The sequence below is a fragment of the Triticum aestivum genome, chromosome 5D, assembly GCF_018294505.1.
Source record: "Triticum aestivum cultivar Chinese Spring chromosome 5D, IWGSC CS RefSeq v2.1, whole genome shotgun sequence".
NCBI lineage: Eukaryota > Viridiplantae > Streptophyta > Magnoliopsida > Poales > Poaceae > Triticum > Triticum aestivum.
Genome location: NC_057808.1, coordinates 357213111 through 357285199, shown reverse-complemented (window position 1 = coordinate 357285199; position 72089 = coordinate 357213111). Strand labels below are relative to the sequence as shown.

General features: G+C 44.1%; 5 protein-coding genes across 5 annotated transcripts; 1 reads left to right on the top strand and 4 right to left on the bottom strand.

Moving 5' to 3' along the window:
* The first annotated feature begins 30489 nt into the window (after window positions 1-30489).
* Window positions 30490-32467, top strand: LOC123124904 (uncharacterized). Its single transcript, XM_044545454.1, has 2 exons — window positions 30490-31541; window positions 31951-32467. Exons 1-2 carry the CDS (start codon window positions 31125-31127, stop codon window positions 31981-31983), a joined length of 450 nt encoding a protein of 149 aa, XP_044401389.1. The 5' UTR covers window positions 30490-31124; the 3' UTR covers window positions 31984-32467.
* A 4082-nt stretch (window positions 32468-36549) lies between these two features.
* On the bottom strand, window positions 36550-37216 carry LOC123121738 (probable calcium-binding protein CML15). The gene has a single exon (XM_044541764.1). The coding sequence runs from the start codon at window positions 37125-37127 to the stop codon at window positions 36837-36839; it is 291 nt and encodes a 96-aa protein (XP_044397699.1). The 5' UTR covers window positions 37128-37216; the 3' UTR covers window positions 36550-36836.
* A 5584-nt stretch (window positions 37217-42800) lies between these two features.
* On the bottom strand, window positions 42801-43553 carry LOC123124903 (polcalcin Phl p 7). Its single transcript, XM_044545453.1, has one exon. The coding sequence runs from the start codon at window positions 43515-43517 to the stop codon at window positions 43206-43208; it is 312 nt and encodes a 103-aa protein (XP_044401388.1). The 5' UTR covers window positions 43518-43553; the 3' UTR covers window positions 42801-43205.
* A 2202-nt stretch (window positions 43554-45755) lies between these two features.
* Window positions 45756-46711, bottom strand: LOC123121737 (calmodulin-like protein 30). The gene has a single exon (XM_044541763.1). It carries the CDS (start codon window positions 46436-46438, stop codon window positions 45887-45889), a length of 552 nt encoding a protein of 183 aa, XP_044397698.1. The 5' UTR covers window positions 46439-46711; the 3' UTR covers window positions 45756-45886.
* Window positions 46712-46746: 35 nt separating this feature from the next.
* LOC123121736 (protein disulfide-isomerase SCO2) lies at window positions 46747-51389 on the bottom strand. Its single transcript, XM_044541762.1, has 3 exons — window positions 50795-51389; window positions 50571-50697; window positions 46747-47077 (listed from the first exon to the last, which is right to left on the bottom strand). Exons 1-3 carry the CDS (start codon window positions 51236-51238, stop codon window positions 47004-47006), a joined length of 645 nt encoding a protein of 214 aa, XP_044397697.1. The 5' UTR covers window positions 51239-51389; the 3' UTR covers window positions 46747-47003.
* Between the last annotated feature and the right edge of the window lie 20700 nt (window positions 51390-72089).

Below are 72089 nucleotides of genomic sequence, written 5' to 3'. Positions count from 1 at the left end.
AACTTCCATATTGAGTTCATTGAATATCATGAGAAGTTTGATACTTGATAAGTGTTTTGAGATAGAAAGGTGGTAATATTAGAGTGTGCTAGTTGAGTAATTGTGAAATTGAGAAATACTTGTGTTAAGGTTGGCAAGTCCCGTAGCATGCACGTATGGTAAAAGTTGTGTGACAATTTTGACATATAAGGTGTTCTTTTATTGCTTTCCTTATGAGTGGCGGTCGGGGACGAGCGATGGTCTTTTCCTACCAATCTATCCCTCTAGGGGCATGCGTAGTAGTACTTTGCTTCGAGGGCTAATAAACTTTTGCAATAAGTATATGAGTTCTTTATGACTAATGTGAGTCCATGGATTATACGCACTCTCAACCTTCCACAATTTTCTAGCCTCTACGGTACCGTGCATTGCCCTTTCTCGCCTTGAGAGTTGGTGCAAACTTCACCAGTGCATCCAAACCCCGTGATATGATACGCTCTATCACACATAAACCTCCTTATATCTTCCTCAAAATAGCCACCATACCTACCTATCATGGCATTTCCATAGCCATTCCGAGATATATTGCCATGCAACTTTCCACCGTTCCGTTTATTATGACACGCTCCATCATTGTCATATTGCTTTGCATGATCATGTAGTTGACATCGTATTTGTGGCAAAGCCACCATCCATAATTTTTTCATACATGTCACTCTTGATTCATTGCATATCCCGGTACACCGCCGGAGGCATTCACATAGAGTCATATTTTGCTCTAAGTATTGAGTTGTAATTCTTGAGTTGTAAGTAAATAAAAGTGTGATGATCATCATTATTAGAGCATTGTCCCTTGTGAGGAAAGGATGATGGAGACTATGATTCCCCCACAAGTCGGGATGAGATTCCGGACTAAATAAAAAAAAAGCGGCCAAAGAAAAAAAAGATATGGCCCAAAAAATGAGAGAAAAAGAGAGAAGGGACAATGTTACTATCCTTTCCACACTTGTGCTTCAAAGTAGCACCGTGATCTTCATGATAGAGAGTCTCCTATGTTGTCACTTTCATATACTAGTGGGGATTTTTCATTATAGAACTTGGCTTGTATATTCCAATGATGGGCTTCCTCAAAATGCCCTAGGTCTTCTTGAGCAAGCAAGTTGGATGCACATACACTTAGTTTCTTTTGTTGAGCTTTCATGTATTTATAGCTCTAGTGCATCCATTGCATGGCAATCCCTAGTCCTCTCATTGACATCAATTGATGGGCATCTCCATAGCCTATTGATTAGCCGCGTCAATGTGAGACTTTCTACCTTTTGTCTTCTCACATAACCCCCGTCATTATACTTTATTCCACCCATAGTGCTATATCCATGGCTTGCGCTCATGTATTGCGTAAGGGTTGAAAAGGCTGAAGCGCGTTAAAAAGTATGAACCAATTGCTCGGCTTGTCATCGGGGTTATGCATGATGAGAACGTTTTGTGTGACGGAATTGAAACATGGCCTAACCATATGATTTTGTAGGGATAAGCTTTCTTGGGCTATGTTATTTTGATAAGACATAATTGCTTGATTAGCATGTTTGAAGTATTATTGTTTTTATGTCAACATTAAACTTTTATCTTGAATCTTTCGGATCTAATTATTCATGCCACAATAAAAAGAATTACATTGCAAATTATGCTAAGAAGCATTCCACATCAAAAATTCTGTTTTTATCATTTACCTACTCAAGGACGAGCAGGAATTAAGCTTGGGGATGCTTGATACGTCTCCGACGTATCTATAATTTTTGATTGTTCCATGCTATTATATATTTGTTTAATGGGCTTATTTATACACTTTTATATTATTTTTGGGACAAACCTATTAACCGAAGGCCCAGCCCAAATTGCTATTTTTTGCCTATTTCAGTGTTTCGCAGAAAAAGAATATCAAACTCCAGGACTTGGAGTGGACGTCAAGCAACCAACGAGGAAGCCACGAGGTAGGGGGGGCGCCCTCCAGCCTCGTGGGCCCCTCATGGCTCCACCGACCTACTTCTTCCTCCTATATATACCTACATACCCCCAAACCATCGGAGAGCACCACGAAAACCTAATTCCACCGCCGCAACCTTCTGTACCCGTGAGATCCCATCTTGGGGCCTTTTCCGGCGCTCCGCCGGAGGGGGCATTGATGACGGAGGGCTTCTACATCAACACCATAGCCTCTCCGATGAAGTGTGAGTTGTTTACCTCAGACCTTCGGGTCCATAGTTATTAGCTAGATGGCTTCTTCTCTCTCTTTGGATCTCAATACAAAGTTCTCCTCGATTCTCTTGGAGATCTATTTGATGTAATCTTCTTTTGCGGTGTGTTTGTCGAGATCCGATGAATTGTGGGTTTATGATCCATATTATCTATGAACAATATTTGAATCTCCTCTGAATTCTTTTATGTATGATTGGTTATCTTTGCAAGTCTCTTCGAATTATCAGTTTGGTTTGGCCTACTAGATTGATCTTTCTTGCAATGGGAGAAGTGCTTAGCTTTGGGTTCAATCTTGTGGTGCTCGATCCCAGTGACACTAGGGGAAACAACACGTATTGTATTGTTGCCATCGAGGATAAAAAGATGGGGTTTATATCATATTGCATGAGTTTATCCCTCTACATCATGTCATCTTGCTTAAAGCGTTACTCTGTTCTTATGAACTTAATAATCTAGATGCATGCTGGATAGCTGTCGATGTGTGGATTAATAGTAGTAGATGCAGGCAGGAGTCGGTCTACTTGTCACGGACGTGATGCCTATATACATGATCATACCTAGATATTCTCATAACTATGCTCAATTCTATCAATTGCTCGACAGTAATTTGTTCACCCACCGTAATACTTATGCTATCTTGAGAGAAGCCACTAGTGAAACCTATGGCCCCCGGGTCTATTTTCCATCATATTAATCTCCCGTCAACTAGCGATTTATATTACCGGTTTTTTTGCAATCTTTACTTTTAATCTTTATCATAAAAATACCAAAAATATTATCTTATCATCTCTACCAGATCTCACTTTTGCAAGTGGCCATGAAGGGATTGACAACCCCTTTATCGCGTTGGTTGCAAGGTTCTTATTTGTTTGTGTAGGTGCAAGGGACTTGAGCGTGGTCTCCTACTGGATTGATACCTTGGTTCTCAAAAACTGAGGGAAATACTTACGCTACTTTACTGCATCACCTTTCCTCTTCAAGGGAAAAACCAACTCAGTGCTCAAGAGGTAGCAATCACCTTGTGGGATTGTTAGATATGTTGAAGTCTTGTGTGGGAAAGTAAAATACCCTACTGTTTTTGTTGTTCTTGGTTCCCCACAAGATTACTTTTGTCCCATTATTTTTGGTAGACCTTTCTTGAATACAGTTAATGCTAAGATAAACTGCCAAAAACAAACTGTGGAAGTTAGCTTTGGTGATGAGTCTCATGAGTTTATTTTTTCCAAGTTTAGTAGAAATCATCATGAAAAAGAATTGCCTAGTAAGGATGAATTAATGGGTCTTGTTTCTATTGCTGTGCCACCTACTGATCCTTTAGAACAATACTTTCTAGACCATGAAAATGATTTACATATGCATGAAAGAAATGAAATAGATACTATTTTCTTTGAACAACGTCCTCTACTTAAACACAATTTGCCTATTGAAACTCTAGGAGGTCCTCCTCCACCTAAAGGTGATCCTGTGTTTGAATTAAAACAATTGCCAGACACTTTGAAATATGCTTATCTTGATTAGAAGAAAATATATCCTGTTATTATCAGTGCTAACCTTTCAGAACATGAAGAAGAGAGATTATTGAAAGTGCTAAGGAAGCATCGAGCTGCTATTGGATATACTCTTGATGATTTAAAGGGAATTAGTCCCACTCTATGTCAGCATAAAATTAATATGGAACCTGATGCTAAACGAGTTGTTGATCACCAACGGCGGTTAAATCCGAAGATGAAAGAGGTGGTAAGAACGGAAATATTAAAACTTCTGGAAGCAGGTATAATCTATCCTATAGCTGATAGTAGATGGGTAAGTCATGTTCATTGTGTCCCTAAGAAAGGAGGTATAACTGTTGTACCTAATGATAAGAATGAACTTATTCCACAAAGAATTGTTACACACTACTGCAGGATGCTGCTAACGCGACACTACGATCAGAGACCCTTCGAGAAACTGTGTGTGATGCCATAATCGCAAACGGTGCTGTATGAAAACCGTCAGAAATGTGTAAAACGTTTGCGATGACGGATGCATCAAACACGGTTCAGGTTTTAGTTGCGTGTGCGATGAAGGGCATACGGTTCAGTTCAATGAACTGTTTGTGATGAGGAGGAACAAAAGAAACGAGCAGCCAGATGGAGGCGTGTGCGATACACAGCATACGGTTCACTCGGATGAACTGTTTGTGATTAGGAAACACAAAAGAATCTGTCAGCCAGATCAAAGGTGTGTGCGATATACGGCATGCGGTTCACTCGGATGAACTGTTTGCGTTGAGACATGAGAACAAAAACGGTTCAACTTAACAAGATGTGTGTGATACGCGGCAAACAGGTATGTAATCAGAAATGTGTCTGAAGACCGATAAGAACACATACGGTTGCTGCTAATAAGACGTGTGTGTTGTGAACAAACGATTGCTGCTATACAATTGTGAGTGATTGATGAAAACATCACCGACGGGTTCCATTGTTTAGTCCGTGTGCGATGTGATTTTGTTTGTCCGCACACCATCTATGCTCTGTCTACAGAGCATCAACATATATACTTAAAAAGACAGCATTGCATAACCAAATTAAGCATACAATTACACAAGTGACTACACACATAACATTTGCACACGCCAAAGTAAGCAATTACATGCATACTAAAGTAGGAGAAACGAGGATCTAATCATCTACTTATAGTTGCGATGACGCTTTCCATTGCTCTACTTCCGGCTAGATCCCTGGCCGTTTTGGGGAAGGAGGGACTTCCTCATGTCAATGATCCGCCGGTACATGTCGTAGCTCGTGTACGCCTCCTTGGCCGCATACACGACGTGAGCTTTGTCGAGTTTCTCCATCCAGGCCGAGTGCCAGGCACGCTTGTCCTTGTTGCACGAATCCTTCATGTCTCTGTAGTAGGGGTCGATGATGGCCTTGGCAAGGTGAACCAGTGAGTCCTTCTCATGCTCCTTGCTGCCCCAAATCTAGTATTGGCCCTGGATGTCGACATCATTCTGGCAGGCGATGCCCGAACTCTCGAGCGCCTTTACCTCGTTGGTGATGTCCACCGTTGCGGACATGTAGTGGGGCCTGTTGACAAACCTGGTGAAATGCTCGCAAGACCTTGTGGCCAGGCAGTAGTGGTAGACGAGGACATGGTGGCGCACGCACATTTGGGCGACAGCGACCTTGGGACGAGACCCGACACGAGCGCGGGTGTACTCGAGGTCGAACCCAACCACCTTGTACTTCTCCTCGGCAAGCAACATCTCCATGATGTGGATGGAGTGCTCCACCCAGACCGGGTCATTGGTGTACACCACCGAGAGGTCCATGAACCTTCTGTGGGTGTCCACCACGGCACGCATGGTGAACTGCTGCTCGTCGTCGATAGCCGCTCGAAGCGCCATTGGAGCCGCGCAGGATACCCTCTAAGAATTTCTTGTGGCGGGTGTGCTTCTTGCAATGGTGGGGCGCGATCGAAAGGTTGAAGAGACACAAGGGTAGGTTAAATGGCCGCTGTAATAATAAATGGGGGCCGGTCGGCCTGTAATCGTCACGTCTTGTCACGACGTTCATAGCGGAGGATTCCAGAATCCAGTGCACGCTTCACAACACCGCGCCCCAGGCGTAGACACTCGAGTGCGATAATTAATTATGCGCTCTACAGTGCACATGGTGGAAGAAACCAACTATGTGCAATAATGTCGAAGATCGCAGTCGAGTTAGCTATACAGATCGTGTGCTGTGAGATCGACAAGGTAAACTAATTCGAGAATGGTTAATAAAATCTAAGACCATTGCATATTAAGGTCAAAATAGTGCTAGCAATATACGAGTCTCATACAATGCCATTTCAACGATTGTACCACAAAAGCTCGAAATGTTACAAGGTTCAAATTCCAGAGTTATATGGCTCAAATTCGAAGATTACAAGGTTCAAACTGATATTAAAAATGAAATTCAGCTCATCAGCTGCAAACGCTCGCGCTGATGCGCTGAACATGGATATCAGAGAGGTTCAAACTAATATCACCGCTTCTAAGTCTGGCTTCGAAACCTCACAATTTTTGCAAAGGGGTCAGCCACTGAGAAGTCATGTATGGGGTTGACCCGATGACTTCCGATTACTCTGTCATCTGAAGTTCCAAAATGAAATTCAGCATTTTTGGAGCCTACTCCATTCTGCCGCAGGCGCCGGCGCTGATCAACAGACCATTCATTTTTGCGAAATAAATGTAGGGCAAACCTCATTTCCTTCAGCACCCTTGCTCTGAGAACAAAGAACCTGGCGAATATAATCTCCGGTAAGGTCCCTCGGTAGGAGTTCAAAGTAATTTCTGAGAGATGTAGATCTAGGCATTTGACGTGATTGTTATATTGTATCACATTATCCACCACTGGGCCTAATCTTATCTGCAAAAGAAGAAAACGTGGTAGTGCCTACATGCAGTTTTGAACATTACTACAAGACTAGCTATTTGGTTTGCAGGATTTGTAAAATGCACTAACATGCCATGTTTGATCTGACATGATTAACATGGGCATTTGATTACATTCTAGAAGAATGTAGCCTTCTTCACAAGAGGTTGGAGTGGATGAAAAGTTCCCTAAGAAAACTAGTACAGATGAATCCAAAGGAGAAATGCTTATTGATTGTAACCATATGGATCAAGCAACCAATATGGGGGGGCATGTATGTACTGAAATCCTCCAAAAGAACCTTCAGAAATCGTAGTACATTGTCATTGTAGACTTGGAAAAAGGTGTCACAAATTGAACTCCCTTATGGTTAACATTTAACACGAAAGGAACATCACCTCGATATATAGCTTCTCCAGGCACGGAAAGCATCTCAGGAAACTGACAACTTGCTCCAGGTCGGGCCCGATAGATTCTAGTGCCAAGACCTTCACTATGCACAGTTTCGGGTTCAAGCTTGTCGGAATCATTTTTTGAATGAAAGACGAACAAACATCTTCAAAATTAGAAATAATGTTAATTTGTAGGAGAGGTAGGAGGCGGCTGTTGTACCTGAACGGGTGTGGATCCAATAACAAGTTCGGAGTACTTGTTAGACGAGTAGCCCACCACTGTCAATTTTGGTGCAGAAATGACATTGATTCTTGTTGGACCTTCTTGATCAACTACAAGTAATCTCTCAAGTGCAGGTGTGTCCTGGATGACCATACCGTGGTCCACCTTTTGTGATGTCTTCCTGCTGCACCAGCAACACAAATAAATAGTCCGAAGAGTCATGGAGGTGATGTGGAAGGTACTCAACCCATTGATCGCCTGAAGACGAAGGTACTCGAGTGCAGTACAGTCATGGAGCAGGCGCTCCATGTCACCCTTTGAGAGGCAAACGGCGACGAGCTCGAGGTGCTTCAGTCGTGGTAGAATAAGAGCGGGCGCATCATTAAGGGGCGGGAAATGGCAGTTCCTGAACTTGGCGACGCGCAGCGTGTGTGCGAGGCGGAGTGCGGACATTGGCAGCGACCGCATATGCCCATCATCAAAAGTGAGCTCCTCGAGCTGATCTAGGGCGGGGGATCGGAACCAGTCGTCAAGCTTGGCTCGGTCCTTGCCGTTGGAACGGAACTTGCCCATTCTAAGGCCTTTGGTTGGGCCAAGCTGACTGTCGAGGATCTTGCGGAACGCTTCCAAGCTTTTGCGATAGCCATGGCAGAGCTCGTGGGTGTCGATGAGGTCAAGAGGGCTGGAGTTCCATAGGGGGCGCCACCGCCGGGAAAGGAGGGTTGTCCGCACCCCATATTTGATTGGGAGGAGGGAGATGATGACTCTCAACATATCATCGGGGAGGCTGCTAATTAAGTCTAGGCCTGCTGGAGTCGCTTGTGGTTCTAGCTCGCCCCGCCTCCCCTTGTAATGCAACATATGCAGATAGTTGAAAAGAAAACTTACTTCGAACAAAGTCTGGACGAATGATTTTGTCAGGGAAGTTAGCATATATCTCATGACCAGGCCCTTCTATGTGCAGTGCGATTTTAGTGCCAGCTTTCAGTACATAAAACTTTGCAATTTCCTTCCAAAAGCCAGTGCCAAAATAGGAGTCACCACGTTCATCAAGTCTTACAGTAGCAACGATTGTAAATCCATGGTTTGTGCATAGTATGACATTCGTGGAGCCTTGATGTATGTAAAGGGAAAAATTGTGCACTACATAATCTATTGCATAGCGAGGGATGTCCTACAGAAAATGGTAGGGTTGTTAAAGAAAATATGGTAACATGCAAATATGGGCCCAAATTGAAAGAACTGTACAGCTGTTGAAATCGAAGGACAAAAGACTATAATTAAACAGGTAGCGTAAACATGATGTCGTGGAAATATGAGAGTAATCGAAAGAACAATACATCATTAATTTGCCTAATATAGAAAGAAGAGGGGGAAAATCCCCTTTGACGTATATGGTGCATGTGGAACCTTTTATCCAAATGTAGCAATATTTAGAATATGTTCAGGAAAGTAGGCCATGTTAACTGATTTAGGGTGAGATTGAACATACCGCGCGCGTCCTCAAGTTATCTGGTACGATGAGATGGAATCTCTGGTGGCGGCCGCCAAGTCCTGAAGTATCAGCGCACTGTACATTCTATGAATGAAAGAAAACCCTCAAATCAGCTTGAATAAAAATGAATTCACAGCGATTTCCGCCGGGTGATTAAAGGAGGCAAATGAACTGGGATAAGAGATGAGATAATATCTCGTTAAATTAGTTACCTTGTCGTCCATGAGAAAAAACCCTCAGTACGGCAGATTCCCCAACCGAGCGGAGCTGGGTCGACCGTGAGCAGCGTCGAGAAAGTCTATGGCGATAGGCGGCGGCAAGCGGAAGTGGCGAAATTCGGTGGGCTTTGCCGGCAGCCTGGCGGCGGCGGCAGGCGTCGAGCTAAGTGTTTACCGCCGCGATAGGCAGTGCCATGGCATAGACGCGGAGGAGCTTGTGTAGGTGTGAATGGGGAACGTACCAGAGGGGCCGAGGTGGGTGGCGGGCGGGGTGAGGGTTTTTGTGACGTGGGGATGGTGAGGGTTTTCTTTTTTCTTTTTTGAATTGGGTGGTGAGGATTTTCTGTCCCATAAAGAATTTTGGGGGCGACGGTTTGCTAGAGCGAACCGTGTGTGATTGACGTAGCAAGCAAAATGATAGTCATTGCACACGGTTCCAATTTTGGGAACCGTGTGTGATTGACGTACTACCCCCATCCTAGTTTATTGGTCCCCCGTTGTAATTTTTACCAAAATTTGGCGAAATATTTAACATACTCAGACATAGATAATAGGCGTACACGTACATAAGCATAGTCCAACCATAACTACATAGATCAACCGTCATTAAGCATACTCAAGTGTACGTAGTTCGATCCATCCCACATCTCATCTCACATGCGGCCAGCACGATCCTGAAACTTCTCCAGGTACTCGGCGTACGCGCCGTGCGCCACCCTACGAGAATACTTCTGCTTGAAGGAGCCAACGGCCCGTCCTCTTGCATGCGCAAGAACACTTAGATACGCATCATGAATCTTGTGGTTGCAAAATGGGAATCCATAGCCGTCGTTCCAGGTCCTAATACGCCTGTTATGCATTCCCGCATAAAGCTCCCTCGGGATTCGCCTCTTGTACCTCCTTTGGGCATCTTCACCCTCGCTGTCCACATTGTCAGACAGCACCTATACATATAGTAAAACAAATTTGGCATCAAATCACTGATTACATGCCGTGAAGTAGGATTAGGAATTTATGGCCATTTATTTATACATATTCAGAGATTATGGTTAGATTTTTAAGCACAGTTGTCTATGTATAGACCAATCTTGAACAAAATAATGGCACAAACATATGTAGGTCATTCAAAATCAATTGTCAAGTCCTGGCTAGGAATTATTAGCACGAACACTAACCCTAGTCGGATTACTAGCAGAAATCATTTGCACAGATGAAACAACTAATCACTTATCACCTGTACCATTCAAACAATCAATACACTACACGGATCTAACGAAACTTACTTAGATTTCATGGATTGGGAGAACATAACCACAGGATTTCTATTCCAAAAAGGGGGAGGCAGGAGTAACCAGAGAAACCCTATGATCTATTTGACACATAAATGGGTATAGATGACTAACCGGCTATCCATCATCGTCGGAGTCGTCGCCGGAATGGTCGTCGGAGTCGGTGTGGAACTCCGCCTCCGGCTGTGGAAGCTCGACGCCATCGACGATGTCAGGGTGCAGCGATAACTCGCCGGCGGTGACGGCAACCTCTTTCTCCATCTCCACGCCGTGCTCTGGTGCTTTAGCAGCCCCGGCGTCGCCACTCCCTCTGATGGGGCGCTTCGGCAGCATCCTCATATACTGACGACTTTGAGGACTGAGAGCGGCATCGAGGTTGCAAGCGGAGAGAGAGGATTGTGTGTGCGGCTTCTCGGGCGCACCATTAATATGGAGTAGTGGGAGTTGTGGGACAGAGGCGGGCGGCGGTCAAACCGATGGCTCGCCTCCCGGTGAGCCTGCGCACCGGACTGCTGGCATGCCTACCAAAGTTTCACACGGCTACTCGCACGCCTCCCGATGACACTGCGCAGCGAGCACGCCTCCGTCAATTCACACACCTGCTCGCACGCCACACGGGTCGCGCGGCGGCACGTATATTGTTTTCTATTTGGATGATTAATGCTGCCGCTTTATTGCTTAACCGAAGCATGGCACGTATCCATTGTTGGTCTAACGCTCACGGTTCGAATAAATAATCCGTTTGGGATATTGGTTCCCAATTATTAATAATCTCCCTGATGTAATTAGATAAAGATTACATCAAAACTGGTCTCAAATTTGACAAAAAAAGTACAATGCCACTTTGTATTGGTGTCCATATGACAACACGATAAGTTTCATGAACTTCAAATAAGTTTTGGATGTACTAGAATTTAAAAATCAAGATTCTCAATGTTTGAAATTTGTTGCACGGGGAGTAAACATGCACCCAGTGAGACACATGTGTTTTTGCAATCCATTTAGGTGCACTGTCACGTGTGCATGTAGCTCAAATTTGATTTTTGCACATTATACCCATAGAAAATCAATCAATCAATCTACTAAAACGTCTTAATGATCTCTGTGATTTTTTTGAAATTAAAACGTCCCTCCTTTGGTAACATGTATGTTCACCGTGGGATAATTAATTTAACATGCATCGTAGTTGTGGTGGATTCGCTGTGTGTGTGTGTGTGTGGGTGTGCGTCTGGGGGTGGCGGGTGGCTCGCAGTACACTACGAGTTGTGAGCCACCGTGTGGGTTGGCCGTTTTGTTAGGCAGGCTGGTGCCACATCAGAGTCGTGAAATCATTATTTAAAACATTACACAACCCTTTCATACATAAATTTTTTGGCCACATGCAGTCGATGTTGTCCTACACGACACTCGATACTCGCGTGTTACACTTTCTGTGGGCCCGCAAGGTCGTCGTCCATCACTTTGACGAACAGCCGGTAGTGAGGTTAATTTGACCAGCAAGGTTATGGTGGTATATAGTACGCGTCGAAGAGGTGGGAGGGGACTAGCATAAATACTATACGTATGCGTCCGTGAACAAGTACACCTCACTCAGTGTCGGGACTTTTTGGTTACCGAGGCACGTGCCACATCAAAATAGTGAAATTGGTTATTCAAACATCACACAACACCGTTTTGGGCCACATGCATATATATCCTAGCTAGGAAACTCACGTGTGACGCTTCCATCTATGGGCCCACAAGGCCATCGTTGATGCATGCATGCATGCATCACTTTGACCTACATCGGGAGAGGTTAATTAATTTCACCATCGAAGAGGATTCTTTTGGGTTGTACATATATTACAGCAGGAGCATATAGTATGCGGTGAAGAGGGGGGAAGGGGACCATCATATGTAGTACGCTTGATATGAACCTCGCTCTGTGTGGGTGCATGGTTTATGGTTTTTGAGGCATGTGGCACATGAAAGTTGTGCATTTTGGGTATTCAACATATATATGTTTGGCCCACATGCAAAGCGGTGGTGGTTTTCCTCTCGGACCCACTTAAGCGGTTATCAGCGATATCGATGCTTTCCATCTGTGGGCCCGCTTGGTCCATCACTTCTTTTTGCCTGACAACAAGAGAGGTTAATTTGACTTAGGAGGGGATTATTATTTTTGCTCTGGGATGACATGCATGATACACTTTGATCACACACATATGCATGTGTACGCATGAATCCCTCCCATCGAGTCGAAGTGGCTAGTACAACAACACCATCATGAACCGATCTCGCTCTGTGTGGGGAGCTAGTGTATGATTTTTGACACACACGCCAGATCAATGTTGTGTATTCAAACATGCATGCACGCATCACCTCCATACATATGTATGTAGTGGTTTCCTTCGAACGATACACTCCCTCGCGTGGTTATCGGCGACAAGCCTATATATTCGTGGGCCCGCGTGGACATCCATGATCACCTTGACCAACAACAAGATAGGTTACCATGACGGATTCTTCATTTCGTTAGTGTTATCGTAGTATAGGTCATGGTGAGATTCAGACCTAATTAAGTTTGAGCGCATATACTATGCACGCATGCGTGCATATATGAATCCCCGTCATTGGCTTGAAGTGTGGTGTAACATACATATGCATCGTCAACCTAACCCTCACTCAGTGTGGGGATTTCTAGTTCGAAATCACGGTGCCACATCAAAGTTGTTCATTGTTACTCAAAAACACACCTCTCCATGCATATGTTTGGGCCACATGCATGCAGTGGTTGTCTTCGGGGACTAGCTACTTGCGTGATTATTGGCGAGCTAGCCCATCTCCGGGGTCACATGGACGGACATCACTTTGACCAACAACAAGAGAGAGGTTGTACGACCAAGGTGGATTATTCTTGGTCCGTTTTATGATCCATCTTGGTGAGATATATGCCTCTCTGGCCCGCCGACTGAAAGTATGTGTGTGTGGGGGGGGGGGGGTTGCTACATCGCACTTTGCAAGGTGAACCTCGGTTGGGGGGGACCCGCTGCGCCGTCGATGCAGTAGACGAAGCAGCAAAGAGGTCCCGCCGTGCGGCCGTAGCAGCAGAGAGGTCCCGCCGCGCCAACGAAGCAGCACGGAGGACCCGCTGCGCCGTCGATGCAGCAGACTGGTCTGGCCGCGCCGCCGAAGCAGAAGAGATGTCCCGCCGCGCCGCGAATGCAGCAGAGATGTCCACCCTTGCCACTGCGGCCTGGTAAAATGCCTCACGGGCAGGCGAGGACTCTTACAGGCGCATGCGTGCCCTCGTCCATAGGCAGATGGATCAGATCTCCAGGTGGGCGAGGTTGCAGGATGACCTCAAGCCTCGTTTGAACAGTCTACCGATGTCATCCGGCAACTAAATGAGAGCAATGCGAAGCTCCGGGCCGAGCGCGACCTGCTAAGGGCGAAGATCGTCGGAAGTGCGGAGCAGCAGGAGCAGACCACTGCCTTGTTGAAGAGGACCGGCGTCATCGTCGAGAAACTTATGGACGAGAATAACAAGCTGCGCATCGAGCGCAGAAGGCTGGTGAAGGAATCCGTGGATGCTCTCAAGCAGCATCTTGAGGACAAGAAAGAGCTCATCGCCGCTCGCCGCGGAGACTAGTTCCCGCGGCCTGCAGCAACGCATCAAGAAAGTAGAGATCAGCGAGCCAGATCGTTGTCTTCCTTCTTCTTTTGCCCTTGTGTATTTCAGGCGTTGCCGCGTGTGGCTTTTTTTAATTATGTTTCTAAATATGTAAGACAATTATTATCCACTGTCATCGTCCTTATATTCATCATGCTTGCTCTAAGTTGCAGTTGGTGCTATATAGGTCTGTCGGATCTTACATCAAGATCCGTGCAAAACTTTCTTTTCAGATTTTCATTTTTCTCTCTTAGATCTCAGTCCAGTGAGACATATAGCCACGCCGTAGAACAGGTGCTCGGGCGCCATTAATGGAGAAGTTGGGAGGGAGGTGCGTGGCGGGTAGCGGTCAAAGCGCTCTCCTCCCGATGAGCACGCGCAGGGGTCTGATCGCATGCCTCCCGTACTCAAATAGCTACCCCGCATGGCACCTCCTAGCCAATAAAAAAAGGGACGCGTGGCCTCACGTAATTGGTAAGTCGAACGCCCATGGTTTCAATAATACTTGTGTTTCCGATTTGTAACGTGACAGCACTTGTTCCAAAATGACTTTGTTGATTGTTAATCTGTGGGCCTTCGCAAATCGGACACAAAAATTACCACAGCATGTTGGTGCCATGTCATGAGACCATGCCAAGTTTCATGATTTTCAAGCGTGTTTTGGAATTACAGGAATTAAAAAAATAAGTTTCTCAATCTTTCCGGCCGAGCCATGACGCCCAGATGTTTGAATTTCACTCCCTTCTCTTGCATGGGACCTAGAAATTCACCCAAGGACACACATGTGATTTTTCAAACAACTTTGGTGCACTGGAGCATGTGCTTGTAGTTCAAATTTGAATTATGCACATTGAATGCCCACAAACTCAATTAATGTATAAAAAAGGCCAAACAAACCCGGAATAATTCCAAAATTTAGCACGATACTTCTATTTGGGCTAATCTGGCTGTGTAAAAAATAAGGTGGGAGAAGGCAGTGTACGTATGTCGTTTCGCACACGGAGGTGACACGTTCCCTCTCGGAACGACGAGCCTTCTTGAGGGAAGCTCCGGTTTGCAAGAAGCTTACACCAAAGCTTGTCCCAATTCGGCCAAAAATATTACCGCAGCATGTTGGTGCCATGTCATGACACCACGCCAAGTTTCATGATTTTCAGGCGTGTTTTGGACTTACAGGAATTAAAAAACCAAGTTTCTCAATCTTTCCGGTCAGGCCATGATGCCCAGATGTTTGAATTTCACTCCCATCTCTTGCATGGGACCTACAAATTCACCCAAGGACACACATGTGATTTCTCAAACAACTTTGGTGCACTGGAGCATGTGCTTGTAGTTCAAATTTGAATTATGCACATTAAATGCCCAGAAACTCAATTAATGTATAAAAAGGCGAAACGAGCCCGGAATAATTCCAAAATTTAGCACGGTACTTCTATTTGGTCTAATCTGGCTGTGTAAAAAAATAAGGCGGGAGAAGGCACTGTACGTATGTCGTTTCGCACACGGAGGTGACACACGTTCCCTCTTGGAACCACGAGCCTTCTTGAGGGAAGCTCCGATTTGCAAGAAGTTTACACCAAAGCTTGTCCCAATTCGGCCAAAAATATTACCGCAGCATGTTGGTGCCATGTCATGACACCATGCCAAGTTTCATGATTTTCAGGCGTGTTTTGGAATTACAGGAATTAAAAAACCAAGTTTCTCAATCTTTCCGGCCGAGCCACGACGCCCAGATGTTTGAATTTCACTCCCATCTCTTGCATGGGACCTAGAAATTCACCCAATGACACACATGTGATTTTTCAAACAACTTTGGTGCACTGGAGCATGTGCTTGTAGTTCAAATTTGAATTATGCACATTAAATGCCCAGAAACTCAATTAATGTATAAAAAAGGCCAAACAAACCCGGAATAATTCCAAAATTTAGCACGATACTTCTATTTGGGCTAATCTGGCTGTGTAAAAAAAATAAGGCCGGAGAAGGCAGTGTACGTATGTCGTTTCGCACACGGAGGTGACACGTTCCCTCTCGGAACCACAAGCCTTCTAGAGGGAAGCTCCGGTTTGCAAGAAGCTTACACCAAAGCTTGTCCCAATTCGGCCAAAAATATTACCGCAGCATGTTGGTGCCATGTCATGACACCATGCCAAGTTTCATGATTTTTAGACGTGATTTGGAATTACGGGAATTAAAAACCAAGTTTCTCAATTTTTCTGGCCGAACCACGACGCCCAGATGTTTGAATTTCACCCCTATCTCTTGCATGGGACCTACAAATTCACCCAAGGACACACATGTGATTTTTCAAACAACTTTGGTGCACTGGAGCATGTGCTTGTAGTTCAAATTTGAATTATGCACATTAAATGCCCAGAAACTCAATTAATGTATAAAAAAGGCGAAGCGAGCCCGGAATAATTCCAAAATTTAGCACGGTACTTCTATTTGGTCTAATCTGGACGTGCAAAAAAATTAAGGCGGAAGAAGGCAGTGTACGTATGTCGTTTCGCACACGGAGGTGACACGCTCCCTCTCGGAACCAGGAGCCTTCTTGAGGAAAGCTCCGGTTTGCAAGAAGCTTACACCAAAGCTTGTCCCAATTCGGCCAAAAAAAATACCGCAGCATGTTGGTGCCATGTCATGACACCATGCCAAGTTTCATGATTTTCAGCCGTGTTTTGGATTTACAGGAATTAAAAAACCAAGTTTCTCAATCTCTCCAGCCGAGCCACGACACTCAGATGTTTGAATTTCACTCCCATCTCTTGCATGGGACCTATAAATTCACCCAAAGACACATATGTGATTTTTCAGCAAACTTTGGTGCACTGGAGCACGTGCTTGTAGATCAAATTTGAATTATGCACATTAAATGCCCAGAAACTCAATTTAATGTATAAAAAAGGCCAAATGAACATGGAATAATTCCAAAATTTAGCACGATACTTCTATTTGGTCTAATCTGCCTGTGTGAAAAAATTAAGGCGGGAGAAGGCAGTGTACGTATGTCGTTTCGCACACGGAGGTGACACGTTCCCTCTCGATACCAGGAGCCTTCTCGAGGGAAGTTCCGGTTTGCAAGAAGCTTACACCAAAGATTGTCCCAATTCAGCCAAAAAAATTACCGCAGCATGTTGGTGCCGTGTCATGACACCATGCCAAGTTTCATGATTTGCAGCCGTGTTTTGGATTTACAGGAATTAACAACCAAGTTTCTCAATCATTCCGACCGAGCCATGACACCCAGATGTTTGAATTTCACTCCCATCTCTTGCATGGGACCTATAAAGTCACCCAAAGACACACATGTGATTTTTCAGCAAACTTTGGTGCACTGGAGCATGTGCTTGTAGTTCAAATTTGAATTATGCACATTAAATGCCCAGAAACTCAATTAATGTATAAAAAAGGCCAAACGAACACATAATATTTCCAAAATTTAGCACAATACTTCTATTTGGTCTAATCTGCCTGTGTAAAAAAATTAAGGCGGGAGAAGGCAGTGCACGTATGTCGTTTCACACACGGAGGTGACACGTTCCCTCTCGGAACCAGGAGCCTTCTTGAGGGAAGCTCCGGTTTGCAAGAAGCTTACACCAAAGCTTGTCCCAATCCGGCCAAAAAATTTACTGCAGCATGTTGGTGCCATGTCATGACACCATGCCAAGTTTCATGATTTTCAGCCGTGTTTTGGATTTACAGGAATTAAAAAACCAAGTTTCTCAATCATTCCGGCTGAGCCACGACACCCAGATGTTTGAATTTTATTCCCATTTCTTGCATGGGACCTATAAATTCACCCAAAGACACACATGTGATTTTTCAGCAAACTTTGGTGCATTGGAGCATGTGCTTGTAGTTCAATTTTGAATTGTGCACATTAAATGCCCAGAAACTCAATTAATGCATAAAAATGCCAAACGAACCCGGAATAATTCCAAATTTAAACACAACACTCATCTACTAGTTGCATGTTCACTGTACGTAAATGTTCTAGCAATTCAAACACCATCCTTTCCCTCCGTAACACCATTTTGTCTTTCAAAACATAATGAAAAAATCAGGTATACCACAAATAGTTTACTAGAAAGAATCGTGTGGGATGCGGTATAAAATATCTTGGCGCACCGTCTTGTCTGGCTTACGCAGGAAGCTTCGTCGTCTACAGTCCACCGCCCCCGCTTGAACCACACTTGCATGCCAGTTTCTCGCGGCACCGAGCGAATTTTTTTTGCCACCGCGGAAATATCTATCTCCCCGCCCCCTCCCTCCTACCAAAAGCCACATTTCCACTGTTCCTCCTTGCTTTCCAAGTTCAAACCTTCACTGCTGCTTACTGGCAGCTCAGCCTCCTCGTCGGCGACCCTTCTTCTTGCAGCGCCGCCTCCTCGCCGGCTACCCTTCTTCTTGCAGCGCCGCCTCCTCGCCGGTGACCCTTCTTCTTGCAGCGCCGCCTCCTCGCCGAGGACCCTTCTTCTTGCTGCGCGGCCTCCTCGCCGCCGACCCTTCTTCTTGCCGCACGGCCTCGTCGATATGGTCAGGTAATCCACACCCCACCCACACCATCCTCCCCCTTTCCCGTCCCACATGCCCCGACTGACGGAGCGACACCTTTCACCGAAATCACTGCCCCCCTCCTCCAATTAAGCGCCGCCCACAGCCATTTTACACGCAGTATAACATGGAGCTGAGTAGCATGCGGCCGCACGCGCGAACGAGGTCGCTATGGCTGACATGCGTGTCGACCGCCAGATCTTGGAGGAGCACCTCATCTTCGAGGCCACCGTCGACACCACCGCGCGGTTGTCTACTTTAAAATACAGTTCATGATGTTTTCTCGAGGCCAGTGCCTTCTAGTGATTTGTCCTTTGTAATGTTAATATGCAATCTGATGTTCAGTTAACATTTTGGTCCTCTGAAATGTAATGTTCAGTTAACACTTTGGTCCAACAATTGCTACATTTCGTAGTACTGTTCTCAAGCATTCTTTGTTTTGTTAACTGTCTTATCTTCTAGTACATGTTTCTATTCTGCAATGTCGTGCTCAGTTAACTATTTTGGTTCATTTGGTCTGTTGTCCATTTAACTGTTTGGTTCAGTTCTGCAATTTGATTTTCATTTGTTGTGGGTACAATTTTGTATTGTTATGCATGTGACACCAATCGAATTCGACTGTACTCAATACATATTCTACTGATAGTATGGCAACTCTCAGTTAACCTGACCAAGATCTTCCTTATATGTGTTGCAGGGAAACAATGGGAGACACTGTGGTTTACCATCGAGGTTTGTTCAAGCAGGGTCCTTTGGCTAATAGCACATTATTGTGCAGTTGCAGGAATCATTCTAATATTTAGGTTTCTTACAATTTGGTCTTGCACATGTAGGTCCTGCTGTCAGAGGCTTAGACCCACTGTTCGACCCATTTTGCATATGGGGAAATGAGATGTCCATGAATACCAGTCAAGTCAAGAAACTCAGAAAGATTGTTAGGATGAAGAACTTACGACGAATAACAGCAAGATCTTTGTTTGCACAATGAAGAAGACAGCAGTCAGCTATAGGATGGTACCAACTCTTTTACCTTGTTTTTACCCCTTGCGCCATTTCAAAATTTACAACAACGATTTATGTATAGCTTTGTTTTCAGTACTTTTCAAAGCAGTTCACCGATGATTACCTCTCAAACCACCTGCATGGTCAAGAGGCGAGGAAGGTATTCATTCAACACCCACAGTACAATATTGAAGTCTTGCTGAAGAGGACGAAGGTTGGGCGGGCAATTATCCATAGCCACTGGCCTAAAGTTGCAAGGACATTCAACATCACTGAAGGCTCAATATTTGCCTTCTGCTTCTGCAGTTTCCCAGATGAGATTCATCTGTCTATTTACCGTGTATGATGCTACTTTCCAAAGGTTTTTGATGCTGCATGTGATGCTTGGTGCTGTTGTGTAATGGCGTAACTGAGTGCCGAAGCTATCTGATGTAATTTGATTATGAAATCCTGGTTGCTTTTATACGGATATGAAATATCTGGCGTCTTTTATAAGAAATATCAGTTTGATTCGTACTTGGATTATCAATAATAGGCTAATTACCCTGCTTATTGGGGTTTTCTATTGCAAACGGTTACTCAGACAACACCGTGGGCGATGAACTCAAACAACCCGCACGGTTTCTAGAAAGTAGGCGTGTTCGATCAACTAACAATCACACACGGCTTCCGGCAGCGAACTGTTTGCGTTAGGCCACCTTGCACACATGTTTCCACACAAAGAACTGTGTGGGATGTACATACCTACGGAAATGATTTTTTGGGATTCACCATGTGGGATGTACATACCTACAGAAATGATTTCTGAGATTCACCGTGTGGGATGAATATACCTACGGAAATGATTTCTGGGATCCATCGTGTGGGATGTACATACCTACGGAAATGATTTCTAGGATTCACCGTGTGGGATGTACATACCTACGGAAATGACTTCTGGGATTCACCGTGTGGGATGTACATACCTATGGAAATGATTTCTGGGATTCACCATGTGGGATGTACATATCTACGAAAATGATTGGGTTTCCATGCCTCGCCCGATCGCACACGGCCCCAGCCTGGGTCCCACAAGGGCCTATCCCTGACGATTTCTGGGTTGTGTGGGAAGGACCCCCCTATCGCCCACACTCACTTGGCGACGGTTCCAAATGCCGTCGCGGAAAGGGGTTTTAAACTGTTTGTTTAGGACCGACGCGCACCAGTGACCATAGAATTGCATCACCCTACCATCCTCAGTCTAGTGGTCAAGTTGAGCTTAGCAATAGAGAAATAAAATTACTTTTGCAAAAGACTGTTAATAGGTCCAAGAAGAATTGGTCTAAGAAATTGGATGATGCACTTTGGGCTTATAGAACAGCTTATAAAAAACCCTATGGGTATGTCTCCTTATAAAATGGTTTATGGAAAAGCTTGTCATTTGCCTCTTGAGTTAGAACATAAAGCATACTGGGCAGTTAAAGAACTCAACTATGATTTCGAACTGCTGGTGAGAAGAGGTTATTTGATATAAGCTCATTAGATGAATGGAGGACCCAAGCTTATGAAAATGCGAAGTTATTCAAAGAAAAGGTTAAAAGATGGCATGACAAAAGAATCCAAAAGCGTGAGTTTAAAGTCGGAGAATATGTTCTTTTGTACAACTCTCATTTTAGATTCTTTGCAGGAAAGCTCCCCTCGAAATGGGAAGGCCCCTATGTCATCGAGGAGGTTTACCGGTCTGGAGCCATTAAATAAATAATTTCGAAGGCACTAACCCGAAGGTTGTCAACGGGCAACGAATAAAGCATTATATCTCAGGTACACCTATTAATGTTGAAAGCAATATTATCCAAACTTTGACACCTGAAGAACACATAAAAGAGTCCCTCCGGAACACTCCAGAATCGTCAAAATAAGTAGGTACGTGATACGGTAAGTAAACGGACTCCGAAAAATCTGCAAAAATATTTTTTATCAGTTTTGGAATATTTCAAAATTTTGGAAATAAAGAAACTTCCATGAAGTGTCCCCTGGCCTGGCGCGCTCAGGTGGGTTGTGCCCACCTGGGACACCTCCCGTACTCCGGTTTTCTTCCGTATACTTGTCCTGCAAGATAAAAATTCTATATATACTTCCTGAACCTGCTAACCACCGTATCGCGAAGAAATCCTCTGTTCTCTTTTCTTGCTGTTTCTGGTCAGATTTATCAAGCCAGGCATCATGTCTTCCTACTCCCCCAACAATACGGAAGAAGATGCTTGGCTAATGAATATCGAGACAAAGAGGGAGGAGCCTACGGGCACCACCAAAGGAGAACTGAGTATCGGGTATGGGCACTCCCCTTGGCTTCCGCCAAGCTTGGGGGAGGTGCCCCGGTATCGTATCATCCCACTATCTTTTTTGCTTTCACTTATCTTAATTCAATCTTTTACTTAGATGAATAAAGTTTAGCTCGATCTTGTTTCCTTTGAGAGTTTGCTTAGTGATCTATCACTGTTTTCGTGTGCAAATCATATAATAAAAGTTAGTTCGAGTTTTTACTTTCTTTACTTTCATGTTGCAAATAAAGAAAAGAAAAAGAGAAATAAAGCAAATAAAAGAAAGGAAATGAATCAATAAGATCATATACTAATCCTATGGTAGGTGATAGCACCCATAAGGAAAAGTATAAGTAAGAAAATTTTATTGGAGATTGACAAACATAGAACTGGTCAGTGATGCAACTCATGAAAGAATTAATAAGGGAAGGGAAGATTCACATATAAATATACTATCTTAGAAATCTTTTGTGATTGCAAGCCCTCATCAAAATATTATATGCCAAAATTGTTGACGTTGGACAAGGAAGACAATATAATGGTATATGTATGTTTATATTCACATAGAAGTCATATTGTCATAGATCCTTTAACATGTGATGCTTGCCCCCTATCTTTGCTAGCCAAAAATTCCGCACTGAGTAGAAATACTACTTGTGCATCCAAAAACCCTTAAACCCAAATCTTTTTCAAGCGTCCACCATACCTACCTAGGGATTGAACAAGATCCCTCAAGTAAGTTGTCATCGGTGCAAAAAGGCAATAATAATTGCTTCTAAATATGTGAGATCTTTTAGTGTAAGAGAAAATTGAGAGTTGCACAAACTTGGATGACAAAGAATAAAAGCGACGGACTGCATAATAAAGGTTGTCATCTTAAGGGGCAATGTAACGTGGCGTTCTTTTGCACTAAGGGGTTGAGCATGCAAACAAATAAGCGCATGGCAACCTCTGCTTCCCTCTGCGAAGGGCCTATCTTTTACTTTTATGTATTTACCTTTATGCAAAGAGTCAAAGTTTTCCTTCTATTCCTTTTATTTTTTCTCTTTTGGCAAGCATCATGTGGTGAGGAAAGATCTAGGCACATATGTCCAGTTGAATATAGATAGCATGAGTTATTATTGTTGACATCACCCTTGAGGTGAGTATGTTGGGAGGCGAAACAATAAGCCCCTGTCTTTCTATGTGTCTGGTTGAAACATTTTGCTCATGTGTACTCGGTGAGTGTTAGCGATCATAGAAGACTATATGATGGTTGAGTATGTGGACTTGCCTAAAGGCTCCGACATGTGACCCTTCCTGAAAAGATGATGAATTGTAGTTGCAAAGTTGACTGAGAACATTGTTTGTCGGTTTCTAATAGAGTTTTTGCTTTATACTTCGATTGTGTGATGAACTATTACTTATTCATGGGAAGGGTATGATAAAAGTCCTATGTTTAAATTTATTGCTGTCATAATAATCAACATGATGCTTCTATGTTCGTATTTTGTTTTTATCGACTCCTCTATCTCAAAGCATGTGGACATGTTTTTCGATTTCGGTTTTCGCTTGAGGACAAGCGAGGTCTAAGCTTGGGGGAGTTGATACGTCCATTTTGCATCATGTTTTCTTACTTTTTTTACAATGTTTGTATCCATAATAATGCTTTTTGGAGTAATTCTAATGCCTTTTCTCTCATAATTTGCAAGGTACACACCAAGAGGGAGAATTCTGGCAGTTGGAAATCTGGACCTGAAAAAGCTACGCCAGGCCACCTATTCTGCACAACTCCAAATGAGCTGAAACTCCACGAGGATTTTTATGGAATATTTAAGAAATACTGGAGCCAATACACACCAGAGGGGGGCACCAGGTGGGCACAACCCACCTGGGCACGCCAGGCCCCCCTGGCGCGCCCTGGTGGGTTGTGGCCTCCTCGGCCCACCTCCGGTGCCCATCTTCTGGTATATAAGTGATTTTGACCTAGAAAAAAATAAGGAGAAGACTTTCGGGACGGAGCACCACCGTCTCGAGGCGGAACTTGGGCAGGAGCACCTTTGCCCTCCGGCGGAGCGATTCTGCCGGGGGAACTTCCCTCCCGAAGGGGGAAATCATCGTCATCATCATCACCAACAACTCTCCCATCTTGGGGAGGGCAATCTCCATCAACATCTTCACCATCACCATCTCATCTCGAACCCTAGTTCATCTCTTGTATTCAATCTTGTTACCGGAACTATAGATTGTTGCTAGGGGGTGACTAGTAGTGTTGATTACATCTTGTAGTTGATTACTATATGGTTTATTTGGTGGAAGATTATATGTTCAGATCCATTATGCATATTAATACCCCTCTGATCATGAGAATGTTGATTATTTGTGAGTAGTTACTTTTGTTCTTGAGGTCACGGGAAAAATCATGTTGCAAGTAATCATGTGAACTTGATATGTGTTCGATATTTTGATAGTATGTATGTTGTGATTCCCTTAGTGGTGTCATGTGAACGTTGACTACATGATACTTCACCATATTTGGGCCTAAGGGAATGCATTGTGGAGTAGTAAATAGATGGTGGGTTGCGAGAGTGACAGAAACTTAAACCCCAGTTTATGCACTATTCCGTAAGGGACCGATTGGATCCTAGAGTTTAATGCTATGGTTAGAATTTATTCTTAATACTTTTCTCGTAGTTGCGGATGCTTGCGGGAGGGTTAATCATAAGTAGGAGGTTTGTTCAAGTAAGAACAGCACCTAAGCACCGGTCCACCCACATATCAAATTATCAAAGTAGCGAATACAAATCAAACCAACATGATGAAAGTGACTAGATGAAATTCCCGTGTACCCTCAAGAATGCTTTGCTTATCATAAGAGACCGTTTTGGCCTGTCCTTTTCCTCAAAAGGATTGGGCTACCTTGCTGCATACTTATTGTTACTATCGTTACTTGCTCGTTACAAATTATCTTGCTACCAAACTACTCCGCTACTTAAATTTTAGCACTTGCAGACATTACCTTACTAAAAACTACTTGTCATTTCCTTCTGCTCCTCATTGGGTTCGACACTCTTACTTATTGACAATTGATCCCCTATACTTGTGGGTCATCAGTGATTCATCTCGGGGCCTCAAATTCCTGCAGATGGCCCTGGTGATATCATATCCTGCTGTCAATATTTGCTATTTTGGTGTCATTATGTGCTATCCTATATTTGATGCGGATTCCTGATGTGAATTTGACAACATAAGAAACATTTACAACAATTGAATTGAATTTTTCTCTCAATTAAAATTATTGTGAATGTACATTTCACAACACTTGAAGTGTACAACAATTCAATTGTACATGATCAAATTTCAACATAATTTCATGAAAATTCATGTCAGAAGCATTAACTGCTCAACTTAGCTCAGTACATGCACATTCGACAACATTAAAACATAGCAATTTTGTAGGATCACAACTAGTTCAACAACAAAACACATGATTACAACTACTGCAGAAACACAAGATTACAACTAGTTCAACAACCAAACATAGCACCATACACTTATATTCCTAATTGGAACACATATAGACTAGACTAGCCACAATGCCAAGAACTATCGGAAACCCCATTGTTTCCATTATATCATTCCTCTTCTTCAACTGGAGCTTCAATTTCTTGGCTTTATTAGTCATATTCGTCACCCTCCTCTCAAGACTACTTTCTTTGATCTAGTTGTGTTCGATGCTAGCATGTAAGTCCTTGAAACATGCCCAACACGATTAGCCCAAGGGGAGGGGGTCAATCGAAATACCCATTTACACTCATCAAGAAATTGTCAAAGCATAACAGAGAATGTATCGAGCAATGTTGTCAAAATCATAACTTTGCAAAAATGTGAGGAAAACAGAGAATATGATGTGAATTACATCGAGTGGACAACCCAAAAAACGTCTTCTCGTCTTTGCTCCGGCCCAGGTGACACAGTGAGCGGGAATTAGCCCGTGCCCTAGGCACCTATACTTCGTGTGCTCCTCAATCCCGCAGAAACTTGGATTGCAATGTAAACCTCAGATTAAAATTGCATAATCACAGACCCATCCACCTACAAGCACCCCCCCCCCCCCCAAATAAAATTTATTATCCTGTGCGCTTGAACCCTAGATGCAAAATCCCCAAATCAACGGTGCACCACTTACCTCACCGATCGCGGACGAGCTGAACATACGACATTCCAGACATGCATATGGACTACCTTCTGTCCTGGCTCACTCCCAGAGCTCCATATCATCGTTGTTGTCGCCTGAGATTTGTCAGAGAATAGCCGTCGAGAGGAAGAAGAAAGAGAGTCAGAGATACCAGTTTGTTGCGGCCCCACATGTAAGGAAGGGCAAACTTGTCCAAAAAAGTCTTGAACACCATCAAAGGCTCTTGACCGAATGGAAACGACGTGGAAGGGTATTTCCGTAAGCGAACCAGACAGAAGAGGGGGGAATTTGAGCAGATGATTTTTTAGGGGTAAATGCCAGTAGTGGGTTTGACTTAGGAGGAGAAATGGAATCGCCCTACAATGAAAGGGACTCTGGAAAAAATGGTTATATACTCAATAAAATCTTACTATAGAAATATGATTGAAAATGGGGTCAACTTCCCTCATAATTTTTGTCCAAAGTTAAAATACCACCTATAATTTGGATATCGATGTCGCCGGTGCTTAAAAATATTGTCCTAACTAACAACAATTTGATGAGAAGAACGTAGGTTGGTAATAAAACTTGTCCCTTTTTGTGGCAGAGTTTAGTCAATTGACCATCTCTTCATGCAATATTCTATTTCCAGAATACTTTCGAACATTTTAAAATGTGCCTTCAATTTTTTGGACGTACCTAATAACATCCATGACTTGTTTAATGTTTGGGTAGTAAAACGTGGAAAATATGAGAAACATTTAATGATGGTTGGTTTATGAGCTTTGTTCTAGACAACTTGAAAACTGGGAAATAGTGCTATGTTTGAAAATAAAAAGATAACCGACCCGTGTATTCTTTTTAACTAGAGGATACCCCGCTCATTGTCGTGGGAATTTGTTGACGAAAGATTTGCGTTGATAACATGAGAACCAAAATAAAAAATACATATGACTTATTATATTGGATTGTATAGTTGTTATAATATTTTCAAAAATATAAGTAGAATAATTGAATGGAAAACATTTTTCCATGCATGGTTGAATGTTGTGGTGGTTCTCTTCCCATACATGATTACATGTTATGGTGGGCCTTCTCCCATTCATAATTGTATGGTGAGGTGGCAAAGCTTGCGTGTTGATATAAATAAGTTAGTGGGATGACTCTCTTACGTATGTAGGATATGATTTCTCGATGGCTTAATGATTGGGGCTTTTGCAGAAAAACCTAGGAGGTCAAGAACCCTGAGATGGGGCTAAAAATGCTCGAAATGATAGCAAGTGAAGTATTCAAAGTGGTGCATGGCTGGCGGGTGGGGATGAACATGAGCATGGTGTGACTGTGGTGGTGCTCCTTCTTGCTCCGTCTATTAAAGCATCTCGGTTGTTGAAGTTCTTTTGTTGTGTGCTTCAAGATATATGTTTTTTTGGTATTGGTAAATGTGCAACTAAACCTTGGTAGGGGCGTTAGAGCATCTATAACCAGACCCCTTCTCTCTCTTCATTTGTCCACGCGGACAGCTTGGACGCTTCCGGATCAAAAAATCACACCCAACCGGACCCCTTAAGCCTGGCCCAAATGTCTGGGTTGTACGGCATTCCTAAACCCAAACCATAGGTGAGACGAATATGATGAGGTCCGGACATGCCCTCACGTGGCCGCCGTGTTGGTCTGGCCATGCTAGCCCACCCAGACGCCACATAACCCCACCTCATCCCCACCCGGACCAAACCCTAGCCTAAACTTATGACTGCTCTGCTCCCCTTCCATACTCCACTTTGCTCCGCTCCCCACACCGTCTGCTCCTCGGCTGCACATTCCCCTCCCGCGCCAACATGGATGGATGGCAGCGAATCCGGCAGGGAGGCCGACCAAATTGACTAGGACGCACTCATCATGTCCGTTTTGAGCTTCACCCTCGACTACGAGGAGCTCACCAGCCGCCAGTCGCAGATGGATGGGGGAAGGAAGCTCATCCTCCGCACCCTCCCTGGTGGTTCGAAGGGGCAGCTCAAGCTCCATGTGCGCTCGCACTGGCCCGTCACAGTCCATGCCCTCCACGATGTGGCGGTGGGGCGAGCAGTGTTGCTTGATACCTCCAGCCCTTTCTCCTCCCAGACGACATTGGGTGCTAGTGCCCGCACCACCAAACCTGCAGCTCCATAAGTTGGAGGCGTGGGTCGCTCGCTGCATGAGGCAAAGGGTGGCGCAGGCTGGATCAAGATGATTTGGCCGTGTGTCATGTAGATCCGTGCCTGAGCCGCAGTGACAACCTCCTATGAGGGTTCTTCACCTCGGTAGAGACAGATACCCGACGCTACCACCGCAAAAAAATGCCAAGGCATGCGGCGAGGCATCGAGGAGTCCAAGCAGCTCGCCTGACTAAGGGGCGGCCAGCGCAGTGAAGGCTCGGCACCTCGCCAAGGAGCAGGCCCGTGTCGCCCGGCGCCTGGCTGGCCTCCCCCATCCTCATCCTCCACCGACGGTGACACCATCATAAAGGATGATGACCCTCTAGTCGCCGACGCCTACTCTATGGCGTACAAAACCACTCTGATGACCCCAAGGAGAATGGACATAGCAAGGTAAACACATCGACAACCATGTTGAAAAATGATGGGATATAAAGGGTCGCCTTGCTTTAAACATTTACCACCACGAATATCCTTCTGATGAAGAGAAGGGAAAAATCCCCCGCGTCGCCCCCCGCTTGGGCGACTCGGGCGGAGCTCGAACCAAGCCGTCAGGTCACCGATCCTCTCGTTCTCCTTTGTCACCGCCGCAGGAAGCCATCGGGAGAAGCCCGGGCGGCCGACGGCTGTGGCGGAGGTCCTCTCTCCTCTCACCTCAGGCTTGAGTGGGGCGGGACATCCACTGTTGCGGGGGCCCTTCCCATGCATGTGGGTCGCGGCGGAGCGGTGGCTCGCCTCCGACGACGGCATGTGCCGGTGGCTTGTTGATGGACGGCTGCGCAGACCTGCTTGGCGTCATGGGAGGGCTGGTGGAGCTGCTGGGGGCGGTGGTCTACGAGGTGGAGCTCGCCTGTGCTGTGGCAGCCGAATCTGGTTAGTAGGTGGCGTGGGCCGGTGGCTGCTAGGTTGTGCCCCAGTGTGGTGGCCATGGCGTGGTGGTGCTCTCCACCTGCTCGGGCGGCGGCGGCTGCTAGCAGCTATGGTGGGAGGCAGTGGAGGCAGTGTGTGTCTGGTAGGACTACGGCGGCCAAGGTCCTATGGGCGATGCGGGGTGGTGGTGGTGGATCCCTTCTCTTGGGTCTATACCGACAGAATGCGGGGCTAGGCGCGCGGGGGTGTGCCGGCGGTACGCGCGACGGGGGAGGTCCAGATCTAGGGTTCGTGCTCGAGTGGGTTAGTTCATGGCCTAGGGCGGATCAGAGCTTCTGCTTCGGGTAGGTGTGGTTGGACATAGCACGGGATGTCCCCACGAGTGGTGCTCGTCACGGGTATGGTGGTTGTTGGTGGTGGTCGCGATTTCGTTGCATTGGTGCGCGGATTGACGCCGGTGGCCACAGAAATGGTGTCGTGTGAGCTCGCTTGGGCCAGGGCTTGGGGCTTGACTGCCGACGGCCGTCGACAGTCATGGAGTCGTGTCCTCCCTAGTCCACCGGAATTGGCTGGGGACGCGGGTGTGGGTGCCTCCTATGGTGGAGGCACCTACCCAGACTCGATTACTGATGTCGGGCTAGTAGTAGATGGCATGCCTCTGCTCTTCATACAGTGTTTGAGTGTGTTGCGAAGTGAGCGGCGCACGAAGTCTCATGGCAGGGATGCCGGGGCGGCGACCCTGCATGGTGGTCCGCATGGTTGCTCTCCGACGGGCATCATCACGGGGTGGTGGCTCTCCTTCCAGGTTCTGTGGGCGACGGGAGGAGTGGCGGCGGGTGGCGCGGGCGTGCTCTCTGGAGTGACGCCCTGATCTGGATTTGGGGCTCTGGCCCCATCTTGTTCATCCTAGAGGCCTCGCGGTGGCACAAATGAGCTGCCGAGTGAAAGCTCTGCGCCTCGGCACCGTCGACGGCGACACCCGTGTGTGCCACGCTCTTCCTGAAGACGTCGTCATGATTCTTCTCTACATGTCAAGGCTCGGGGTGAAGACCTTTGTCTGTTTTAGACCCAACAGTGGCGACGCTCAGCGTTGTTCTCCCTCTTGAGGGCGTTGTCATGGAGTTTAGGTATTTTAGGCTGTAGTGTGGAGGTTGCTTAGATCTTTTTGTATTCTTTGTCGGTAGCATAGTCGTGTGCGTTCTACGTGATCCGATTATCTCGAGATCGGCTTTGTAAGAGCGCCACCTCATCATCTTATATCGTTCGGCCATGTACTTTCTATGGTGGTTCCTTTATATATAAAGCGGGGCGAAAGCATGTTTTGAGAACGACCTTCCGATGCATGTGCATTTCTTTCAGCGGGGTTTGCCGTGGAACAAGGTAGTGAAGTCATACCGCAGAAATATCCATTTATCCGACACTGTTCCTGCATCAAGCGACAAACGTGTGACGACCCATAAAACACCCCCATTTCGCCCCCAGCACAGCACGGCAGCGCCCCTCCAATGAAGCGTACGCATCGCCCATGCACTGTGAGCCTCGTCACGTCCCTGGAACTGTAGGCCGGAAACATACGCGCCACATTTATGAGGAGCCTCTCTCACGTAGCCATCCACGGATCATGGACCATCCTCCTCCAGCGCCCCTCCAATGGAGCTAGCACGCTCCACGTACGGCAGATCTAGATGCTACGCCGGCCTTGACGCACATTCCGCGTCCATCCGTCCGTCCGTCCGTCCCATGCACACGCGCAGTTTCCACTTGCGCATACATACATACGTACACCATCGCGCGCTTCCGATCCTCACTCGCTCATCAGTCTCCCGGCCGCGGCCAGCCTCCCCATCCCGCTATATAACTCCCAGCCCCACGCACCACTCATCACTCACCTCGCAACGCACCAGCGCCAAGTACATCCATTGGCCACCCACCCACCCACACACGACCCTCCACCCCCACTCCACTCCACTCCAAGAGTAGCTAGCTAGCTAGCAAGAGAGTCCCAGCGGGTGACCAGCTGCCACTGCTGCTCTCCTAAAGGCACTCAGGCGAGCTAGTCGATCTGCCCACGGCGACCTGCCGGCGCGCGGGGAGGGGGAGGGGGAGCTGGCCGGCCAGTGGGGGCGCGTGAGGACAATGCATGGCATGTGTTAACATGTACAACCCGGAGCACCACCAGTCGTCGTCCTTCATGGCGCCGCGGATGTCCTTCTCCAGCGACTTCGCGCTGGAGCCGCCGCCCGCGTCGGCGCTGTCGGCGCGCGGGCCCGGGGACGCCGACTTCGAGTTCTCCGTCGGCAGCCGCCCCATGATGGCCGCCGACGAGCTATTCTCCAAGGGCCGCCTCCTGCCGCTCCGGGAGGCCCCGCACGGCCAGGCCGGCCGGCCCACGACGCTGCGCGAGGAGCTGCGCGCCGACGACCGCCACGGGCGCGCGCCCCGCGCCCCCAACATCCGGTGGAAGGAGCTGCTCGGCTTCAAGAAGGCGAACAAGAAGGCCGCCGCCGCCGCAGCCGCCGATGCTGGCGCCGGCACGTCGTCGGCCGAGGCCCACACGGTAATTACCAATTAATCTTATAGCTTAATTATCTTAAGCACCCAACCCGTAGTGGCAGTAGGACACTGCATCGTACGCTCTGCAATAGTGGTATGCATTGTCCCATCTGCCCGTCGCATCGACATTTTCCGAATCTTCAGAGCCACCTGCAACTGCGAGAGCCTAGCTCTCTTGCGGCGCCGTAGTACAATCTAGAGTACATTTCCTCTGCATCCAGGGCCGGATTTCTCAAAGTCTGGAGCCGCATATATGCATCGCATCGCATATTCTAGGCATGTGTACTTGGCAACAGAACGAACGTGTTCACCACACCACACCAGCCATGCATCTTGCACAGAGTTTCAGCGGCACATATCACCTGCGTTCCTTTCCGGTTTTAGTGACAGCAAACGCGTGCAACATTTTTCAGGATCTTGGAGGTCACGGAGGCACGAGAGAGTGAAGCAGCGAGCGCTCGTTCACCAAGCGAGACGGGGGCATGGTTAGGCAACTAGTTTGTGCGATTGGGTGGTGATTTGCCTCTCAGCTAGCTTGACGTCCATCATCTACCCGGTGAAGACGGATCTGCGAGTAACCCAACATCCATCAGCGCTTCATTGGAGAAGCAGCAAGCAAACTGAAGCTGTAGCTAGCTCTGGAGGCCATGCATGCATCAATGTGCATTTCATTTTACTGCCTGCTGCTTGTTACCCTTTTTTGTTGTTATTATTATTATTTCGGTGTAGTAAAAGGGAATTTTTGCTCCTGCTTTAGCTCTTGGGTCTGGTCGTCGGCGGGTGGTTCCATTGCATCGCATGTAGATGTAGTAGTAGTGGTGGTCAAAGTAACTCCTCTCTCTAGTCTCTAGTCTAGCTGTAGTGGCTCTGAATGTTTTGTATCGGAGGAAGGGGCCAGTTAAATGCACTAGCAGTATTTATTTTTTCTCACATGGTGATGGATGCTGTGGTCCTTGTGGTAGTCGTAGTAGTAGTACGTGCTGGTTGTGCGCTAGTAGCTGTTCCCATGCTTGTCTGCTACCGCCACGCCTCCTCCTGCCCTCGCTTTGAATCCCTCCCCTCCCTCGTCTACAAAAATCTCTTCAATGAAGCCAGGCCGGCCTTTGCTTTCGATCGACACTCTGCCGCCACATGCATGCATGCTGCTGCTTCTGGTACAGAAGTGCATGCCCGTTTTTGAACGGGGCGGTGACCGCATGCACGGAGCTAGCCGGCCGGTCAAAGCTGAGCTGGCCCGTTACGGAAGGAGATTCAAAATACTCCAACGTATAAGTAAAGTAGAGTGGAGTGTGGAGTGGTTCTGAGACAGTGAGACCGAACCGCTCTCCTCCAAAGCTGGCGGATCTGTTAACAACCCGTCCACTAGCGCGCGGGGGCTGGACTGGGGCCTAGCACATCTCCCGCACTGTCGTGTAATGCTCCGCGCCCCATCATCCCACCTGGTGGCGATCACCGGCACAGCGTTAAATTTATTGAGGTGACTTAGCTGTCTGTCGATCGCTGCCGCGCCCGGCCTGCCGGTCGCCGCTGCGGCGGTGGGGCGGGGCGGGGCGGGGCGGACAAAAACAAATGCCTGCCCCTGCCCGGCACAGTAGTAGCTTGGGGGGAAATGGAAATGGAGATTCATGGCGGGGGCGGGGGCAGGCGGCAGCTAGCGGGAGCCGAGAGCGATCGAGGGGGGGCCGGCGCCGGCTGCAATGCAGACGGGCATGCATGGATCGACCGCTCTGGATGAATTCTGGTTCTGATTTGAAGCCAGCCAGCCAACTGGTCCAAAAGATGTATGGCGGGGCATGCCCTGATTCTGGGCCGGTGTGTGCGACTGCGTGGTTAGTACAGGCGCATGCAGTAGTGCAGTGCAGTGCAGTGCATGCGTGCAGCTGCGTCGCGTGCCCCGGCTTAAAGGCCAGGTGCTACCTCTGCGCCTCCGCGCTCCGCGCTGCGTGTGTACTAGCTAGGGTTAGGGGGGGTCATCTTGGTCAGATCCTGTTGGATTGGAGCTTGCTTGGAATGTTACGGGAGACGAGTGGACTCAAATCAGTCAATATCTGTTGGTTCCAGTAAAGTACTGCATTGCATGCGATCAATAATGAAGTGGTAGTATTTTTTTTTTGAGGGGTAAAAAAAAGTAGTAGTACAATTCAATTTATCACCTACCGTTTGGCTTGGCCCAAAGAACTTCGACAAAGCTATCTGTGGCCCACTCATCCGGTCCATGGTTAGACAAAACACACTTCAGGAAAACTAACTTGAGCAGCTGAGCAAGACACACTTTGCCTAATGGACTGATTTGATAACAATTGTCCATTGCTCCTACATTCCAAACAAATTGAGGTTATAGCTTTGGGCTAAGTCACACTTCTCTATCTCAATAAGTCTATAATAGGGAAAAAAAAGGTGCTAATCTCTACAACATCAAATATATATAGTGCACCAAATTATTTTATGAATCTCATGAAACTAGTTTAGTGGTTTAGATGTTGATAAAACATTCTATATTTTGGTGATTTCTTTTTGCGGGTTTATTTTGGTAAAATTTGAAGAAGTTTGACTTAGGACAAAGTTATAACTTCAATTAATTTAGAACAAAGGTAGTTATATGTTGATAGTTATCTTCAATTCTTGCCAGTTGTCTCAAGAAAAAAAAGGCAAAACATGTTAACATAGTAAAAACAACTGCACAAAATCTATTTAAAAAGAGAAAATAAAAAGGTTTAAAACAAGTAAAGATATAAAAATAAGTAGAACATCAAGTTGAAAAGAGTGAAATTACAGTAGAAATTTGCAAGTAAAAAAATCAGGCTTAAAACATCCACTAATAGTTCAGCTTATACTCTGGTTGTTTTCACATGATGCAGGAGGTGTTCACATACAATGAGCGTTTAATTTGTCACTAAGAAAACCGAAAGCAAGGATTTTCATCGGTTACTTCTACCCCCCCCCCCCTCCCCCACGCGCGCCCCCTTCAACCGTTGATTAATCCACAAGAGGTGAGGGAACTGAAGGTTTCTGATTCTATATATGTAGGAAGAGTTTTTATCAGGTTTGATGTCACGTCGGCGGCGCTGCAACGGTGTTGCGTTGATCTGCCTCATATCCCGTCTTGATGACACATCATGTGTTGTTGAGGGGCTGTTTGTTAATATTGTCCATCAATAACGAAAGCTATGGTGATACATTGACGTCGAATTTGGTTGCTTCTTTGACAAGAAAATATTGAATCTCAGGGTCTTAGATGTAGTTTTCTATTTGTTTAGGATTGTTAAGGTGTTTATGAATTCGGTTACCCCATGATCTAGTTGTATCCACTTATCTCACTATCAAATATGACCTATATTGTGTCTGCGAGATGAAAAGACCTTCCCCGTGAAACTAGGCACATATATGAGCCCTTTTGTGAAACATAACTTTCATTTCACTAAAAAAAATAAGAGAAAAGTTGATTTTGCCCCATTGAGTTTTGGATGTGGGATACTTTAATGCCCAACCTTTTCTGGGTTAATTTGAGTTCCCCAAAGTAGCAAAATGACATGGAATAACTCTCAAAACAGCATCTACTCATGCCTCCTCCAATATGATTGGAGGCCTCGAAGGCATTTTGGCCGGTTGGGTAGAATAAGTCGGCGAAATTCGTCCTTCACCGGCCACAGTTTGGGCACTTCGTCCGAGTGGGCTCTTCCTCCTCTTTGCTCCTAGTGGCACGATGGTGTGGTCTGAGACGCAACGTACAATTCGTCGGAACCAATGATTGCAGCTGACAATCATGTTCTTTGTACGTGTTTTTATGTAATACACCCTCCATTCTTAAATGTAGTCGATATAGAAATCTTTAAAAAGATTTATATTTAGGAATGGAGGGTAGGGATAAAAACGGAGTGGAAACAGACGGAACTGGATGCTATCATATTTGGGTTTTTTGTGTGTGCAAAAATTGAAACAAATACAGAAACTCCGAAAATGAATATGGAAACATATACTATTGAGAACATACATAAAGCGAATACAGAGCGTCGGAAGTGGGCGTTGACCGGAGCTTAATAACCCCTTGAATCATAGAGAAAAATTTAATGAATTGTTAACAGGCTACAAAATAATATAATTATGTTAGCGACTTAACGAAGTATTGTAGTAGTACTGGACAATTATGTATAGGGTCGGGTTAAGTATGTGTGTGTTAGTAGATGTTGTGACTCAAATGATCCATTCTGCTCACTATGTCATTGTGTATTGTTTGGTGGTTGAGCTACAAAGCATCCATAGGCCTATAGTAAAAACTGAAATTCCATATTCACGGAAATAGAAAGTTCCGTTTCCACGCCTGTTCCATCTGAAAAGATTGTTCCATTTTTGTTTTCATTTCGCATAAAAAAGTCCATTTTCGTTTCCGTTCGCAAAATTCCATTTCCATTTTTATATTTTGTCTTCGTTTCCATTTATTCTCCGGAAAAGCATAAACTTTTCACTCCATTTTCAGCCCGTAGTATATACGTGTGTGTCAGTGTTGTACGTGTTGCTGTTACTGCGACCGTGGGCGGGATGGCTGTAAGAGCGCGGCGATTTTGCCGGGGATGGAGGGGAGAAGCGAGGCCATGGTCGGGGATGGCATGAACGACGAGTGATCGAAGAAAGCCTTCGATGGATTCTCGTCGGAGTTCGGCGGGGTTGCACGGGCGTGGTCACCGCGGCCGCCAGAAGCTCGGATCAATCACCGGGGAGCGTCGGAGAGGAGGAGCGAGGTAGGAGGGATACTTATAATTATTATAATTAGAGAAGTGGATGCGGCTGCTCAAATTTGGGCGAGAGAGGCAACTTTTGAGGCTTGACTCAACCGTTTGAGGGATCACTTAGCTAGTGCTTAACTGCTTAATATGGAATCTTTCGAGGAGTAAAAGACTTTTTATTGTTCGATTAGAGTTGCCCTCAGGTTGATTGATGAAAACGTAAGACCATCGACGCATTACAGGCCAAATCACCAGAACAAACGCTAAAAATAAATAAACGGGCGCCAGATCGACAAGAACACACTTTCATTTTCTTCCAGACAGGGAAAATTAACAACGACGGCAAACCGTGCAGGAAAGGCGAGCCTGCCGGCCGCCTGTGCCACACGCTGCAGATACATCATGATAGATCACCGACGCAGACGTCGGTGCACAGATTAGCCAATAAGTAGACAAGAAAGCAAAGGTACAGGGCAGCAGCAAACGATAGATCAGCGCTTATTCTAGCAGGGAGCATGCATGCATGGATGGGTAGATATGGAGCTAGCTTCGCTTAATGGACCTAGCCAGACCCCTCTCTAGTAGGCGACGATCCTGAGCCCGAGGCTCTTCTGCGCGTACTCGATGAGGCCGTCCACCTCGCCGTCGTCGACGTAGCCGTCGCCGTCGGCGTCGGCGTACTCGATGCCGCGCTTGCTCTTGTACCCCGAGAAGCGCGTCCGGATGGTGCGCATCGCGCACCGCAGCTCGTCGCGGCTGATGCGGCCGTCACGGTCCACGTCGAACCGCCGGAGCCACTCCTTGAACTCGTCCACCGTCATGTCCCCGTCCAGCGACCTTGTCGCCGCCGTCACGTTCCTGATCGCCATACCAAACTGATCGGTCTCCGGCCTCCTTGCTCCGACGAGAGGTACCTTGGCCGTCTATGTATGAAAATGTATGCGCCTCTCTGAATGTGCAGCTGCCTGTTCGGCCGCATAGCTCTTATATAAGCGTGGCCTGCACCATACACCGCCGGTGACGTACTCGTGCTGGTTACGTTTTTCACGGTTCGGCCCTACCTGCAGCATAGCTTATTCATCACGCGGTGTAGATTCTCCACTTATCTTGATTCTTTTGGGGACTCTACATATCTCTTGATTGATACTCGTTGTCGATGCACATATATTTGGCTCTGTTTTGATTGGGCCATCTACACATGCTCGTTGAAAGGAGCAAGAATCTGCACCAAGTGGCTCGAGGGAGAAAGGAAATGTATGGAGCAAAAGCTGGAGATGCATTTCGGTGATCGATATGGAATTAAGAATCGTGTAAAGCTCTACAGGCTAAGCAGTGCCACCCAATGTGGGATTATTCGAGGGGCGACTTCCGCATCGAATTTCTACAATGAAAGGTTGGACATGATATGATATTTAGAGACGGAACAGGATGCGACGATTAGGCATGAAATTATTGTACACGCGTCTAGAATTCTCCAATCTTGTAGTGGTGTGCATCATTTTCCTCATGTCGTAGATGGAAATGGCAAGTTAAAATCCGTTGTGGTTTTCCTTGTTGCGACCAAGTCGAAAATAAAACCATGTGTGGTTTTCCAGCATTGTGGAAATAATTGTGTGTACATGTGCGTGTAACTCAATTAGCACTAAACATTGTAATACCACACACAAAATAATATTACATCTCCTCAAAAAAGTAAATTGCCCCAAGTCAAAATTTCCATAAGTTTAATATTGTTTATAGAAATTTGTCCCGTCATAAGACCGCCAAGTATGCATAAAATTTAATGTGCAGGTAAATTAAGAAGAGATAGTAGTTTGATGACCTTGGGAAGAACCGATGCTAAGCCCTCGTGCCTAGGTGAAAACACCGTTCTGAGTCTAAAACTAATTAAATGAAAGAAGCTTAGCAACAAAAAATAAAACAACTATCCGTTGGAAATTTGAGTTGCTAAACCATTTATTGTATTTAGAACCTCATCTAAGCATTTTTGCATTGAAAAAGGTCTAAGTACACTCAGAAAATCTATTTCATGATGGATCTAACAAAACCAAATTGATGCAGTATGTTGGTTTCCTATCCTTCTCCACTCGGTTCTTATCTTTTTCTTTTTGTGATGACATTATACTTGCTTTCGCTTGTAGAAAGGTAATCCTATATAGTGTATCTAAGAGAGAGTTATCCCCACTAACTTATTTATCTCAACATGCAAGTATGTCACATCGTCGTACAATTATGAATGAAATAAGTCTCATATTTTCCATTCAACAATTATTCTACTTATATTCAATAAATATTTTTACAACTATACACAATCAAATATAATAAATCATATGTATTTTTAGTTATGCTTCTCGTGTTATCAACTTAAATTTGCATCAACCAATTTCACGGGAATGTGCAAGGTATCCTCTAGTTATGTAAGAATGTTGGGACCATTACTACTAGATGATTATGGTGCCCCAGGAGTTGATATAATCTGGGTTTTCCTGCTAGTGCATCGACCCTTCACCCAATTAGCCATTGGCTACTAAAATTAACTACTCACCATTTCCATTCCTAAGATGGGGCTATTCATGTCCTAATAATTGGGCAATAAAGCAACTAATTAAGCCAGTAGCATGCAACTATCTCTTCATTTCCTTCAAGGCTCATAGCCCAAAGTATCAACATATTCGATTCCATGTGGCATATGGAGAGATTTGATCGATGGGTTCACAAAAGCAATTGGTCTTTTCTTTTACGGAAAAGAATGATTGACCTACGACCACCCAATTTAAGCGACCACACCTCGCAAACTAGACTAGTCACAATGGAAAATTTCATATACTAGTATGATGCATATGATACTAGTGTATGATATTATCCCCACAGTGCATAGTATCATAGTTTGGTATCTACTAACCTCATTTATTCACATGCATGACACATAATAGTACATCATTTAATATAATACAGTATCATATCATCATGATACTCAATCCTCTTTTTCCTTATTTAATTGTGTCACCTTTGTGAAAATGCCAAGATGGTATGCATGATACTATATATGATACTCTCATTGTGACAAACCTTATGTAAATGCATGCTCTATGAGTTGTAACCGTGACGCTCTGGTAGAAAGAGGAATTAGGTTAATATAATTCAATATTTTTATTCAACTTCTACAAAGTAGCCATCAAAACCTCTTCAGGTAAAATAAACACCAAACCTAATACATTGAAAAAAAACAGGCTTTATTTTTGGTTAACCGAATTCACTGATGCAACAACAATGCATCATCCATTGCACAAACTTGGCGGAAATCGGAATAAGAGCTCCAGGAGTCCAACAAGCCAAGAAATAAGAGCTCCATGAAAGGAAGGGGCATTAACTAAAGACCAAAGAAATGAAAGATCTTTGTATCTCACCGTAGATGTCGACATGTTATCTAGCTCCTCTCTACCTCACACAATTCCTATTCAATGCTTAAGGCACCAGTTATAGTCCTATTGGTATATAGCGCACATGTCCCTTCGCTACATGGGCTGGCTCATATTAGTCTCTCCTTTACTGGGTTGGGAACCTTCAAGAAGGTCCCTCCGGTTATATCGGCCCAGGTTTTCTTTGGGTTTTTTTTTCTTGTTTCTGATCCGTTTTTGGTTTTCCTCTCTTTTTCTGTTTTTTGGATTCTGAAGCTACTAGATCGCTCTGCTTCGATTTTTTTTTACATTTTCCTAGGTTTTTTCTACCCGTATTTGTTCGTTTTTTCATTTATTTTCCTTATTTATTGATTTTTTATTTTCAAAATTTTGAACTTTTATAATTCATGAAATTTTCTCAAAATCATGATTTTTTTTATAAATTCATTAGCTTTTCTCAAATCTATGAACTTAAAAAAAAATTGTGAACCTTTTCAAATCCATGAACTTTTTTAAAATCGTGAACCTTTTTTAAAATTCATGATTTTTAATCCATGATTTATTTTCAAAAGGCAATGGTCAACGGTCGACCAGTCAAACATCAAACCGAGCTGGCAACGACCCAGAGAACTGAGAAGCTCGAGTTGCTAAGCTACGACCCAACTGATGTACTGTGCGACCTCCAGCTCAGATTCGAGCACTTAAGGCGCCAATAAGGAAGTCTCACCCTTACCATTGGCCGCCTCATCTTTCTCTTGCTAGGAGGTATCGGGGTGGTGATATGTATCGCTCACATGGAGCGGTGGAACAGGTGGCCCAGATAGAAAGGCCATCACATAGTGAGAGACATGAGCGCCGTCCCCACGACCACAAGCGAGTGAGGTCATGCCCCCCCAACCCCAGTTTTTACTTTTATGAATTTCAGTCTATTTATTTTAATACAAAAACTTGTAAATTGGCAAAAGGTTGTAAATTTAGAAGCTATTCCTGAATTTCAAAAATAATATATTTTGAGAAGTGTTCATAAATTTGAAAAAATGTTCTTGAATTCAAAAAAAAAATATTTTTTTAAAAGTGTTCATGAATTCAAAAAAAAATGGTTGCAAATTTAGAAAATGTTCAAGAATTTTAGAAAGTTGACAGATTTGGAAGAAATGTTCATGAATAAAAAAATACACAAAATGAAATATGTTCGTGCATATTGAAGATGTTCAAGAATTAGGAAAATATCTTCATAAACTTGAAAGTATGTTGTGAATTTGAAAAAGCTCATAATTTTATAGTAAAATGTCGATGAATACAAATCACAAAAACGAGAAATGTTCGATTTAAAAAATATCATGAATTTGAGATTATTCAAGAATTCAAGGAAATGTTTACATATTTTAAGAATTTCACAAGGTTCATGTAAATATTGTGAATTTTCAAAATACTAATCAAATTGGAAAAAATTCGTTTATTTTGAAAATGTTCAAGAATTTTTTAAAAATGTCTTCGAATTTACTTATTTTAGATATTTTAAAAACGTCTGGGAATTTCAAAATTTTCCATGAATGTGAATTTTAGATATTCACAATTTTTAACATGTTTGCAAATTTGAAAATGTATGTGAATTTTGAAAATGTTCACGAATTTGACAGAATATTCATGAATGGAAAAAAAGTTCATCTATTTAAAAAACGTTCACAAATTTAAAAAGAATGAAAATAAAAGTAACTAAGAAATAAACCGTAAATGAAATGAAAAACAACAAGAGGAAAGCAAAAAAAAAAACGGATGAGAACCTTATGGACTTATCCTACAACAGACATCTCTTCCTTGCCGCCATAGGCAAGCAACTCGGTGGTTTTTTTTTGTTTGCTCGCTGTATTTTCTCGGTTTCTATCCTTCTGCTGTGTTGTTCACTGAAAAAACCAATTCCGCTTTTAAAATTCAAAAAACATTCACATGGACTAAGGAAAAGTTTATGATTTTAAAAACTTTTTCGAATTTTTAGAAATCTAGGGTTTTCAAAAAAAAGTCCAAGAATTTGAAAAAAGTTCATCAATTTTTAAAAAAGTTCATGAATTTGATTAAAAATTTCACTACCTAAAGTTCGTAGATTTTAAAAAATTCACAAATTTGGGAAAAATAAGTTTAATTAATTTAAAAATCCATCAATTTGAAAAAAATGTTAATGAGTTTGATAAAAAATAACGAATTTTAAAAAAGGTCACAAAATTGAAAAAAGTTCATTATTTTGAAAAACAGTTCACAAATTTGTAAAAGTTAATGAAATTGAAAAAAATTCATCAATTTGAAAGAAAGTTAATGAATTTTATCAAAAAATCACAAATTTGAACAAAGTTTTGAAATTTCAATAAATTCATGCATTTGGAAAAAAGTTCACAGATCCAAAAAACAATTCACGATTTGAACAAAGTTCTTGAAATTTCTATAAATTCATGCATTTGGAAAAAAGTTCACAGGTCCAAAAAACAATTCACAATTTGATTTTTTTTAATTCACTAAAATGCTCATGGATTTGAGAAAATGTTCACGAATTTTAAACGATTCATGATTTTATTTTTATTTTGCAAATTTAAGCAAAGGAAGAAAGAAAGACAAAAGAAAAAATAAGGGAAAAAATCCAGAGAAAACCGGCCAAATAAAACCGAAAAAAGAAATAAGACGCTGCATTTGTTTTATCCTTACATTTGACGCAAAAAAACCAAGTAACTAGCACAGCAGGTGAGCTCTCCCAGTTGGTTATTCCTGTTTTTTTTTTGAGAAAAAATGGTTATTCCTGTTTGGAACTAGACCAGAGGTTTGCGGTTCAAATCTCACAGTGTGAACGCATTTTTTGAAGTTTAAAAAAAAAGCAAATGGGCCGGGCATAGGACCCGGGGGGCAGGAGGGCGGTGCGCGCGAGGAAAACACTCAGTAAAGCTTGAGCCGGCCCGCTAGCGAGTGCGTGTAGGCGACCGATATTATTTGGGGATCACGTGGGCTAGTATAATACTCATGTACATGCATGCACTGCTCATTCTCAAACTCCATGATTTTTATTTGCCCGCAATTCAAGGTATTTGATCATGAAATTTTGCACGTATACATTTCATCCTTGTATACATATATTATTATTTTCAGAATTTATTGAAACTGAAAAGTTTGAATTTTGAATTTTTCAAAATCATGTCCTCCATGGAGCTGGACCTCCAAAACGCCCTACTCCTTTTTTCTGCTAGTTTGGACAAATATACTGTACATTGAGGGAAGAAAAACAAGAAGATCGTTAGATCAACATACATATTATTCCATTCCATAAAGCGAGCACTACAACACTGCCCCTTACTTGCGCTAAGCCAGGCATGCACCTTCTATTATTCAAGTGCACGGGCTGCAGCTAGAGAGAAAATGAAAAGAAAAACAAAAGACAGAGAACATAAGGTTCACTTTCCGCATCTGAGATGGCCTTATTCTAGCTACAACGGCCATCTCGTGCGCGCCATCACGTAGGTCGAGCACGTAGCTGCTCGACCCGACTGGAGCAGTCGATGTGCTCCGTTTCTAGCAGGCGACGATCCGGAGGCCGAGGTTGGTCCGCGCGAACTCGACGAGGCCGTCGATCTCGCTGTCGTCGATGTACCCGTCGCCGTCCGCGTCGGCGTAGCTGATGCCGCTCCTGCTCCTCCGCCGCGTGAACCGCACGCGCAGCGCCCGCATGGCGCGCCGCAGCTCGTCCCGGCTGATGCGCCCGTCCTGGTCCGCGTCGAACCGCCGGATCCACTCCTTGAACTCGTCCGCCGTCATGTCGTCGCCGGCGACGCACCGCTGCAGGCTCATCCTCGACGGCTTCAGGAAGCAGTGCAGAAGCGACATTCGCGCCAAACTACGAATGTGCTTTCACTTAATATGTGTCCGGCCGAGTGGGTGAGCCTGTCCGCACTGCCTTGGTGGCGCTTATATATCCGCGGCCTGGCTCCACGAATCCGTGGGAAGAAATAACAGACATCAGACATGGATATGACAAGATGGATATATGCGTACCTATCTATCTAATGCCTGCCACCCCCTCGAAATTCCGATTCGGATTAAAACACGGAGAGTTTACAGTTACGTAAACTGACACACCCAAATGAATGGCTCCGGTGATTTTGTTGTGCAAGTAAATAACGGACGCAGACAGATAACCATCTCGAGAATTTGTGGAACGAAGAATATATGTGGACGTATACGAAATCGGTTGGAATAATATTGCTAGACCATATAAATGAACGGTCGTTGAAGGAATCAAGAATCAGTGGCACGTGGAGTGGGCAGGAAATGGCTACAGATAGGCGACATGGATAGCCCGGAATCGTGCAAAGGCAAACAAATAAGACCGGCACGTAAGATGCCGATGCGGATCTGTGAGGTGCAGCTGAGTGTTGCGTTTCAGAAAAATCTGACCTGATAACCATGCAAAAGATGGAACTGGGTTCCTGGACCATGCGTCTAGGCTGTATCATTGCGTGTCGAAGATTCTTCTTATTTTTCGAGGAAAGGAACCCACCAATTTCATTCGAGAAAATGAAGCGTCTTACACACATCCGCGCCACAACGAACAATCAAAGTCCAGGCACATCCGCACAGGACCCCCAAAACTGAAAAACCCACTGCGGTTTTTGAAAAAACATGAAAACGTATATGTCGGAAACATAACTTCCAGGCTCTTCTCCGACTTACAACAGGTACAAAGATATGTACTACAAACAGAGCTATAGCCTATATGGCCACTCCATCAAAGAAAAATTCCATTATCAGCTCACTATTCATCAACCCCTACTGATCGAATCTAGCAATCTGGAATTATGTTTACAACAGGTGCAGAGACAAAGAAAAATTTCCTTATCAGCTCACTATTCATCAACTCCTACGGATTGATCTAGCAGCCCCCCCCCCCCCCCCCCCCCCCCCCCCCACACACACACACACCACCACCACCCGCACCCACACACCTCGTCCAAATACATATGTACCAAAACTAGGGCAATCTTTTTCAAGTTTGTCAACATGCATTAGTCTATTTTGCATTCGTTGCAACGAAAGTGAACCTTCTATCTCAGTCAGTGTAACTCTAAAACCAATGCACTCATTGAAATTCTCACATTTAGCATTGATACCTAAAGCTACACTAGCTACATTCCACGGATATTTAGCCAAGGGACAAGAAAAGAACAAATGCTCCATCACTTTGTGATCGCCACAAAGCTAGCAAATGTCAGAACAATGCCACCCCCATTTCAAGAAATTATCCCATGACAGGATTTATCTTTTATCACCAACCAAGAAAACACCTCTAATTTCAGTGCCAACTTGAAGGCCCACATTTGCTTGAAAGGGAAGTCGACTCTCCTAGTAATTAGGTACATATACAGAGACTCAAGTGAGAAAATCCAAAACTTGTCAAAAAATCCATGATCTAGCCTGCTAGCTTGATCATGCAGAGTTGACGACCGCGTGTCGTTACCTTGTTGAAGGTGTTGGTTCGAAGGTCTGCTTCAGGGGTGATAGCCCTTGCTCTGACTCAAGTGATTCCTTCTCAAAGGCGTTGTCTAGGAGTGTTGCGCCCTCTGACTATTGCTATATCGCCGGTCAATTTGATAAGAGGATTTTATGATACTGTTGAGAGGATTTTCCTATATGGATGGCCTAGTTTTTTAGTTTATTTTGTAAGCCGGCCTGTTCGATGCACTGGGGTTCATCCTCCTTGAAAAGAAAATGATTTCACCTTTCACGTGTCAACATACTTGCGAATATATTATTTACTTCGCAAAAAAAGAAAAAACATACTTGCGAGTATAGCTAGCTCCTGCAGGCTTTGCCACATTGTCAGTGTCTCAAGTCTTGGGAATCTTCTAGTAAATCCCAAAGCATCAATATCCTGCGAAATTAGTTTGCTTATAGTAATATTATGGTTCAGAGGAAGACTGTATAACCAAAGGTTTGTGTCCTATCCATGCATCCTCAAACCACAGTATTTTTAGGTGCAATAATTGGTCGAAACTTTGAACATATTTATGTTGCATTTCTTGGCCTTATTTCCAACAAATAGTCTGTCATATGTGCTGGTTAAGATTAGAAGCATAGGGGCGTTTATTTACTTTATTTATTCTTCCTGGGTTTACAAGTTTCAGTTTATGTCACACGCAATGGAGACGAGCTAAACCAGCGTTGGTACGATACGTAGGCTTGCTTGACCACAAATGTTACATCCTCTTCCTCGGGCGAGTCATCATGGCCATGAAGTCATCCATGTCCACGAACCCATCATGGTTCCTGTCGATCTCCTTCACCATCTTCCGGCAGTCCTCGAGGCTGCAGCTGTCCCCGAGCCTGCGCAGGACGTCCATCACCTCCTCGGCGGTGATCCTGCCGTCCCTGTCCCTGTCGAACACGAAGAAGGCCCGGCGTATGTCGCCCAGCTGGACGCCGTTCCTGTGCACCTCCATGAACTCCTCCAGGTCCATGTACCCGTCCTTGTTGCTGTCGGCGGCGCAGACCATCCGCCGCGCCTCGCCCGCGGCGTCCGCCTTCTCGAACCTCTGCAGGAGTGCCTGGAGGTCGCTCCTCGAGATCCGGCCAGGCTCGCCGGCGATCTTGTCGAACACCTTGGCCATCTCCTCCTCGTCAGGCTTGTACATCATCAAGTCGGACTGCTGCCGGTCCCTTGCGGACAGCAGCCGTCCGGCCGGCCGGGAGGGCTTGAACCGGAGCTTCGCTAGGTTGTATTTGAAGGTCAGGATGCTCAGGTGCGACATGTTGCAGATGGTTTGCTGCAGCTAGCAGCAGATGATGGAGAAGGCTATAACTGGTCTGCCCAGGCAGCTTCTGCGTGCCCTTGATGAAGGTTTATAGGCACTGTTGTGTGCTGAACAGAGCTAAGGTGGCCAGGATACAAATGCCTGATAGCTGCAGAAAGTTGCAGAAGTTGGGATTCCTCTAGAACTTGCACTGAAAGGAACCTCGAACCAAAAAAGAGGGCAAAGATGGACCAGATAAACATTGCAAACCAAGAATCTCATCCAAGCTGCTCGGGGCAATACATGCTGAAAGGTTACTTGAGAACTGGTCCAAAGCGATCTCTTGTATTTTATTCTTTCCTTCTTTGTGAATTTTGATCATACATCTGTAATTGAAGAATAGGAGCGTGTACAATAACTAGACAGAAAAGATAAGTTTATACAATGCTTAAAGAATGGCATCCTTTCCTGTACAGTGCCTGAAATAGAAACTGTGTGGTGAAAAGAATCATTTGTAGTGAACACAAAATATTCAGCACCAGTTAATAAAATAACCGTCCCCCAAACAGACAGCACCAACAAATTATGGTGGTCTCCCATTATCTAACTCATCCAGATTTTCAGCTCCCTCACGGTATGTGATTTTCCGAACATAGCCTACAAAACAAACAAGATGCCATCCAATAGGCACAAAAAGAAGTCAGCTCCTAGATCGCTTTCAGAAGGAATGTACTGAATGCTATAGCGGAAAAAACAAAGGAGCATGGTATGAACAAGATGTCAAGAATTTATCCCCACAAGCTCTACTGGAAGGTCTGATTAGCCCGAGCTATTTACAGTTCCATGACAAACAAAGCCTACACAATCTGGCAGCATCAGCCAACAATCATGACAACTACCCATCCACTGGCAAAAACGGAATAATGTAAGACACCTCCAGGTCATGTGCAGATCTCATCAGGAGTTTAACCTTCCATGTATCAGGTCAGAATAGTTGCAGTACTAATTGTGGTCGTTATTAGTTAGTATCACATCTTTACAGTTAAGTGCAACATTTGATGCATTTCAGGGTTCCACTGGAAAAAAGAAAAACATTTTGGTTCAGACCCCCCTTGTACTTTTACCATTTTTGCACCTTTTCCAACATCTTCAATAGTCCGTAGGATATAGCATAACCTCCTACTACCCATGGTTAGGCTCAAGGAATCTGGATTCTGTAAACCAATTCAAGCGAGCCAGAACAGGTGGGGATGCACTATGAATGAAGGGACGTGGATCCTTTCAGATTGAAGTCGACGTCGGCAGTGATTGGCATGGACACAACCACGGCCTTGAGAACTGTCGAGTTCCACATGTGTGGGCTAACTGGCTTAGATTTGACGAGCTGGTGGAGGACTCAAATCCAAACACAGCTTTTCTTTCGTCTAATCAACTTCCTATCGAAGTTCCCACTACCCGAAAATCCCAAATTCACACTCCCTGTTCTCATATTTGCTACTTTTGCTTTTCTGCTCGTTTCTAGGTTCTTGGGCGCTTGCTATTGAAATTAGGAGTACAATAATCGGCAGAAGATGTATGGGTAGCCATACTACCTAATATCACAATTTTAACTTTGGAGAAGAATAAATATGTGCAGTAGGTGGGGCATCTATTGGAGGGTTTGTATAATAAAGTGTGCCATTCTTGATATTTCTTTATCTTATATGCAATTTTATTATTACTCAAAATACATGTCTTATCTATGTAAAATATAAAATTATAAATAACCAGTGGCATCCAAGGCAATTCATTGCTTTTAAGAAATCCCAGATCAATCCTATTAAATAAAATAAAAAACTAGAAATTCCTTCAATAATAAGGAGAGAAAAATATCTTCACTCCTTATTTTGCTGGCGCAAGATTATAATGTGCAAATTGATCAAGGGAAAAAGAGAACAGCTAGAGCACTTGTTTTCATGGGGACCAACTTATAAGTTTATAACACTGGGGATGGACAAAATCTAGATATTACAGGTGTTACATTTGCATAAGAGATAAAATTATATCTAGTAAAGATAAATCAAATACAGAGGGTATTACAGTTACAATAAAAACAATTATATTTTTCAGCAGCATGAGAGGTGTAAAAAATTGCATGAGAAATTCTTCTTTTTACTCTTTAACATACTCCCTCTGTAAACAAATATCTCTACTCTTATAAAAAACCGAGTTGGTGATGATGGTGTGTCTGCCATCTTGTAATATAGACCGTCCGATCTATATCTGACGGATAGAAAGCAAACTATGACAATTTTACCAAAAAAACCCGGACCTCTCTCTACATTTACAGATAAGGTCTTGCCTCGTTCATCCTTATCTCCCACAACCTCATTGCTGAGCAATTAAAAAAGGAAGCCTCTGGAACAATCTGGCATGGTGGCCGCCTGCCGGCGCCGTCCATCCCCATGCCTCCGCCCAGTCCGACCACCAGTCACCACCACGCCCCACTCTTCCTCACCTTATCTCTCATCTTTCTCGAGATATCATTTTTCGATGAAATTCTCGAGATACCATTTTTCCGATATTCTCGAGATATCATTAGTTTTTACACATGGGATTACCCCTGCGTGGGTCAATCACAACAGGTGTTTTGTAAAAAAATGCATCTTGGTGTTCCGTGCAATGCACGGGCATCTTGCTAGTAAGCATTGTTTTTAAGGTATCCTGCCTTGGACGCTTAGGCGATAAGGCGCCCTGGCAGCGCCTTACAAATATGCTCTCCTTAGGCGCTAGAGCGGGTGGTGCTCGCCTTAGGTCACCCTACCGCCTTATAAACAAAGAATATAAGACGTTTTAGAGACTTGTGTCAAGTCTCCAAAACGTCTTATATTTGTTTACAGAGGGAGTACAAGAGATGGGGAGAGTCTGTAGAAAGACAAAGCTCGTAGGATGGGAACTGGTGACATGCTATTGTTTTCAGTGGCACAGCTGGGGGTGAAGGAGGTGTGCGGTGGAGGTGGGGAAGGGTATGGAAATAAGAGGGGTATGTATACAAAGAAGGTGCATGAGGTATGCAGGAACCCAGATTTGCTTGTATTTATTAATTTCTTTATAAGATAATATTGCCATGTCATGCAAATCAAAGAGAACCCCATGACCAGGATGCACCTTCGTAGATTGGAAAGACAAATAACATCTGCCAGCTATCTGTCATAAACCATAATATCCACAGAATTAAGTGTCAGATGTTTTGCTTTGTTGTTATAACTTATAATCTCTAGCAGATTTCTCTATTTTCTTAGTTTTCGTAAAACACATTTCCATGATTGTTCTTTTGTTGGAACATTGCTATATCATTGGTATATCCGTATATGTGAAATGCCCACATCATATGGTTACATTTACATAAGATAGAAACCCAGTTATTCCTGAATAGATACGACAGACTAATGCATATAGCATTCTAGGCTAACAGAAGTCCCAGTTGTCCCACAATTGACTAGTTATTCCTCTACATGTCAAGAGCTACATAATTGTGGCACAGTATGTAGTTTATGCAGTACCAATCTCACCCAAAATGTGCTGTGTTAACTATAGTCTGCCGATTAAAAAATTTAAATAAGCTGTCATCAGTATTGTTGCGGCCACTGCTAGGATTGCAACTAAGATGCTTAATTCGGGTTCAGCTTACATCAGGAGTATAGTGTTTATTATGCACCAATTATTGAAGCACCACAAAATTTATCGACTTCGCTGCAATTACCCAAGGTCTACTGATCCAGTTCTAAATGTGAGTTTTCTAATCGCTGTAGCACCAATGGTTATATGCACGATCATCGTGAACTTGGTGCCATTGCCATATCAGAAATATTTATAGTATTGCTTCTGCAACTTAAAAACAGAGATGGAGGATCTTATTTTCATAACTACAGCGGGCTTCGACCAGTAACAGCTTTGCTGTCGGTGAAGGTTGTATGGCAAATTATGTTTCCAAAGTAAGAATTCATCACAGCAACATCACAGATGGTTGCAAATAACAAGCCTTAACTCAAGTTAAAGCATTAACTTCTGTCAAGATAGCAAGCCTTGCTATCTCCCCTTCCTTTCGCCTGTGCTATTCCTAACAATAAGAACAAGGCTGAGTAATGAATTGAAGACCAAGAAATCTCACCAATGCCAGCGCACGGCACACACGTGCAGATGGTCTCCTTCCCCTTCTTCCTGAAGTAGGTCACCAGTCCCGACCCCTGGCAGCTCCGGCACTTGCCCGTCCACTCGTACGAAACCATCTTGCATTCCTACGATCCAAAGCCACACAAACAAAAAATGTAAGAATTCGCACCATATCCAACCCCAAATAACTCGAAAACACAGACGCCGCAACCGGGCACCCACATCGATCTTCACGTCGCAGCTGAGGCGGCGGTCGAGCTCCTCCCGCGACATCGGCTCGGTCCCCGGGATGGTCAACGGCATCGGGAGCGGCTCCACGTCGTCGACCAGGTAGCTCTCCTTGTCCCTGGACCAGCGGTCCCACCACCTCCTCTTACGCTCCCCCTTCTTCTCCTCGGCGCCGTCCTTGGCCTTGACGCGCACGCCCGGGTCGCGCGCCGCGACGCGCCCGCCGGAGGTGGAAGGGTCGGAGTCGGCCGGGCGGCGCGGGCGGAACCATTCCTGCGGCGAGGCGGCGCCGGTGGTGTTGGCGGCCGCCGGGCGGGGCGAGTGGGGGCGCCGGTGGCGGCGGGGGAGGGGGACGGCGGGGTTGCTGGGGCGCAGGGAGAGGAGCGGGGTGGGGTTCGGGGGATTCATGCGCGCCGGGACGGGGTTCGGGGGATTCATGCTCGCGGGGACGGGGTCTGCGTCTGGGGACACGCGGTCATCGCCGGCGAAGAGGCTGGAGTGGGGGACGGCGAGGGCGAGGAGGAGGGTGATAGGTGGGGACGGCGAGACGGGGGAGATATCCTGGCAGGGAGGGGGTGGGTCGGGTCGGCCGACCGATCGGCCAACGGGCTGGCTCGCGGACGACCTCGGAACGCTCCCGGGCTTTGCACGGCCTGCAATCGAACCGTTTCGGAATTTGGGTTCAGGTTTTTCCCGGCAGATCACACTACGCGGTCGCGCTCCACCCAGCCAAACGTACCGGCAACCGTGGCCAGGTTCTAACCCGACGCGTGTAACGGTCGCGGTACTTGCGCTCGAGAAAATTTACAATCAGGTCCTTCCATTTTGAAACCAGGACTCCAAAAGAGACAACAAGAATACAATTGGATCCTGAAGCGATCAGCGACCTCGCTAGAGCGATCATAGGGCAAGGAGAAGAGGGACATACATGTGAAGGTTGAAGAAGAGGGCATCAGGACCAAGCTAGCGAAACCAGCAGAGAGGTTGTTGATCCACCCTAAGCATTCATTGCAGCTCGACGGGGAGGAGGGGGTAGCTCCAACAACAGAGGTTAAAGCAGTGTAAGAAAATCTTGCCGAAGAAGCACTGAACTCGTCTTGTTTCCCTAGGGCTTATTGGAATCCGTAAGGGTAAGAGTTAGACCAGCCACATTCCCTCCTTCCACTACCCTCGTTACGGGAGGACAACTCTAGGTACCCCTAGATATGGCGACCGCTTGAGCTTACTAATGAAACCATAACTAGATCCACCTCTAGGAGTAGCAGTCCACCACGGACGGTGACCTGAAGAAGCAGATGGCCACCACATGGTGCAGCTCATGAGCACTGGTGCCAAGCTCCTTAGCGACATAATGCAATAGCATCTGAAGCCAACCCTAACCTCTGATCATGAACATAATCATGCTTTGTCAGCGGTTCCATTTGTTCTTGAGGACATGGGAGAAGTCTTGTTATAAGTAATCATGTAAAGTTGGTTTTCGTTCAATATTTTGATGATGTGTTATGCTCTTCCTCTAGTGATGTCGTGTGAATGTTGACTACATGACACTTCAACATGTTTAGGCATAGGGGGAGGCATTATGGGATTAGTTTGTAGATGATGGGTTGCGGGAGTGGCGGAAACCTAAACCCTAGTTTATGCGATGTTTCGTAAGGGGCTAATTTGGATCCTTTTGTTTAATGCTCTGGTTAGATCTATCTTAATTCTTCTCTTGTAGTTGCGGATGCTTGCGAGAGGGGGTAATCATAAGTTGAAGGAAATATGCCCTAGAGGCAATAATAAAGTTGTTATTTATATTTTCTTATATCATGATAAATGTTTATTATTCATGCTAGAATTGTATTAACCGGAAACTTAGTACATATGTGAATACATAGACAAAACAGAGTGTCCCTAGTATGCCTCTACTTGACTAGCTCGTTAATCAAAGATGGTTAAGTTTTCTGACCATAGATATGTGTTGTCATTTGATGAACGAGATCACATCATTAGAGAATGATGTGATGGACAAGACCCATCCGTTAGCTTAGCATAATGATCGTTTAGTTTTATTGCTATTGTTTTCTTCATGACTTATACATGTTTCTCTGACTATGAGATTATGCAACTCCTGAATACCGGAGGAACACCTTATGTGCTATCAAACGTCACAACGTAACTGGGTGATTATAAAGATGCTCTGCAGGTGTCTCCGAAGGTGTTTGTTGGATTGGCATAGATCAAGATTAGGATTTGTCACTTCGTGTATCGGAGAGGTATCTCTGGGCCCTCTCGGTAATGCACATCACTATAAGCCTTGCAAGCAATGTGACTAATGAGTTAGTTACGGGCTGATGCATTACGGAACGAGTAAAGAGACTTGCCGGTAACGAGATTGAACTAGGTATGAGGATACCGACGATCGAATCTCGGGCAAGTAAAATACCGATGACAAAGGGAATGACGTATGTTGTTATGCGGTTTGACCGATAAAGATCTTTGTAGAATATGTGGGAGCCAATATGAGCATCCAGGTTCCGATGTTGGTTATTGACTGGAGATGTGTCTCGGTCATGTCTACATAGTTCTCGAACCCATAGGGTCCGCACGCTTAATGTTCGATGACGATTTGTATTATGAATTGTGTGTTTTGGTGACCGGAGTTTGTTCAGAGTCCCGGATGAGATCATGGACATGATGAGGAGTCTCGAAATGGTTGAGATGTTAAGATTCATATATTGGAAGGTTGTATTCGGACATCAGAATGGTTCCGAGTGATTCGGGTATTTTACCGGAGTACAGAGGGGTTATCGGAACCCCCCGGGGAAGTGTTGGGCCTACATGGGCCTAAGGGAGAGAGAGGGAAGCCCGCGGGGGATGGCCGCGCGCCCCCCTCCTAGGTAGTCCGAATAGACAAGGAGGAGGGGGCGGCGCCCCCTTCCCTTTCCCTCTCCCTCTCCTTCCTTTTCCCTCCGGTGGAGAAAGAAAAAGGGGGGCGCCGAATCCTACTTGGACTAGGAGTCCAAGTAGGACTCCCCCCATGGTGCGCCCCTCCTGGCCGCCAGCCTCTCTCCTCCCCCCTTTATATACGTGGGTAGGGGGCACCCCAAAGACACCCCAAGAATTCTCTTAGCCGTGTGCGGTGCCCCCCTCCATAGTTTACTCCTCCTGTCATAGCGTCGTAGTGCTTAGGCGAAGCCCTGCGCGGATCACATCACCATCACCGTCACCACACCGTCGTGCTGACGAAACTCTCCCTCGACCCTCTACTGGATTAAGAGCTCGAGGGACGTCATCGAGGTGAACGTGTGCTGAACACGGAGATGCCGTATGTTCGGTACTTGGATCGGTTGGATCGTGGAGACATTCGACTACATCAACCTCGTTAATATAACGCTTCCGCTTTTGGTCTACGAGGGTACGTGGACACACTCTCCCCGTCTCGTCATTATGCATCTCCTAGATAGATGTTGCGTGATCATAGGAAAATTTTCGAAATTGCATGCTACGTTCCCCAACAGTGGCATCCGAGCCAGGTCTATGCCTAGATGATATGCACGAGTAGAACACAAAGAGTTGTGGGCGATAATAGTCATACTTCTTACCACCAACGTCTTACTTTGATTCGGCGGTATTGTTGGATGAAGCGGCCCGGACCGACATTACATGACCGCATTCATGAGACTGGTTCTACCGACGTGCTTCGCACACAGGTGGCTGGCGGGTTTCTGTTTCTCCAACTTTAGTTGAATCAAGTTTGACTACGGTCGGTCCTTGTTGAAGGTTAAAACATCACACTTGATGAAAAATCATTGTGGTTTTGATGCCTAGGTAAGAACGGTTCTTGCTAGAAGCCCGTAGCAGCCACGTAAAACTTGCAACAACAAAGTAGAGGACGTACTTGTTTTTGCAGGTCATGTTGTGATGTGATATGGTCAAGACGTGATGAGATATAAATTTTTGTATGAGATGATCATGTTTTGTAAAAGTTATCGGCAACTGTCAGGAGCCTTATGGTTGTCGCTTTATTGTATGAAATGCAATCGCCATGTGATTGCTTTACTTTATCACTAAGCGGTAGCGATAGTCGTAGAAGCAATAGTTGGCGAGACGACAACGACGCTACGATGGAGATCAAGGTGTCAAGCCAGTGACGATGGAGATTATGACGGTGCTTTGGAGATGGAGATCAAAGGCACAAGATGATGATGGCCATATCATGTCACATATTTTAATTGCATGTGATGTTTATCTTTTATGCATTTTATTTTGCTTAGTACGGCGGTAGCATTATAAGATGATCCCTCACTAAATTTCAAGGTATAAGTGTTCTCCCTGAGTATGCATCGTTGCTACAGTTCGTCGTGCCGAGACACCACGTGATGATCGGGTGTGATAAGCTCTACGTTCACATACAATGGGTGCAAGCCAGTTTTGCACGTGCAGAATACTCGGGTTAAACTTGACGAGCCTAGCATATGCAGATATGGCCTCGGAACACTGAGACCGAAAGGTCGAACGTGAATCATATAGTAGATGTGATCAACATAGAAATGTTCACCATTGAAAACTACTCCATCTCACGTGATGATCGGACATGGTTTAGTTGATATGGATCACGTGATCATTTAGATGACTAGAGGGATGTCTATCTAAGTGGGAGTTCTTAAGTAATATGATTAATTGAACTTTAATTTATCATGAACTTAGTACCTGATAGTTTTTGCATATCTATGTTGTTGTAGATCAATGGCCCGTGCTACCGTTCCCTTGAATTTTAATGTGTTCATAGAGAAAGCTAAGTTGAAAGATGATGGTAGCAACTACACGGACTGGGTCCATAACTTGAGGATTATCCTCATTGCTGCACAGAAGAATTACATCCTGGAAGCACCGCTAGGTGCAAGACCCACTGCAGGAGCAACTCCGGACGTTATGAACGTCTGGCAGAGCAAAGCTGATGACTACTCGATAGTTCAGTGTGCCATGTTTTACGGCTTAGAATCGGGACTTCAAAGACGTTTTGAACGTCATGGAGCATATGAGATGTTCCAGGAGTTGAAGTTAATATTTCAAGCAAGAGTAAAATGCATCATAGGTCCTATAACTATCCAAGGTGTGTCACTTTAGTCCTATAACTATCAAAGTGCAGATTTGGGTCCCAAAACTATTTTGAGTCGTTCACTGCAGGTCCTATGGTCGCCCCAGCAGCGTTGACCGTCCGACGTGTCACCTGGACCGGTGCCACATCGACCAGAGGGGCCCACCAGGCTAAACAATGAAGCGTTTATTTGCAGGAAAGCCCTTGAAATCTCAGCTCGTCTCATTCTCAGACCCTCCATCTCTCTTCTACGAACGAATCTCTCTGAGGCGGCGATATGGTGGCGACCGGCGGCGTTCGCGATTGATGTCCAGCGATTGGAGGCGCATGACGGGAGTCGGGGCTGCTAATCCGACCGCGGCGCTAGTCCGATGGCTCCATCACGGCGGCTTCCCAACACCCCTCCTCCGGAGTATGGTAAGAACCCTAACCCCAGTCCCTGCTGCACCCCCTTTTGGCTTAGAGATTTCAATAGAGTAGCAAGATTTGGCACGATTTGGGCATTACAGCTTAGATATTGTGTCGATTCAGTCTGAATGTACATATGGCTTCTCTTCCCGTACTGAAATCTTCTGTCTGTACTGAAATCTATTTCAAAAGAGTTGGGCATCTTCCTGTACGTATGGAGATTTGGGCATCTTCTTGTGTGTATGGTGATTTGGGCAATATTTTTCCTGCAGTATATAATCTCTGCTATAACTGAAGCCTTGTTATGTACAGTGGTATCTTTTTTGCATTATAAGCTCATCATGTACACCTATAGTACCATTTGAAATTGTACTGCTGATGTATATATGTACTCTGTTTTTTTCATGTAATAGGACCCAAGGAGGAGCTGTTCTCAGTAGAGATTAATCATGGTGGGGTTTTTCTCGGCTTTGGAGCAAACAAGAAATACATGGATTGCAAAACAGATTTCTTTGATCATTGTGAGGTTGAAACCTGGTCGCCGCTGTGGATTAAAGATTTTGTGCAGCAGCTTGGCTATGATCCAAGTAAAGTGCAGTGTTTCTGGTTACTTCCTGGAATGAATTTGGATAATGGACTGAGAATTATTGATAGAGATGCAGACTGTCTTAGTATGACTGCTGTTGTGCCAAAGTTCAAGCATTTCAAGTTGTACATGGATCATGGTGATATTTATAGCGAGCTGAATATGGATGACATATGCATAATTGGCTCACCTACAATGCCTGATATCATGAGTCCTGTGAAGCCACAAGAAAGAGGTACAAAGAGTTATATTAGGAGTAGTCCTAGGATCAAGAGCAAGGCACAAAAAGGGAGAACTAAAGAACAAGTGCAGAAAAACAATGACAGTGATAGTGATGATAGTGATAGTGATTGTAGTTATGAAGATTGGGCTGACTCAGACAATGACTTTAAGAATGGCGATGATAATCTGTTTGAGGAGTGGGTTGATGACTTCAATAAGGATCTCAGAGCAAAGAAAAATAAAGCAGTACAGTACGAGAGGGATAGTGACTATGACACTGATGAGCTAGAACTGCCAGCTTCAGAGAATGAGGGAAATGAATCAGAACATGAGGTTGTTATGGAAAAAGGGAAGAAAAAGAAAAAGAAGAAGGTGAAGCTCAGGTCTTTCAAGCCAGAGGACATGAAAGCACCAATATTCAAATTGGGTATGAAGTTCCCTACTGCAGCTGATCTTAGAAGGGCAATTCGAGAGTACGCTATTCAGAATAGAGTTGCAATCAAGTATGCAAAGAATGATAAACAAAGAATTAGGGCACACTGCTCGGATGACTGTCCATGGTATTTATTCGCAGCACCTGACAGCAGAACCACAAGTTTTGTGGTGAAAACTTATGTGGGGGATCACACCTGCAGTAAAGAATGGGAGGTCAATGGATTCACATCAAGATATCTAGCAGGCAAGTATTTGGAGAACTTCAGGGCAGACGAAAAGATGACATTGATGAATTTTGCAAGGTTGGTGCAGAAGGACTACAACATGATCCCTACAAGGAGCAAGCTAGCAAGAGCAAGAAGGATAGCAATAAAGCAGATTCATGGAGATGAGGAGAAACAATACTCGATGATGTGGGACTATGCATAAGAGATCAGAATGTCAAACCCTGGAAGTAGCATGTTTATCAAACTCAAAGATGGCAGATTCCACCAATGTTACATGTCATTAGATGCTTGTAAAAGAGGCTTTTTGGCTGGATGCAGGCCTGTTATTTGTGTTGATGGGTGCCATCTTAAAATAAAATATGGTGGACAATTGTTGACTGCTGTAGGGATTGATCCAAACAACTGTATTTTTCCCATTGCTATGGCTGTAGTTGAAGTGGAGGACACACCAACATGGAAGTGGTTTCTACAGACTTTGAAAGATGATCTGCACATAGTGAACACAGCACCTTGGACAGTGATGAGTGATAGGAAAAAAGGACTAATAAATGCCATTACTGCTTTGTTCCCTCATGGATAACACAGGTTTTGTGTGAGGCACCTTTACCAAAATTTTGCAAAGAAGTGGAAGGGCGAGAACCTGAAGAACAAGTTATGGCCAATTGCAAGGTCGTACAATAAAATTGACTGGAGAAAAAACATGGATGACATGAAGGAATTAAATCTGGAAGCTTATGAGTACTTAGAAGCAATTGAACCAAGTTCCTGGTGCAGGGCCTTTTTCCAAGAATTACCAAAGTGTGACCTGCTACTAAACAATAATTGTGAGGTCTTTAATAAGTAAGTTTCCTATCGCTTTTTCCATTCTAATATATTTTGGTATATATTTTTCCATTGTAGTTATACATAATGCACTATCTCGCTGCTATGTCGGGGATATATCTGGTTTGAATTTACATTCTGAACTGATTTGTTTCTTCTCAATGAAGGTGGATACTTGATGCTAGAGAGCTGCCTGTCATGAGCATGTTCAAAAAAATCAAAAATCAATTGTCGACAAGGTTTTATAGCAAGAACAAGGAAAGTGAAGAGTGGTGTGGAACAATTTGTCCCAAGATCAAAAAGATACTTGATAAGAATGCAGAAATGGCTAATAATTGTCAGGCATTGCCTTCTGGCAAAGGCATCTTTACTGTCTTAGGACTCAGAGGCGAGTACAAGGTTGACATAAACAAATACACATGTTCATGCAAAGCTTGGCAGCTAACAGGCATACCATGTAGACATGGCATCTCTTGTCTCAGAGGTGAAAGAATCAAACCAGAGAATGTTGTCTCTCCATGCTATAGTATTGCAGCATTCAAGAAAGTATATGGTGAATTTATTATGCCTTGCAGAGACCCAAGAGAGTGGGAAAAGGTGAATGCTGCTCCAATCTTGCCACCCCTATACGAAAAGCATGTTGGGAGGCCTAGCAATAAAAGAAAGAAGAACCCTGTAGAGACTGATGAAGGAAAGTTGAGCAAGCATGGTGCGGTTTCTCACTGCAGTATTTGTAGGTCAGTTGATCATAATAAAAGAACTTGCCCTGAAAAAGGTAGACAGGAGCAACAAGATGAGGCAAGGCAAGGGGAGTAGCAAGAGGCAGGACAAGTGCAGCAAGGTGAGGCAGTTCAAGGACAAAACTCAATTCCAAGGCATATTGCCAAAAGGCAAAATTACCAGTGAAGAGAAGGATTAGTTCAACTGATCAGGTAACAATTACTAGATAATTTCCTTTATGTTACTTCTAGTTAGTTAGTTGCTAACTTAAATCCAAAACTACTCTGGAATAGTAGACCACATCTTCTGCAAGTGTGGTTGGATCTAGTGTAATACAAGTGTGGGAGCAGAACATGTCTGTGTTCGACATACTGATGCAATCCGTAAGTTCTTTTCAACTTTTGTAAATCTCATGGAAACTCTCCTATTCCAAAACTGATGTAACACATGTTTTCACATTTGCAGTCACAGCCGTCCCAAGAATCCCAGGCACCAAGACCTCTTCCTGACAATCAATTTCTTGCAAGACAAATAGAGGATCTACAAATGACAAAACAGACCACAACTATAATCCATGTAGCAGCAAAGAAGAAGAAAAGGAAGGAGAAGATCACAGAGAAGGAGAATGTTATTCCTAGGAAGAAGAAATAGAAGATGAAGTGGACATGCCTTCTATTGGACAGAACCTGGTTTCTTTTTGAACAGAGTTTGGTTTCTTTTGGATAGATAGATATGGTTAGGGCCTTCACAAATTGAAGGCTTTATTTTGGACGGAGGTACTACTTATGTAATGTGGTACTGCATCATGCAGAGTGCAACCTAGTACCACATTACATAGTTGCAAGCTTTAGTGTGTATCTATGTTTATGTAAGAGCACTCTTTATGTAATGACAATATGATGTGCTACTTCCTGGAATTGTGGCAATTCTCATCTATATATTTGTCTGTTAAGTTGCAACATCATTTCTCTCTTCTATGATTGTCCAGACCAAGTATCATTTATCATTTGTAATCTTAGAGAGAGGGTGTGAAATATATATTCATTTGTCATTTGCATGATCATTTGCCGCGCTGGCTTGTTCCTGCTACATCTTGCTGCCGTCGAGCTTGTTCCAAACATGGCAGAACTGATGAAAGAGAGATGAGATTGCAGAGAGGAGGGCTGCGGCTGCAGAGCAAACAGTTTGATGGACCAAATTGCAAAATGTATCAACCACCAATGGCGGGAAATCTTCCACCACGCGCCCTGGGTCGTTCTGGCACTGGTCCAGGTGACACGTCAGCCAACAATCACGGCTAGGGCGACCATAGGACCTGCAGTGAACGACTCAAAATAGTTTTGGGACCCAAATCTGCACTTTGATAGTTATAGGACTAAAGTGACACACCTTGGATAGTTATAGGACCTATGATGCATTTTACTCTTCAAGCAAATTACCGAGTTGAGAGATATGAAGTCTCCAACAAGTTCTATAGCTGCAAGATGGAGAAGAATAATTCAGTGAGTGAACATATACTCAAAATGTCTGGGTACCATAACCACTTGACTCAGCTGGGAGTTAATCTTCCTGATGATAGTGTCATTGACAGAGTTCTTCAATCACTGCCACCAAGCTATAAAGGCTTCGTGATGAACTATAATATGCAAGGGATGGAAAAGACAATTCCCGAGGTCTTCACGATGCTAAAGGCTGCAGAGGTAGAAATCAAGAAGGAGCATCAAGTGTTGATGGTAAACAAGACCACTAGTTTCAAGAAAAAAGGGCAAAGGGAAGAAGGGAAACTTCAAGAAGAACGACAAGCAAGTTGCTGCTCAAGGGAAGAAACCCAAGTCTGGACCTAAGCCTGAAACTGAGTGCTTCTACTGCAAAGGGACTGGTCACTAGAAGCGGAACTGCCCCAAGTATTTTGCGGATAAGAAGGATGGCAAAGTGAAAGGTATAATTGATATACATGTTATTGATGTGTACCTTACTAATACTCGTAGTGGCGCTGGGTATTTGATATTGGTTCTGTTGCTCATATTTGCAACTCGAAATAGGGGCTACGGATTAAATGAAGATTGGCTAAGGATGAGGTGACGATGCACGTGGGAAATGGTTCCAAAGTCGATGTGATAGTCGTCGGCACGCTACCTCTACATCTACCTTCGGGATTAGTTTTAGACCTGAATAATTGTTATTTGGTGCCAGCGTTGAGCATGAACATTATACCTAGATCTTGTTTGATGCGAGATGGTTATTCATTTAAATCAGAGAATAATGGTTGTTCTATTTATATGAGTAATATCTTTTATGGTCATGCACCCTTGATGAGTGGTCTATTTTTGTTGAATCTCGATAGTAGTGATACACATATTCATAATATTGAAGCCAAAAGATGCAAGGTTAATAATGATAGTGCAACTTATTTGTGGCACTGCCGTTTAGGTCATATTGGTGTAAAGCGCATGAAGAAACTCCATGCCAATGGGCTTTTGGAATCACTTGATTATGAATCACTTGATGCTTGCGAACCATGCCTCATGGGCAAGATGACTAAGACTCCGTTCTCCGGAACAATGGAGCGAGCAACTGACTTATTGGAAATAATACATACTGATGTATGCGGTCCGATGAATATTGAGGCTCATGGCGGGTATCGTTATTTTCTGACCTTCACGGATGATTTGAGCAGATATGGGTATATCTACTTAATAAAACATAAGTCTGAAACATTTGAAAAGTTCAAAGAATTTCAGAGTGAAGTGGAAAATCATCGTAACAAGAAATTAAGTTTCTACGGTCCGATCGTGGAGGTGAATATCTGAGTTATGAGTTTGGTCTTCATTTGAAACAATGTGGAATGGTTTTGCAGCTCACGCCACCTGGAACACCACAGCGTAATGGTGTGTCCGAACGTCATAACCATACTTTATTAGATATGGTGCGATCTATGATGTCTCTTACCGATTTAACACTATCGTTTTGGGGTTATACTTTAGAGACGGCTGCATACACGTTAAATAGGGCACCATCTAAATCCGTTGAGACGGCACCATATGAACTGTGGTTTGGCAAGAAACCTAAGCTGTCCTTTCTTAAAGTTTGGGGCTGCGATGCTTATGTGAAAAAGCTTCAACCTGATAAGCTCGAACCCAAATAGGAGAAATGTGTCTTCATAGGATAACCAAAGGAAACTATTGGGTACACCTTCTATCACAGATCCGAAGGCAAGATATTCATTGCTAAGAATGGATCCTTTCTAGAGAAGGAGTTTCTCTCGAAAGAAGTGAGTGGGAGGAAAGTAGAACTTGATGAGGTAATTGTACCTTCTCCCGAATTGGAAAGTAGTTCATCACAGAAATCAGTTCCAGTGATTCCTACACCAATTAGTGAGGAAGCTAATGATGATGATCATGAAACTTTAGATCAAGTTACTACCGAACCTCGTAGGTCAACCAGAGTACGGTCCGCACCAGAGTGGTACGGTAATCCTGTTCTGGAAGTCATGTTACTAGACCATGATGAACCTACGAACTATGAGGAAGCGATGATGAGCCCAGATTCCGAAAATGGCTTGAGGCCATGAAATCTGAGATGGGATCCATGTATGAGAACAAAGTGTGGACTTTGGTTGACTTGCCCGATGATCGGCAAGCCATAGAGAATAAATGGATCTTCAAGAAGAAGACTGACGCTGACGGTAATGTTACTGTCTACAAAGCTCGACTTGTTGCGAAAAGGTTTTCGACAAGTTCAAGGAGTTGACTACGATGAGACCTTCTCACCCGTAGCGATGCTTAAGTCTGTCCGAATCATGTTAGCAATTGCCGCATTTTATGATTATGAAATTTGGCAAATGGATGTCAAAACTGCATTCCTTAATGGATATCTTAAAGAAGAGTTGTATATGATGCAACCAGAAGGTTTTGTCGATCCTAAAGGTGCTAACAAAGTGTGTAAGCTCCAGCGATCCATTTGTGGACTGGTGCAAGCATCTCGGAGTTGGAGTATACGCTTTGATAGTGTGCTCAAAGCATATGGTTTTATACAGACTTTTGGAGAAGCCTGTATTTACAAGAAAGTGAGTGGGAGCTCTGTAGCATTTCTGATATTATATGTGGATGACATATTGTTGATTGGAAATGATATAGAATTTCTGGATAGCATAAAAGGATACTTGAATAAGAATTTTTCAATGAAAGACCTCGGTGAAGCTGCTTATATATTGGGCATTAAGATCTATAGAGATATATCAAGACGCTTTATTGGACTTTCACAAAGCACATACCTTGATAAAGTTTTGAAGAAGTTCAAAATGGACCAGTCAAAGAAAGGGTTCTTGCCTGTGTTACAAGGTGTGAAGTTGAGTCAGACTCAATGCCTGACCACTGCAGAAGATAGAGAGAAAATGAAAGTCATTCCCTATGCCTCAGCCATAGGTTCTATCATGTATGCAATGTAGTGTACCAGACCTGATGTGTGCCTTGCTATAAGTTTAATAGGGAGGTACCAAAGTAATCCAGGAGTGGATCACTGGACAGCGGTCAAGAACATCCTGAAATACCTGAAAAGGACTAAGGATATGTTTCTCCTTTATGGAGGTGACAAAGAGCTTGTCGTAAATGGTTACGTCGATGCAAGCTTTGACACTGATCCAGATGACTCTAAATCACAAACCGGATACGTATTTATATTGAATGGTAGAGCTGTCAGTTGGTGCAGTTCCAAGCAGAGCATCGTGACGGGATCTACGTGTGAAGTGGAGTACATAGCTGCATCGGAAGCAGCAAATGAAGGAGTTCGTATCCGATCTAGGTGTAATACCTAGTGCATCGGGTCCAATGAAAATCTTTTGTGACAATACTGGAGCAATAGCCTTGGCGAAGGAATCCAGATTTCACAAGAGAACCAAACACATCAAGAGACGCTTCAATTCCATCGGCGATCAAGTCAAGGAGGGACACATAGAGATTTGCAAAATACATACGGATCTGAATGTTGCAGAACCGTTGACTAAGCCTCTTCCGCGAGCAAAACATGATCAACACCAAGACTCCATGGGTGTTAGAATCATTACTATATAATCTAGATTATTGACTCTAGTGCAAGTGGGAGACTGAAGGAAATATGCCCTAGAGGCAATAATAAAGTTGTTATTTATATTTCCTTATATCATGATAAATGTTTATTATTCATGCTAGAATTGTATTAACCGGAAACTTAGTATATGTGTGAATACATAGACAAAACAGAGTGTCCCTAGTATGCCTCTACTTGACTAGCTCGTTAATCAAAGATGGTTAAGTTTCCTGACCATAGACATGTGTTGTCATTTGATGAACTAGATCACATCAATAGAGAATGATGTGATGGACAAGACCCATCCTTTAGCTTAGCATAATGATCGTTTAGTTTTATTGCTATTGCTTTCTTCATGACTCATACATGTTCCTCTGACTATGAGATTATGCAACTCCCGAATACCGGAGGAACACCTTGTGTGATATCAAACGTCACAACATAACTGGGTGATTATAAAGATGCTCTATAGGTGTCTCCGAAGGTGTTTGTTGGGTTGGCATAGATCAATATTAGGATTTGTCACTCCGTGTATCGGAGAGGTATCTCTGGGCCCTCTCGGTAATGCACATCACTATAAGCTTTGCAAGCAATGTGACTAATGAGTTAGTTACGGGATGATGCATTACGAAACGAGTAAAGAGACTTGCCGGTAACGAGATTGAACTAGGTATGAGGATACCGACGATCGAATCTCGGGAAGTAAAATACCGATGACAAAGGGAATGACATATGTTGTTATGCGGTTTGACCGATAAAGATCTTCGTAGAATATGTGGGAGCCAATATGAGCATCCAGGTTCTGCTATTGGTTATTGACCAGAGATGTGTCTCGGTCATGTCTACATAGTTCTCGAACCCGTAGGGTCGGCACACTTAACGTTCGATGACAATTTGTATTATGAGTTGTGTGTTTTGGTGACCGAAGTTCGTTCGGAGTCCCGGATGAGATCACAGACATGACGAGGAGTCTCAAAATGGTCGAGAGGTAAAGATTCATATATTGGAAGGTTTTATTCGGTCATCAGAATGGTTTCGAGTGATTCGGGTATTTTACCGGAGTACAAAGGGGTTACTGGAACCCCCCGGGGAAGTGTTGGGCCTACATGGGCCTAAGGGAGAGAGAGGGAAGCCCGCGGGGGGTGGCCGCGCGCCCCCTCCTAGGGAGACTCGAATAGGACAAGGAGGAGGGGCGGCGCCCCCTTCTCTTTCCCTCTCCCTCTCCTTCCTTTTCCCTCCGGTGGAGAAAGGAAAAGGGGGGGGGCGAATGCTACTTGGACTAGGAGTCCAAGTAGGACTCCCCCCATGGCGCGCCCCTCCTGGCCGTCGGCCTCTCTCCTCCCCCCTTTATATACGTGGGCAGGGGGCACCCCAAAGACACCCCAAGAATTCTCTTAGCCGTGTGCGGTGCCCCCTCCATAGTTTACTCCTCCGGTCATAGCGTCGTAGTGCTTAGGCGAAGCCCTGCGCGGATCACATCACCATCACCGTCACCACACCGTCGTGCTGATGGAACTCTCCCTCGACCCTCTACTGGATCAAGAGCTCGAGGGACGTCATCGAGCTGAACATGTGCTGAACACAGAGGTGCCGTACGTTCGGTACTTGGATCGGTCGGATCGTGAAGACATTCGACTACATCAACCGCATTAATATAACGCTTCCGCTTTCGGTCTACGAGGGTACGTGGACACGCTCTCCCCGTCTCGTTGCTATGCATCTCCTAGATAGATCTTGCGTGATCATAGGAATTTTTTGAAATTGCATGCTACGTTCCCCAACATAAGTAGGTAGTTTGTTTAAGTGAGAACAACACCTTAGCTCCGGTCCACCCACATAACAACTTATCAAAGCAATGCACACGAGTCAACGAATCATGGTGAAAGTAACTAGATGAAACTCCCGTGTGTCCTTGAGGACGCTTTAATCACTCTAAGAAGTACTTTCGGCTTGTCCTTAGCAATAATAAGGTTTGGTCCCCCTTGCTACTTTTGTTACTTGTTACTTGTTACCGGTTATCTTGCTATCAAACTATCTGCCAAAAATATCTTACAACACTTGTAGAGAATACCTTGTTGAAAACCGCTTATCGATTCCTTATGCTCCTCATTGGATTCGACACTCTTACTTACCGAAAGGACTACGATTGATCCCCTATACTTGTGGGTCATCAAGATCATTGCCCGGGGATGTATCACTCTTGGTAAGTGGAATTTGGTGAGTGAACATTAATTACACGTGTTGAACTTTATCCTCACTTGTTACTATGGAAGACAATTCTTTGAGAGGTTTGTTTGGGGTGTCTTTGCCTCGAACACAAGTGGAAGAGTTGAGCAACTACCTACTGAAAATATTTATTATGAACTCCCTCTTGGTATTTTTGGAAAAATTGCATGTTAATCCCTATGCAGGAGATGGAACAATATATCCTGAAATGCACTTAATCTATTTAGATGAACTTTGTGATTATTCAAGCTTGCAGTTCTATTGAGGGATGAAGTTAAGAAGAAATTATTTCATTTATCTTTCGAGGGTAAAGCATTGTCATGGTATAGGCTATTGGATAATTTTGATTCATTAGACTGGAACCGACTGAAGCTGGATCCCATCATAAATTTTATCTTATTCACTTCGTTCACCATGATTGAAATTTTATCTATAATTTTTGTCTACGTGAAGGAGAAAGTATCTCTCAAGCTTGAGAGGGCTTAAGGACGTGATGCTCAAATGCCCCAATATGAGCTCTTGAGACGAGGTATCTCAGTTGAACCTCAAGTGCGTCGAACAATCGGACACCTCTTCTGGGGAGCTCACACAACCATTCTCCAGCGAGACCTCGACCGACCCGGGGGCTACTATCGGGATTATGAAATACAGGTAGGCCCAAGTATACGGATGGATCATTAGAGGCCCATGACCCATATAAAACTAGTAGAATGCTTGTGCGCTGCCACGAGCTTTTAAATATTTTTACCATTGCCATATATAAACATAATGCATATCAAGTTTTACATGTAAAAATAATTGAAATCCACATCGCACAAAATATTCTCTGATACAAAATGTAATTTGATAATGCATACATAGAAAGGCATGTGATGCACAAAATATAGAAAGTGTTACGGAAACATAGAACTCTTTATTGTGCACTATATTACAAAAGGTAGATAGCACCTGCATGACTTTTTAAGCTAAGACCGATCATCTCATGAAGCATTTCCATTGTTATTAACCATTAATTAAAGACAACACATGGAGGATTTTGTTACCTTTAAACAAATATTCCAAGATGCTACACCAGAACCTTAATTGCATTATGCAATTGCCTAACAACTACTATTACATATGAAGCGACAATTCCAGTGATAGACCCAAATATATAGCATAACATCCCATAAAAAATTATTATAATACACACCATCTAACTCAAAGTCCCACATATGAAAATTTAGACCTCCGATAGGAAACCCTGAAACTCAGCAGGAAATATCAAATACATGCTTCCCTGTCCGAGGTATAAATATGTGTAATTCTTAATCGACAACAAAAGAGTGTGAACCAGACATTCAAACAGAAGGTACAAGTGAAGGAGTCATTTTGTGTTCAATATATATGATGTAGTAATACAGATTAATTTGTACTGTTGCAAGAGAAATTTATGACACACAGTCGCAAAGGCATAAGAAATTTCATCCATACATATTAATCTGCATCCTCGGTATCGGTAGGCAGTCTTGCACTCGGTGTCAGGCAGTCTTGCACTCAGTGTCGATAGGCAGCAACGTCCTTGTCGGCACAATTCGCACCCCAAATCAATATCCTCCATTTTTGCAAGATTTTGTACACCATCACTCTTACTCCGCATCTTTCCTAACTAAAGTGGAAGAATCCATAAATCGGCTATCAATCTTCATTAAGTGTAGAATATGGTTGATGTCTACTATGCAACTTTATTCTTGTAGACTCGTGTTGGGCCTCCAAGCACAGAGTTTTGTAGGACAGTAGCAATTTTCCCTCAAGTGGATGACCTAAGGTTTATCAATCCGTGGGAGGTGTAGGATGAAGATGGTCTCTCTCAAACAACCCTGCAACCAAATACAAGAAATCTCTTGTGTCCCCAACACACCCAATACAATGGCAAATTGTATAGGTGCACTAGTTCGGCGAAGAGATGGTGATAAAAGTGTAATATTGATGGTAGAAATATATTTTTATAATCTGAATAAATAAAAACAACAAGGTAGCAAATGGTAAACGGGCACAAAAACGGTATTGCAATGCTTGAAAATGAAGCCTAGGGTCCGTACTTTCGCTAGTGCAATCTCTCAACAATGCTAATATAATTGGACCATATAACCATCCCTCAACGTGCAACGAAGAATCACTCCAAAGTTCCTATCTAGCGGAGAATATACGAAGAAATTGTTTGTACGGTACGAAACCACCTCGAAGCTATTCTTTCCGGTCGATCTATCCAAGAGTTCGTACTAAAATAACACCAAATAATTTCAGATTCATAATACTTAATCCAACACAAAGAACTTCAAAGAGTGCTCCAAGATTTCTACCAGAGAAACAAAAGACGAGAACATGCATCAACCCCTATGCATAAATTACCCCAATGTCACCGCGGGAATCCGCGAGTTGAGTGCCAAAACACATATCAAGTGAATCAATATGATACCCCATTGTCACCACGAGTATTCATATGCAAGACATATATCAAGTGCTCTCAAATCCATAAAAGTATTCAATCCGATAACAGCGAAATCTCAAAGGGAAAAACTCAATTCATCACAACAAGATAGAGAGGGGAAAACACCATATGATCCAACTATATTAACAAAGCCCGTGATACATCAAGATCGTGACATCTCAAGAACACGTGAGAAAGAGAGATTAAACACATAGCTACTGGTACAAACCCTCATCCCCGAGGGTGGACTACTCCCTCCTCATCGTGGTGGCCGTCGGAATGATGAAGATGGCCACTGGAGATGATTCCCCCTCCGGCAGGGTGCCGAAACGGGGTCTAGATTGGTTTTCGATGGCTACAGAGCCTTGCGGCGGCGGAACTTCTGATCTAGGGTTACCCCAAGGGTTTATGGAATATTTGGGATTTTATAGGGCAAAGAGGGGGTGCGGGAGGCCACTGATGTCGCTTGAAGCTACGTCGGTATTTCCCCAAAGAGGAAGGGATGATGCAGCACAACGGCGGTAGGTATTTCCCTCAGATATGAAACCAAGGTTATCGAACCAGTAGGAGAACCAAGCAACACAACATAAACAATCCCTGCACACAAATAACAACACCTCGCAACCCGACGTGTTAAAGGGGTTGTCAATCCCTTTCGGGTACGGTGCCTCAAACGGTGCGTGGACGGGAGAAAGTTGCAATAGATTGATAGATAGATCGCAAATAAAATAAAGTGCATCAAAGTATTTTTGTATTTTTGGTTTAATAGATCTGAATAAAAAGGTGCAAATAAAATAGATCGCAAAGCAAATATATGAGAAAGAAGACCCCGGGGCCATAGATTTCACTAGTGGCTTCTCTTGAGAAAGATAACAAACGGTGGGTAAACAAATTACTGTTGGGCAATTGATAGAACCTCAAATAATTATGACGATATCCAGGCAATGATCATTACGTAGGCATCACGTCCAAGATTAGTAGACAGACTCTTGCCTGCATCTACTACTATTACTCCACACATCAACCGCTATCCAACATGCATCTAGTGTATTAAGTTCATGGAAAAACGGAGTAATGCAATAAGAACGATGACATGATGTAGACAAGATCTATCTATGTAGAGATAGACCTCATGGTTTTATCCTTAGTAGCAACGATACATACGTGTCGTTTCCCTTTCTGTCACTGGATCACCGTAAGATCGGACCCACTACCGGGCACCTCTTCCCATTGCAAGATAAATAGATCATGTTGGCCAAATAAATCCCAAATATCGGAGAAGAAATACGAGGCTATAAGAGATCATGCATATAAGAGATCAAAGAAACTCCAATAACTTTCATGGATATAAAAATATATGACTAATCATAAACTCAAAGTTCATCAGATCCCAACAAACACACCGCAAAAAGAGTTACATCATATGGGTCTCCAAGAGAGCATTGTATTGAGAATTCAGCGAGAGAGAGAAAGCCATCTAGCTACTAACTTCGGACCCGAAGGTCTACAAAGAACTACTCACGCATCATTGGAGAGGCACCAATGGAGGTGGTGAACCCCATCCGAGATGGTGCCTAGATTGGATCTGGTGGTTCTGGACTCTGCGGCGGCTGGATGAATATTTCGTCGATGCCTCTAGGGTTTCTGGAATATTGGGGTATTTATAGAGCAAAGAGGCGGTCCGGGGGGCACCCGAGGTGGGCACAACCCACCAGGGCGCGCTGGCGCGCCCTGGTGGGTTGTCCCCTCCTCGGGACTCCCCCAGGTGCAACCAAGGCCCAATAGCTTCCTTCTGGTCCATAAAAAATCTCCGTAAAGTTTCATGGCATTTGGACTCCGTTTGATATTGATTTCCTGCGATGTAAAAACCATGGAAAAAACAGCAACTGGCACTTGGCACTATGTCAATAGGTTAGTACCAAAAAATGATATAAAATGATTATAAAACATATAAGATTGATAATAAAATAGCATGGAACAATCAAAAAATTATAGATACGTTGGAGACGTATCAGCATCCCCAAGCATAACTCCTGCTCGTCCTCGAGTAGGTAAGTGATAAAAACAGATTTTTTATGTGGAGTGTTGTTTATCATGTCATATCATATTCTTTTCTTTGTAGCATGGACATTTGGACTTTTATGCGATTCAAAGCAATAGTTTAGTTTTGACATAATAATTTAGATACTCAAGCATATCATCAAGCAACCATGTCTTTCAAAATATCAATGCTAAAATAAGTTATCCCTAGCCCATCATGCTCAAACATTGATCCATTCATGAAACACACTCGAATATTAGCTACACCCAATACTTAAGTACGATCATATTTCCTCTTAGTTGGTGCTTTTTATGAGAGAAGATGGAGACTCAAATTCAAAAATAAAAATTGCATAAAGTAAAAGAAAGGCCCTTCGCAAAGGGAAGTAGAGATTTGTAGAGGTGCCAGAGCTCAAAGCAAAAAAATTAGAGATAAAAACATTCTGGGAGGTGTATCCATCCCACCAACGAAAAAGACTCAGAGTTCTGAACACTTTCCATGCTAGATATGCCATAGGCGGTTCCCAAACAGAAAATAAGGTTTATTCCTTTTTCTACCATTCTTTCACTTTCCATGGCTAGCCGTATCCACGGTTGCCCTCCATACCAACACTTTCCAAGGAATTTATTATTTGACAACATAAAGTAAATTCTTTTTTTTTGCATTTCAGGACTGGGCATCCCTAAAACCTTTGCCTTACTCTCGTGCAATGACAAGTGAATAAACACTCATCGTAAGGATAGCACATCCAACATGGAAAATATTAGCCACCCGTTACCGTTCCGCGAGCGAAACAAACACAAAAAAGAGAAGTTTATTTTGAAAATTAGAGATGGCACATGCAAATTTGCTTAGAACGGCAAGAGAATACCGCATATAGGTAGATATAGTGGACTCATGTGGCAAAACTGGTTTAAAGGATTTTGGATGCACAAGTAGAGGTCATACTTGGTACAAAATGAAGGCTAGCAAAAGATTGAGAAGCAAC

Coding starts and splice junctions, on each gene's coding strand:
- LOC123124904 (XM_044545454.1), top strand. CDS start 31,125: ATGGCATGTGTTAACATGTACAACCCGGAGCACCACCAGTCGTCGTCC. Junction 31,542..31,950: donor CGTCGGCCGAGGCCCACACG/GTAATTACCAAT, acceptor AACATTTTTCAG/GATCTTGGAGGTCACGGAGG.
- LOC123121738 (XM_044541764.1), bottom strand. CDS start 37,127: ATGGCGATCAGGAACGTGACGGCGGCGACAAGGTCGCTGGACGGGGAC.
- LOC123124903 (XM_044545453.1), bottom strand. CDS start 43,517: ATGTCGCTTCTGCACTGCTTCCTGAAGCCGTCGAGGATGAGCCTGCAG.
- LOC123121737 (XM_044541763.1), bottom strand. CDS start 46,438: ATGTCGCACCTGAGCATCCTGACCTTCAAATACAACCTAGCGAAGCTC.
- LOC123121736 (XM_044541762.1), bottom strand. CDS start 51,238: ATGAATCCCCCGAACCCCGTCCCGGCGCGCATGAATCCCCCGAACCCC. Junction 50,698..50,794: donor GCTGCGACGTGAAGATCGAT/GTGGGTGCCCGG, acceptor TTTGGATCGTAG/GAATGCAAGATGGTTTCGTA. Junction 47,078..50,570: donor TGTGCCGTGCGCTGGCATTG/GTGAGATTTCTT, acceptor TTTGTTTTGTAG/GCTATGTTCGGAAAATCACA.